Consider the following 72,089-nt stretch of genomic DNA (forward strand, 5'->3'; position numbering starts at 1 on the left):
CTGCTCCTGCTCCCAGCACCCTGCGATGAATTTGGACTTTCCCCAGCAGTGACAATGTTTTTGCAAAGGAGGAGCAGTGGGGTGCAGAGGGTGCTGGCTGCCCAGGAGCAGGCAGCTGCCTGGCAGAGGATCCTCAGGCAGCCGCGTGCATGGGACAGTGCCACCTCCTCCTTGGCCCTCCTGCAAGCACCCCCTGCACAGCTTTCCTCACAGGCTGCGTGGGACAGCGTGTCAGGGCTTGCAGGCAGACTCAGCCACAGCATAAATACAACTCTGGTTGTAAGGGCTGGCTCAGAGGCAGGGTGAGCAACAGAGGAGAAGACAGCTCGGTAATTATTTATGCTGCACAGAGAAAAGAATTATTAGGCAGCTGTTGGCAAGCAGGCAGAGGTACTGAGATAAGCCAGGCTTTATAGTTTAAGAGTTCTGGGGAACCAGTGACCAAGAGCAGCATTTCAGCTGCCTTGTGCCATACAGACCCATCTCTGCCAGTATGACAGAGGTTTACCTTCCTCTCTGATGTTCTCAAAGCACATTCTCAACTGCAACATCCTGCAGAGAAATGTAAGTAAAGAGAAAGCAAACTTTTCATCATTGTTGAACAATACCTATTTTGTTACCACTGACAAATGTTGAATTCCCAGAGACAATTGGGAAACTGGAATTGTGTTGAAATGGCTGCTACAGATTTGGACCCAGGCCAGTTGTTCCTTTAAGGGTGTACAACTGGGTACCATGTGCCAATGAAGCTCTTTCTTATTATCTTATTATCTTATTATCTAAACAATCACTGGAGCTTCTTCTGAGACCAACGGACTCATTTCTCAGAAATCATCTTATCAGAGGGTGCCTATATCTCCTCCCAATACCTGAGTAGCTAAAGCAAACTATGACAAATGCAACTGATTTTTTTTAAACATCTTTTTCATATCAAATATAAATTTAATGTGATTCCAAGCTTCCCATTTTGATCTCAGATTTCCTAAAAGGGCAAGTCCTTCAGAGAAGTCAGTGAAATTCTGTCAAGATTTCAGCACTGCCATAATTACACCTCTAGAGCTTTATTCTTTATTTTCCAGAATGCCTCATTCACTTAGCTGTTCTAAATTTTTGGAACAGTTTAATCACTGCTGTTAGCATGGCAAAGGTGGCTGCACCAGAAACATGTTCACCTGGGGCTGAGGAGATCTCCATGGGTGGTGCCTACCTGAGGAAAGCCAGGTCTGGTCTTCACTAAAGCTTCCACCAGCATGTTTTGAAGTCTCTTAGAGAGACTCCCTCAGATATGGGCACTATCTGATTACAAGGCCACGGAGAGGCAGGGAGAGGCCTTGGTGTCCCATATCCTCAAGACCTTTCATGGAGCTGCTGTGTTTGAGGTCACTGTTTCTTAAGACATTTCACCAATGTGTCGCTCCCACCAAAGGACCGAGGCTCTCCGTGTTCCCCTGGGTTAAATGTTAAGTGTTAAAGTGTGGCATGTCCTTCCCTCTGGGCCGCCTCAGATCAAATTGCCAAGGAGGCCAAGCTGCAAGTCAGAGGAAGGAGGGTGAGTTATGCAGCCCCCTCCACCATCCACTTTCCATCAACATGCCAGCAACAAACCCACCCTCTGCAGAACAGCCCTGCAGGGTGCTAGGAGACCAAAGAGGAGAAATCCTGATGTGTCTATCAGGGACCTCCTTGTGGGCAGCTGGGCTCTGGCACCTGCCATGGAGCCCTCTGTGTCCCATCACACCCACGAGCCACCCTGGGGGTGCACACATTTCCACTCCTGTGCACGCCTCCATGCACACTGAAGTACAGGCATTCATTTCTCCACCAGAATAGACCCAAGAGCTTTGAAATCATCCAATATGAAAAATTCAAACATTTCCTATGTCTTGAGCTGCAAGATGTAGAACTATGACCGCTTGTCAAGGGTGGGCAGTTACTGAACATCTCTGGCTGCTGAATAGACTAATTTTCCTCATTCCTAGCACTGCACTTGCACCCTGGGTAGGTTGTGTGCAAACCTGAAGTTGCTGACAAACTTAAGAGCAAGGTTTCTTGGAGGAGGGAGGCAAAGTATACAAAAACTGAGCTTTCCTCTTCAAAAAGCCAATGTGGGATATAAAGGGCTGGAGAAAAAGAGACAGTTTATAAAAGCTGAGGATTTTATGGGTTGAGAGTGGGCAGCAACTAATATAGTTCACTGCAGTTCTGAGCTATTTAGCCCACTGGCATTGTAGCATCTATAGCAACACTGCTAAATAGACCAGAAGTAGTAAATTTAAGATACAGCTTTCCAGTGTCATGTAGTCAACATCTGGGACCTGAAAACAGCTGTATCCTGGTATGCCTTTATGCACAGGAACAGGGCTGAGGTAACAGCCCTCACGAGTGGCCCTAAATCTGAGCTAACCCTGCTAGCTCCAGGGAATGCTGTGCTATCAGAAGTTAGGTACCTGCATAAGAATCACACTGAACAAGACCTGGCTTGCATTGCATCACAAACTTGGAATTCTATCTTATAAAAGCATTTTTCTTTTCCAATTGGTACATACAAACCTTGCCATCCTGACCTTTCCCAGGCTATATATGTCAGTGAGGTACTGGATTTTGCAGTAGTTCTGTGAGGTCTAGGCTAAAGAAAGGCCACACACACAGTATTGGGAGACCCATTAAGAGTATCACAGAAATACCCTGTGCTTTTAGACCATTCCTGCCTTTCAGCGCACCGTAACTCTTGCTTGCAGCAGAAGGGCAGCGGTGATGGCAGCAAAGGCAAACCAGCTTTCACCTTAATCAATCACACATGGAAAGCAATGTTAGCAGCTGAGAGGGGGAGCACCATCCCATCTCCTCAATGTCTGTGAATGATTTTCAGTGACTGCAGCAAAGGTGTGGTAATAAAAAAGACCTTCCTGAAGGACACTGGTGCAGCAGTGCTGCTGTAGGTCTTTGCCTTCCAAGTACCTCTGGGCCAGTTCGGTGCAGACTGTGACAGCTGAATTAAGAGCAAGCTCCAGCTATGCCGGAATTTCATTTTACAAGGGCAAGTCTAATGGAGGATGTCTGTGTACAGACTGAGCAGAGGACATAGCTGTGGCTGCTCCAGGGCTACCTACCTTTATGAGACACTACCCCCATCAGTAAGGTGCACAGAGTGGGTGGGAGAGCAGCTGCTGTCATCTCACTAAATGCTCATGCTCAACTCAGAGATGAGAATAAGAAAAAAGAAGGCTGAAGCATATCCAGAGCTCAGCAAAAGTAAGTTATTCCCCCAAATTCAGTTTGATGTGAAGTTTCAAATTTGAGTAAAAAAAATCCTTATGTGAATATTCTGAAAATTAACCATTAAATCCACTTAGGTTCAGTTAAATTAAAACATTAGGAAATCAAAAGCAGCAGAATGATCTTTGTAGCCATGGCAGATTTGCAAATACATATAATATTTACTTTTATGCAAACTTTGCATTGTGTTAGATCTCTGCCATTGCCCAGACAAAAATGAAATACTACATTAAGGTTACCTGCATAAGCATTCACCCTTTTGCACCCTTTTGTGTTTCAAAAGAGATTGCAGAGGATTTTCTACTGCCAGGAAAATTGACCAAGTTATTTAGAATTTCCTTTGAAAAGAGAATACTCTTTGGTAGTATACAGAATACTGTATGGCTGAAACCAGCAGAATTGGGGAAAAATCCTGCAAGTGAAGGATGGATGCTACAGTCCACCCCTGGGATGACTAGCACCTTGCCCACTGGGCTAGGGAGCTCTGTCTTCAAGGTATGTTTATCTTGCACCTTCAGCTCAGAGCACCAACTTCCCCCAGCCCAATTCAAGACACGCCTCTGGAGCTGCTTCTGAGCTTATTAGCAGCAGAACTGCAGGGTTGAAGGTGTTCTGCAGAGCCCTGGGAAGCTTTCAGACCTCATCCAGCTGCCCATTGCAGTGTTGGAGCTCACAGAACCCTGGTGAGGAATGGCAGCACTGGTGAAGCTGCCAGCAAGCCCGTGGCATGACACAGCCCGGGGGGGCTAACTAGTGCCTGCAATGTCATTTATGACAAAGCTTGTTTTGTGGGGCAGAAGCTTTGGACCGAGTGGCCCAGGAAGACTTCTCTGATCAGATGTACCTAGCAGAAGGACAGAGCTGAGTCCAGAGCCCATCCATCTGGCTGCCCCGAGCCACTCTGGGAGGCAGCTCCTGTCTGGGGAGCCCCTTCTCAGCATCTCTCCCAGATGACTAAAGGCTGATGGTCAGGGTGGCAGGCAGCTGATTGCCCCATGGCTGCAGTTTCACAACTCTAGCCATCTGTGGGCAGGACTGCAAGCTTCTTAAGCCCTCAGGAAAACAGGAACACTTTCCAAATTGCTTGGGAGTGACTGTAGCAGCTTCCCTGGGGCAGCAGAAGCTAAGTACTCCTTTGCAGCTGCTGCTCTCCAGTCTGGGCTAAATCTTCAGCACATGAACAGGCCCACCTGTCATCCTCTCCACTTAGGCAAGCTAGGCTTTTCTCTTAATGAGGAGGGGGGTGGAAGGGTGAATTACTAATTGTTCATAATTATCATTGTGTTATGGTGTCTTACTGCCATCTCAGCCATCAGATACCCCTCTCTCTTTGCACCCAACATTTCAGCTTGTGCCTGCAGAATCGTAGTGTTTGCTTCGGGTTCTGCAGATGCATAGGTCTGACTCTCCCTCTGACCAGAAAGAGGTCATCTGACCATCCCTCTCCATCTTCCTCAGTTCTGGAAGGACAGTCAGTTTATTTTAGAGGCCCAACCCCCACCCCCAAAAGAGCAGCCTTTTCCCAGACCAGCTGGGTGCCCTGGTGAGGAATGCTGACAATCTGCTGTCCTGGAGCAGAGCTGTCAGCATTACTTCCCTACTGCTGAGCCCTCAGTCAACACTCACATAAAGGATAAGTATGCAGCCCACTGCCTTGTGACAAGAGCTGTGACTTTGTTTAGGAGCCAAGCACTAGGAAAGAGTAGCAGGGAAACGTGGCTTAGTGGAACAGGAAATATTAACAATCTGTGATAAAAATTAAAAAAGCAGCCAGTACACATTTAACTCAGCTGGAGGCATAGCTCTATGACTGGCTGTGAGTAGCAGCAGCCTCTGAAAAAAAACAATAAAGAATAGCTTTTCCAGTTCAAGGCTGACTTTTAAAAGAACAGTAATTTTTCATGTGTTCATCTGCATACAAGGAAAGCCCCTAAGCAAAGCCATCTGCATATTGCAGTAGCTGCTGGCACAGGAAAGGACATGGAGTTTTCAGATCCACAGATGGTTGAAGGAGCTGTTGTGAAAGCCCAATCACACAGCCCCATCACGCTCCAGCAGCAAGTTAGGATAAGTGCATTGGCTACTACAGCTTTGTCCACCAGTTAGTTTTGGTTTTTCCTACTAGGAAAACAGGACTGGGATAAGTGTCTCTGACTAAAAGGATTTCTCAAAAAGCTCCTTCTTTCTGAGTGAAATGGTTAAATGACAGCAGAATAATAGAAACAGAATAATAGAGAGAAGAAAAAATCCCCCCTCCCCTTTATTTTCTTTTGTGTGTTTTAGTCAAAGCAGGTATTAGGCTGAAAAGTTGCGTTAACACTGGATTCATATCTACAGAGTCCTTTCAAGTTATTAAGGGGCTGATAACCTCTCTTTGTCCTTGTAATCCACAATAAATAGAGGAACTTAATTGCTCAGGAAATAGGGAGCAACTCTCAGATCCCTTAGTTCCTAGTACACTGTTTGCACAATACACAGTGATGGGAATAGCCAGAAGCTGATTTAATAATCTGAAGTCATCCAAGACTCTGCTAAATCCCAAGTGAAGCCCAAGTGTTTCTGCCTTGCCCTTGTCTCCAAGGAGCAAGTAACTGCAACACAATGAATCTTTAAGGCTGGAACTTAAATGGCAAGGCAGTCACCCATTTAGGTCTCCATCCAAGGAGCCGTGGCACTGGCAGGGGGATTGGACACTGTATGTGCAGGTGATTGTAAGGAAGGTCTCTACCAAGAACAGAAAATGAAGCAGGCTCTGCTGTGAGAGGCAGCACTTCTCACACAGGGGCAGGGACCCTGGCTATGGATGGCACGCTGCTCTCTGGCTCCCAAGGCATGACCTTGGGCAGGCAGCATGGGCTCTCCGGTCCCGAGTTTCCTCTTCTCCAAAACAGAGATATGATATAGAAGTGGGCTGAGAGGTGCTATCGCTGGTACAGAGAATTATCATCCCAGGCCCAGGTCCAAAGCACACAGCAACATGGAGAGCCATTTCCTCAAAGGACCCTGGCTCTGGCACCCAACCCAAGAACATGCCATATGTGTTCTCCGAGCTGCAGGTTCACTGCCATACTTTTACCTTGTAAATGATAGTAGATGCAGAAGTTCCTAAAGGCTGAAAATTACAAATAATTACCAATAACGAAATAATTTCCTCCTAGATGGTATACGACCCAGCTCTTGAGCCTCCTGTGAGTTACAATCAAAGCCATATGTACAGTCATGAATTTCAGAAATATTTACAAAACACAGACAAGATTTTAAAAACAAAAGCAGTGATTTCTTCATCTCACTGGAAGCCTTACAAAACATGGGGTAAATTGTCTCAACTGAAATACTCTGCTGACCACAGAGGGCTGTATGCTTCATTGTAATGGTTAGTCACTCTATATATGTTTTCTGGTTCACTTAATCTACTACGGCTGATCACAAACTATTGCAAGGCAAAGATTAGGAAGCAGAGTAATTAGAAATTTTGTTTATGCAAAATTCACTGTGGTCATAGCACAATACAACACAAAAGGTAAATGAAACCCCCATTTGAACAATCATTTCCCCTGCACTGGTGGCTGGCATAGCCAGAGACATCTAGAAGAAGACCAGGAAAGGCTGCAAAAGTGGCTAATTTAAATTTCCCGTGATGAGACTGTACTGGGATACATATCTCTGCTTTGATGTTTTTCTGAAAGCCTAAATAAAACCAAAAAACCCAAACACTTTAGCACAGAAACCTCACCCCTGGCTTTTTCTGCAAGTCTGCTAAGGAAAACTTGTAGGTACTGCAAATCCAACCAGGCTGTTGAGGCAGAGCATGAGCTTCATGCAGATGCCAGCTGGCACTACAGCCTCACTTCTCAGTGCTTCATACAGGAGCTGATGCCCCTTTCCTTGTAAATTTGGTGTGTACCACTAGGACAAGACTCCACAAGTAATCGAGCCCTATGCTGAGGTCCCAAACAGCTTCCAGGTCCTCTGGGTGCCAGGACACCCTGAGGATGTTCAGCTCTTAGCAGGCCCAAAAGGCACCTCTGCTCATCTTCAGCACAGAAGGCACAAAGCAACACTGTGAGAAGTGTGTACCAGGGTCCTTACCTTACACATCAAAAATCCCACACTGGAAAGACAGAAGAAAACATAACAAACACCCATGGTACTGTTCACAACTTTTTTTTTTAATGCTTATTTCAAATTTATAAAATTTGACAAGCTGGAAGTCTTTACGGTGGTTGATTTTATTTGAAAAAAATATGGATAGGTGTGAAAAGTAATTTGGCACTTTCTAAAAAGGACTGAGATGCTCCTGATAGAAACAAGCAGAGGAGTAAAGGTTTTCAGTGAATTCTGGTTTGGGTTCAATTACAAAGAAAATTGTTCAGTTTCAGCTGTGCTGTGAATTCAGTGAAATTGCATTCTAGTCTAGATTTCATCTGGAGGAAGGGGGACACACACACATTTAGATTGGTCTTCTCTTGTATTTTGTTTTGCTCAAAAAGCATAGACATTATTTCATCTTCCTCTTCCTCTCCTCGTCAGTTAATTGGGAAATATGAAAGGACAAAATGTCAGTGTTACCCTAATCACACCATCAATACTGACACAGATGATAGGCAAAGGTCTTCCTTCTGGGGTTTCATTCCTGTGTTTTCTAAATCAAAAGAGAAGCAGCTACCATTTGTGAGAAAGGGCAACATCTGTCCCAGTCTGGAAAAAATTTTAGTTGATTTCAAATCGTTGAAAAGTTCAAATAATTTAACTTTGAGTTAGATCCAGATTTTCTCTCTGTACCCCACATTGTACTTCAGATGAGAGAAAACTTAAGAGAAAACACTAGTAAGACAACATTCCCTGTTAGGAAAATAATGGCCTATTTCTAGGACCATTTCATATGGGCCATAAATACATAAGCAGTCTTATTTCACATCCAGTTAATGAAAAGTTAAAGCAGAGAAGCATGTATTGATGCACTTTTATAAAGATATCAACATTTATGATGGAGCAGAAACAACCACATATTATAAAACTCTTGTTCTACTATATTTATGTCCTTACAAAAACACCACTGTTACTAAAAGCTTATAAGGAATACCTCTAACAGCTGTAGGCAACAGTGGGTCCTTGAATAGACAATAAATTTAGAAATGTTTAACTGACTTTTCAAAGCTGCTGAGCACCAGCACTTGTGAGAGTTCACATCTTTAAGATAAATTGCATATCAATATTAAGTTCATATGCCTATATTTTGGGGTGTTTGCTATTGAAAAGAGAATTTGTACTTGTTACAATAAAAGACTTCTTTTGGAAGAGGTTACTGACATTTCCCCAGTGAATGCAAACAGCACCAAGCCTAGGTCAATGTACAGGGTCACTGAAAGTAATACACCTTCAGCAGATGCTTGAAAAAGAGGACCTGCTGCAGTACAAATACGTATCAGGGGAGTTCAAGACATCTGAGCAGCTGCAGCTCTATGGAGAGCCCAAAGTACCACATTTTTCTTGTTATACCTCATTTCTTTTCCCATGAAGGTAGAAAAGAACAGGTCGGAGTTTATGCCAGATGGTGGAAGTGTTTTTTTCTGGATTAATTTCAGGTTACTTGAAATTCAATCACAGTGTTTAAGGTCTATGAAAAAGAGAAATAAGGCACATTTAATGCTACGGTTTAGACTCCTAATGTCACACAGAGCAAGGCATTTACAGGTAACAGTGATGAGCCTGAATTCTGTGTCCCAAAGACCTGCTGTACATGGACTGTGACACTGAGTGTTACAGAAATCAGCTACTCTTGGTGTGGGTGCTCACACATCATACACTGCAAGAAACAAAACTGAGAACTCTGAGTCTCATAATTGTGCTATATATATAAAGATTAATTGGATCATCTGAGTGGGTCTTCAGAGAGTACCTACCCAGGTTCAAAGTGTTCCTTTTAGGCTCTTAGATTGAGCTTAAGACATTGGAAAAGCTTAGACCAGGCTTTAATCATCACAAATAGCCCACCAAACAACCATTCTTCCAACATACTGAGAGCTCTTTCAATAGATACCTCTTTATTTGAAATGGAATGTATCTTGAAAAATATGAAAAATAAATCACATCTCTCAGAAATCATTTATGAGTCATATTTACACACAATTTTTTTTTTGGACAACACTGGTATTTCTGCTCACAAGAGGATATGCTAGAAAACATTTCGTACATCACTGCAGCTGTAATTCAGAAGCTGGCATTTGAATATCATGAACCTTAAAAAAGAGGAATTACTTCAGGATGTCACAGAAACATCCATTTGATATTCCTTTTCGCCCCAGTTCCTAAATTGTCTTGGTCACCACAGCTTGGATTTTCTTGCTGAATCTGCCCCTTCATTACTTTTTTTTTTAATTACAACAAGTAATCTTGACCTCTTTATAAACATTGTCCCCACTTTAGCTATCTATACCAAGCATTTGCCTGTGTTTTACCAGCATTTTTGTTTATTCTGTAATGAATTTACTTCAACCATGTGCTGTCAGATTTCTTTTCAGTTTTTTTTTTTTTAGAAGAGGAAGGACAACTTAATTTATTTACCTGCAAAGCTCCAATAAGATGGAGCATGATGTGCTGAACCTATTTTTATAGCCATTGCTTACAAAGCAGTAACGGATAGTATTAAATCCAGATGTTCAAATGAAGACTATGCAGTAATAGAGGGGCAAGATTAAAAAAACCCCAGAAGTACATCTTATAACAAACAATTTCTTAGTCTACAATTACTATCAGTCAAGAAAAACAAAAAACAAATAAACAAACAAAAAGGAACAACAAGCAAAACAAAAAACCCCCAAAGCCCAAAAAACCTCACACGCCATGGAATTCAGAGCGTGAGAAAATTGTCAGACTGTCCCCATCAGACAATTTAGCCTTATTTATACTGACAAGGCATGAGCCACATGGTCCAACTGTCCCCAGGGGACCCCAGACAATTTGTTCCCATTCAGTTTCCAGGAGACAGTTCGGAGACACAAGGAAAAAGTTTGATCCGTACACCCATCCCACCCACTCAAGCTGGAGGTATATCAAGGTAGATTTTGTAATGTGACAACCTCTCACACTAGGAGGCTGGCTGACACCAGTTTTTGAACAGGTAACACAGCAGGCAATGACAAGCAACAAAAGTTTGTTGAACTACATCAGTCCAAAAGGTTTTCAGATCATCCTTCAGACTGACTTAAACAAGAAAGATACAAGTGGGGTATTGACCTTGAACCAGTGAAAAGGAATCGCAAATTCAAAATGAAAGTAGTTTCCTCATACCTTCATGTCAATTTTCTCACTAAAATTATCATCTTTAGCTTTCAAAGTACAAGTAATTCCAGAAGAACAGTAGAATTTAAGCTTTAGACTACATCCATAGACTTTTGTGGCATATAGAGGCTTGCATCCACTGAGGACAAGAATAACTGCCTCTCTCAGAGAAATACATGTGTCTCTGATCAAATAGGAATTAATTCTCATCAGTTACATTTATCCTTCAGTAGGCTAAAATGTATTTTAGTAGGTGAGATCAGCAATACATCTGTATACCTGAAAAGGTGGATTAGTTTCTCAGTAACCTGCAGTTAATCACTCTAAAGAGAGGAACCAAATTAGTCTATTTTGTGAGTCTGACTAGCTCATTAGAGAATCCCCTTGCAGCTCTAACATCCAAGCGTTAGCAGAATGATAATGGCAGATGTACAGAGATGTGGAAATTGAGAATTATGACTGCCAAGTCAGCGAACCTAATCCTAGAAGATGCGGGGAACCTTCGATTTCAATTAATTGCAAAATAACAACTTCGTTAGGACAGCTGTAATCTACCACCCCAAGTTCTTCATGCAGCCTTGTCGAGTGCCAGGTCAGAAAGAAGCGCTCAGGAATAACTCCAGAGGATCATTAGGGCTTTGATTCTGCACCATAACATGCTTTGCTTGTCTAGGTATGTGACCCTGAACCTGGGGGAAGGGACAAAAGACAAGGACTAGCACAGACTTACTCCTTACAGGACTGAGCTTGGAGTGCAAAGGAAGGGATCGACGTACATAGTAGTGAACTGTAAAATCTCCCTTTGACTATCACTTCAGTTTTTTGCTTTAAACGCTTACAGAAATAAGCTTGCACTGAAAATGTAAGGCTCTTGCTGTCAAGTTACACCTCATTTACACAAAAAGCCTTGGACACGTAGCTTTAAAATATTTTGTTTATATTAATATAAATTGTAAAGGGGCCAAAAGCCATTTTCCTCAGCACACTAGCTAAAATAAATATCTCTGTGGCTTTGACATTGTTCCTTGGACCAGAGATAATGGACTACATCGCTCCGTCCCACTTGCAGCCTCCCCCTTTAATTTAAGCCAGAGAACCTGGGTGGTAGCAGCACCCAATGTGAAGGCAGCCATGGTCAGAAGGGTGCTGTCCTAGAAAGCTCACTGCCCATGCCCACCTCCCTCCTCTGCACTGGGCAAGGAGCTCCGACCTGCTCCCACCAGCATCGGCAGCCCAACTCCACTGACTTTTAAGAGGCAGAGAAACTCACACCAGGTGTGCAATTAGCCCTTTGTTTTCCAATTTCATGGCTTCATCAATGTTTTTAGAGGCAAGATGGCACACATCTCTCAACATCTGACAGTGCTAAACACCAAAATTAATCTAGTTCATCTCAGCTAGAGAGCAACTTTCAGCTTATAAAAACTGTGACCAAAATAATCCATTTGCACACTAAAACATACATAAAATTTTAAACTATGGACTGCTTTAATGCAAGACATTAAAAAACCGCCATGAAAATGCAACACAGGTTGAGACCAGATCACTTGAAAACTAAGTGTGCAGAGGGAGCCCTGAACGTGGATGCTAAGAAACATTCATGAACACTTCCCAGCTCTGGCCCACCAGCCTAGGAGCAAGCACACCACACAGATAGCTGGATTCCAACTCAGATTCCTGTATCACAAAAGAAGTTGGTCAGATTCCTTCTGCTCCTACCCTGAACAGATTGGTTTTAATCTCAGAACGACAAGCAACATTGCTTTTTTGAATAGCCAAGCATGAATAAATTTTTATCATCTTCCACCACGTTTAATATTAAAAAAAAAATCAATTAAGCCCCAGACTATAACTGTTGTTCTCATTAGAGAAAATAGGTTTCATATGCAGTACAGGTTTCAAGCAAATTTTGAAACACACATCACATTTTCCATGCTGGTGGAATATCGTGTATTTTGGGTAAAAAATGAATAACTTTTTTGTCAAATTGCACACTGTCAGCATATCCAGAACTTTTCCAATCTTTCAGGGAGATAACATGCATATCATTTTTTCCTTTACTTTTTTGATACAGTCTACATTCAGAAATGTCTTGCAAATAAGCCTTAAAAAAATTAAAAGGAAAACAAACCAAAAAGAAACCAACCCTAATAAATAAAATAAAATACATTAAAATAAAGTTACAGTACATCATGTCTCCTAGAAGTCCCATCGCACCAAAGGATCCTTTCCAAGGTTCATAAATAATGAATTTGAAATGCTTCTCGGCACCGAGGGCGGCAAAGCAGCAGCAGCAGCAGCAGCTGGCTGAGGTTGAGGCCATTGAGCCGCTTCTCTCTGATCTACCTGCACCTCCGGCGTTTGCCCAGTTTCTGAGCCCCTGGAGCAGGTCCGCCAGGAACGCGCTCCGTGCTTCTTCTCGGAAGCGCTCCGCGAACGTGACCTGCAGCGAGACAGAGAGCACAGAGGGCAGCCCGTCAGGCGAAGAGGCGGCGGGGCCGGGCGCCCCGCGGGTGCCGGGCGGCGGGCGCGGTGCCGGGTCCGTACCTGCGCTAGGCGGAGTTGGAAGCGCCGCGGAGCCGCGACCCGTGGGGCGCCGCCAGGTGCTGCTGCTTCTGCCGGGTGGAGCGCACGGCCAGGATGGCCTGGCGGTTCTTGTACTGCACCATCTGCAGCGTGATCGCCGCGTTCCAGCCCTGCTCCTGTGCGCACCGAAAGTCGATCTCCTTCCCCTCGGCCATCACCACCGTGAAGTACACGTACTTGCCCTTCCGCTCCACGCAGTCCACCGTCTTCATGTTGGAGAAGTGAAGCTCCTTGATCTTGGCCGCCGGCTCGGCCGGCGGTGCCGGCTGCTGCTGCTGCGGCGGCGGGGGGTGCTTGGGGGGGATGAGGAGCAGCCCCTCCTCGGTCAGGATACAGCGCTTCTTCTTCCAGAGCTGCAGCAGCCCGTCGCTCCTCTTCTCCAGCATGCCCTCCTTCACCGCCTTACAGCCGCTCTCCAGCATCCTTCTGGAAGCGTTAGACGGCCTGCGCCCGCAGGGGCTGGGCTCGGGGTGCAGGCGGCACCAGCCGAGCACTCTCCGCCGGGCGCCGGCTTCGAGGCGGAGGGCCGGGAGCGCCCCGGCCCGCAGGAAGCGGAGCGGCTGCCGCCCGTGCCGCGGCGTGGCGAGCGGCGGGCGCTGCCGGTGCGGGCGGCCGGGGTTGTCGGCGGGCTTTTCCCTCCCCTCCCGCTTTTGAACGCGCCTCTCCCACCCCAGAGTGACACCCAGCGGAAGCAGCGGCTCCTCCCGCCCGCCGGCCGCGGGGAAGCCCAGCGCGGTCAGAGGAGCGGAGCCGGAGGCGCGGCGAGCCGCCCGCCGGGCGGGGCGGGGGCTGCGCTCCCCGCGGCAGCGAGCCCGGCCCGGCTCCCCGCCCCTCGCACAAGGCTACGGCAGCACGGCGGGGCTGCGGAGGGAAGGGGCTCACCGCCGTAGTTAACCAGCGCTAGACTAATAGAGATTACCAGGACACGGCAAATGCCCGAAAGCGCTTCTTTGCCTTACTCGGGGTGTTCTCGCACCATTTAGTTTAAATGCACTTCCTCAGCCTGCCTCCTTGGGCAAGAGCAGTAAAGTGCCCTCTTCTGCATGTTTTCATTTCAAACCCAGTAAAAGAGTGCCAGTTTCCAGTGGAACCCTAATATTTAAGAGAGCATTGCTCCAATTCACAAAAGAAAGCCTGAAAGAACTTGGTACAAGACCTTGATCCCTATGCTGGCCTGGGAAGAAGCAGTTTCAAGTGTATATATATATAAAATAAATCTTTGCCTTTTGCAGCAGTTTGAATAATGTCTAAAGAAAGACATCTGTACCACTTCCCTAAGGGAACAGTAGGACCTCAGTACATGGAAATTGCAAAAGCAGACTAGGAAAAAAAAAAAAAAAACCACAAAAAAAACCCACAAAACCAAAAACGAAAAAAAAAAAAAAATAACCAGCACCAAAACCAAACTAGTAAGCAGCTAGGAGCGTTTTTATCGCTCTGTTTTGCTGCCACACATTTGCTTATTGTTTGGATTATCCCCTGATTAGCTTTTGAATAAATTTCAGTAGAAAAATAAAGTAACCTAAGATTAATATGAAACTATTTAATTCTTAATCCTCTGATATATTAGATGTAAATCAAAATCCCACGTAGCTGAATTTGGCTGATAAAGCCAATGTAAACTGAAGGCTAGAAAGTTTCATACTATGAGAGCACTGTTTTTAAACATAAATTTAACATGGCCATAAAAAAATCCTCTTCACATCAATCTTGGCACCTAGGAAGCAGATCATGCTGCAGCATGTGCTGTGTTCTAACAGATTAGAGAAAAAAAAAAAAAACAAGACTAATGATAGCTTCAATAGAGTTTATCTCTGATAACATTTAAAAAAGGATTTCCTCTTAAAATCTTCTCCTCTTGAAGTTCAAAGCTGATTTTGATAAATTGGTGAGGGGTAAACAATTTAAGGCAGTAAAAGCAATTTTCAAAATGCTAATTTTCAAAATATATGGACACCATTCACCAACTGCCTCCACCAGCAGTTCACTGCTACTTGAACCTAAATTTTCTCACACAAATATCTGTATCTCCAGCTGACTGTGCAAATACAAGGTGTCTGAAAAACAGCCTGAGCAACCTAAGAGAATTCCTGCCTTTTCACCTGTGTTTTGCACCTATTTCTTTGCTCCTGATGAGGTCTCTGCTCATGTGACACACAATTTTGAAACTCTCCTACAAAAGCAAACTGGTTAAAATGCATTAACCTATAAAGAGCAGCTTAATAATATACTGAGTTTATGTAAGGCATAGGACACTAGGCTAAACCTACAGAAAACCAATTTCTAACAATTCACCTGTTCAGTTTTGGTTGTTGCTCCACTGCTGTAAGAGAACAGCCATTTGACTCCAGGTAAATGCACAAACCACTAGTGTGGAAACTACATTAGATTTGAGTTCTACATGTTACACTGTAACAGCACTCAAAAAACTCTCCCTCCACCCACCATTGTGCACCGTAACACATTAACATACAACCTGTATCTGTATAATTTAAGGTGAGCTTTTTCCCTTTTTCAGTACTGACAGTAAACTGCAATTAATCATATGAAAAAATGGAGCCTAGTGTGGAAAGCCAAATATTTTCATCAAACATACAGGAGGAGGAGACTAAATTAATTCTATTTTTGCCTTTCTATGACAAAGCATTGAATGTCAGATTTTGAATCCAACTCCAAGCACTGATGGACATACTCTAATATACAGCAGACTCACAGCACTCTTTATTCCTGGTGAAATTCACCTAAGCATGTGCTCAGAAGCAAATATTCAAAACATCCATTTAAATTTGTACTCTATAAGCCAACAAATATTAACAGCCATTTAAAACACACTATGTTTGCCCAAAAAATCCAGATCAGTCAAAAGCTACAAGACTAGTGCAAGATGAAATACTGACAGTTCCACAATAAAATAACAAAATATTGTGCAGAATTTGCCAGTAAAGGATAACACACTGTTTTCCTAGATGCAAGTCAAAACTGAACTGCAAATGTTTCTATTTTGAGAAACCACATTCAACAGTTAGGCACACCACAGTATCACAAGATTTTACTTCACTTTTCTTGAAATATATATTTAAACCACTGCATTTATATTAAATGCTTCACATCTGCTACCATTACTGAAGTTCCAGTAAACACCTAGGCAGGTTCTGCAGCCATTCCAGAAATAGCTGATGTGAAGATGCCTCCTACTGTCAAACCTGAAATACTACAGTCTGAAGATGTGACCTTGGGTGCAGACTTTTCCCGTCAGCAACTCCATCTCACAGATACCTGTATATACTCCTCAGTAAATGAAGTATAAATCAAACATTTAACATAACTAACAATCACACTGCCCCAGGCCTTAGCATTCCCTAAAACCCAGACTTAAAACCCTGGTAGTACCAAATAAATAAACTGTGGTCAATTCACCGGCTGTTGGCATAACAGATTCTCCAGCCTAGCTTTTTCAAAATCCCTTAACACTTCCAAGGCAGTGATGTTCCAAAAGTATTCCAACTTAAGCTCACACCGTTGTAAAGAAAAACTAGGTTGAAAAGGAGCTTTTAAGCTTCTCAGATTTCACTACTGCAGCAAAACATTTGTTCAGAACAGTTTCTCCACTAGAGGGCAAACGTAAATCTGAGCAATTACTTGACAACACTTGAGCACAGAGGCAAAGCTCCTAACAGCAAGTTCAGGACTCAAGCCCCTCCTGATGTGTTGTCAAGTCACAGGCTTTAGTCAGATACCTGAGAACACAAGAGCCCTTCTGCCATAGTCTCTTAAACCTTGTGTGCCTATCCCTGATATATACAGGCACAGAAAAATATGGAATAAATATCTTATCTGTGCTTGGTGTACCCTGTCTTGTTTGCTTTACTCACTCTGATATTCCTACAAAAGAGATGCAGGCCACTTGTGGAAGACTACCAGGCCTGAGCAAAGGTCTGACAAGATGATTTTAAGAGCAGTGAGACAAATGCTGTGTAGAAAAACTTCTGTCTCCTATTGTTAGTGTATAGAAGTAAGACTTTATTATCTTTAGTAGATAATTTATGTTCAATTTAGGCAAGCATTAGCAATTAGAAGTCAATTATTTCATAATCCTCTTGAAATCTTGTGGGGAACCTCAAACAGGTTACTGAGCAGCTATTAAGAAATGAAAATGGATGTGGATTGCAACAACTTCTCTGACCTGTAAAAATCTTGGATTAGAGAGGATCACATCTGTACAGAAAAAAAAGGAGAAAGTGCTGTAGAGCTGTCTACCTACTCCAACATCCATGTAGCTCTAGACCCAACCTAGCAGATCATCAAGACTGTTCATGCTTCCATTATCAGGCTGTCCCTTTTGTACTGAGGGGTGTAGCATTTTGCTTTCTTAAGCTGCTGAGTGTCACAGCACAACAGAAGGCATTTGATAAACAGCTACTGCATACACCTTTGGAAATAGGAAACTTTTAACAGAAAGGTTAATTGCTCATCTGCACATAAGTTTTCTACCAATTTCCAAATCAGGTTGACAACAATGGGCCTTGAAACACAGGGAAACTTTTGAGTACCAGCTTGAAGATGAACACATGAATTTTCTGCATTTTTCTATATTCTGTTGGCTTTTTCTACTTAAAAAGCAAAACATGTTAGAATTACAGTATCAGCTCTTAGTTTCAGAAACATCAATTTCAATAACCCAGAAGAGAATCTAGGCCTATGAAGCTAGGAGATATTGGCAAGCAGTGTTGCTATGCCCAGTATTCAAATAATCAAAGATAACACTTTTAACTGCACCTGACATCACTCTTCTCAAAAAGTAAAACTTTGGAATGCTAAGCTTAAATCTGAGCTCCTTTATTTCAGGACGCTGTAATTTTAATTTTTTTTAACATGAACAAAGTTATATCAGACAGGCAAACTCTTAAATTCTAATCTAATCTAGATTGCTAAAAACAACTATGAAAGAATTGCAAAGAAGCCTCCCTCTCCAACAAGCATAAACCCCAAAAACCCTTCCCTGTCATCCAAAGTCTCACTTAATTCTCCTCTTTCCTCCCACTTTTCCCCCCAAAATAATTCTCCTTTCAATACAGCAAACAAAATTGGAGAGAAGATACTATTTACACAGGTGTTAAATTATGGTGCATTTCTGCAACTGCTGCCAAAGACAGCAGTTTCTATTTCAGTAACACATTTTCCCAGCCAGAACCTGTTAAAAAGGTAGCTTACCCTCCTCAAATACTAAACGAGGAGATTCTCTACACCTGGTATAAATTAAAGGTGAAAAAAAACGAGTCACAACACTCCAATCAATGTTGAAAGTTTAATGTTCCTGCTACATACTGCCTTTCAGAACTGCTAAACAAGTGTGTCATTGATAACAAAACTACAGTAAGCACCAGAACAGTTTTAATTTAACCAATGCCATAAGAACTGGCACCTCATTGATATTCTTCTTTATGCTGCAGTCTGGAGAGCACAAGAACTGCTGATCTAGAACTAGCACATCAATCTGGAGAGAAGCTCACCAAAATCTGTCAATAGGATATACTCATGACCATGGATCTTGCAGGCTGCAGGTGTGCTTTGACATCTAACAACTCCCCTTTTCAAACATTGTATCCCATTTTGTGTGTTATGAAGGTCTTAAATGAAAACGTAATCAAAGAAAAAGCCAAATCTGTTAAGTAGTGAATTTTGAAATTTACAACTTTTAACAAGTAATTTTATTTTTAAAATACAATTACCAGATGCTGTTAGCAAAAATGGGCTAGATCTAATTAAGGACTTAGAGACTTCCCATATCCAGAGGTATGAACCCTAAAGCCCCATCTTAATAGCTTCTCAAGCTCAGAACATACTACCACAGTTTGGTCTCTACACATCCACAAGTTTACACTTAATCCTGGGAGATGTTTAGAAAAGGGATCATGTGAAACCCAAACACCTGGCAGGGTCAGGAATAAAGGATAAGCATAAGCATATTCTGATACCACAAAAAAACACAATCGTATCTACTTTAACACATAGCTACTGAGAGTGTTTGTTAGCCTTTTGTAACTGCTTTTTCTATGCTATGATCTGTGTTACCTAAAAAATATCCAAGATCACAGCTTCAGTGGTCCTGCTTAACATATAGCTATAGATAACGATCTCCTTCTCCCAAACCCACAGATACCTGGAGCAGAGACAGATGACACCTGACAGGGATTCTGAAATGAAGCAGTGTGGTATCTAGGCCTTCAAGGAATTAAAAAGAAAAGTCAATAACAAAACTAAAACAGTTTAGTCAGAGGACTAGACCCATATCTTCTTGAGGGGAGCTGAGGATTTAGAAGGGCACTTGGGATAAGCTTCATTCTGTATTACTCACCCTCCAGGCAAGAGATGCTACAGAAACTCTTCCAGCAGCCCTATCCTGACGCGGTCATTACCTCCTCCTTGCCCTGCTCTTTTCAAACCTTTATGGCTAAGCATGTAAGTGGCACAAAAAACCAGTAGCTTCTGCAGAAATAGATCTATGGCTAGCTGGACATTTCTTTCCAACACTACAAAGACTCTTCCATCCCTGAAAAAGCTATCTACTTGCTTAGAAGATCAGAATGTATATATATATATAGTTGTGTGAAGGATAAGACAGCATGGTGTATGGTAGCATGCTACTGACTGGAAAAACTCAGAATGCATTAGTTCATAGCCTCTTTCAGCTCAGTATGTTTAAATTTACATCTCACCAAGTACCTCCACTGCTAGACTAAAGGCAAGGTAAGAACAAGATGAGAAATATCTTCTAGCCCATGTGTTTCAACTGACAAAAATATCCAATATGGACAAAGTATGAACCAGAATGTGCAAACACAAGCACAGTGAACAGAACATTAGGTGCAGAAAGAATTTCTTTGGGCTTGTTACCTCATAGATGCTTGATACAGTGAGGACAAACTAGAACACAGCCATGTGTTTCCAGCACTCCCTTCAGCTGCAGGGCATGTTTTGTTCAGGACTACCTAGCTCTGTCTGCGCAGACTTAAAATCCAAGGCACTTCGCACCAGATTTCATACTAACAGCCAATGCCTTAGAGTCAGGCACAGCAATGCTGAAGTCCTTTATCAGATCTAGCCCCACTTTTAAGAACTTGTCTTCTCTAAAATGGCAGTGTGGACCAATCACTGAAACATCAAGCTCAGATTCACAAGTATCACACTGCAAGTGCAAAGTAAAGATCAAACTTTCCAAACTATTGTGTTTGTTTTTTCAAATGCTATATAATTTACTTTTCAGTAATTTTCAGCTTTTGTTTCTAGAAAACATGAACTGCAGCATGTAAGATATGCGTTACCACTTTACACATGCAGATACACAAGTAATAAAACAAGACTAGCTTCTGAAAATACTAGGTTTTATTCACACCCCTGTGGTAAACAATAACCTTAATATGATGACTAGGTTTCTTTTGTAGATCACTATGTCACATAAAATACAAAACCCATAGCATAAACAAGCTGACAGTTATGAATGTTTAATGTGGTCTCATTGGAAAATTAAACAAGTTATACTACTAGTCTTCTCAAGTAGTCAAATTCAAAATGCATCATCATCTCCTAGTTAGTACAAGTCACTGCCATTTCTATAACAAAGTAATGAAGGCACAGCTAGTGCAAGCAGACTTAAACCCGTTCAGACTACTGGGCTGAAAAAATACTTTGGTTGGTTCTTCAGGAGAGCATTTTCTCTAAACAAATATTGGTCTCAGTTAACAGTTCTGATCATCTTCACATCTGCAGTCTAATAGCTACATGACAAAGACTTCACAAGAACCAAACTATGTAGCAATGAATTAACATTCATGCTTTAGGGCATTTACTGCATTCTACATATTGGCAGAAAATTATACTGTTAAAATGCTAGGTAAATTGAACCTACATTTTAAACTGGTTCTTAAGTGTTTGATTTCTTTTTTTTAACAAATTGGTTACTTAATTCTACCAAGATACAAAACATAAGGCTGTAAGTAACTAATAGTTGTGTTTAGGCTATTACAGTGCAGGTAATCCTCAAGGCCACAGACACACTGCTTCACTGCTGCTTGCATTCTGCTGGGTTTTGATCCTTCTGTTGAGAGACAAGGAAAAGCCAGTTTACATAAACAATATTTAAGAAGAACTACTAATATTGTTAAGCATGCTTTCTCAAGCTGCAAGTCTTCCAAAGTTCTTCTATTTTTTTTTCCTTGCATTAAGTGTCTAGCATTAGCAACACTATCGTTTTTGGATGCACCAATGCATTTATTTTGGCTTTGTTGGCATATCAGGATACAATCCAGAATAAAAACCTGTTTAGAACTGTGTGGTGAAGTACTCTAAAAGACACCATAACTGGAAAAAGGAGAAGTGAGATGCAGTAACAAACAACCCAGCTCAGAAGAAGCATGCAGACCCTCTTCACAGTTTGAGACAAAGGAAACTTCCTATGGGCAATAACAAGAGCATGGCCTTATGCCAGAAGACATTATAGAGCAACGCAACAAAATGCCAAATCACAGTCCCTAATGCTCTTTTGCAATAAATTCCAGTTGTTAAAAAATTCTACCATGGAAAATTTCTTCTGTTCTCGAAACAGCCAGCCAGCAATGTCACAGTAATATGGGAATTCAAGAAAGTTTTTGTGGGGGCAGAGTTCAGTTGCAGGTTTCGCTCCACCACCTTCCTTGGTCTGAACAGCTATTCTAGGACCACAGCACTTCAATAAATTCAGCTGGCTTACACTGAGATCACCTTGCACCACTATAGTACCACTACTATCTCTAGACCTTGAGCAGCTCTCTGAAACCAAGTATAGTCTAGCCCTTTTTCAGTTCTGTTTCACTGAGAAAAACAATCTGAAATGGTGGAAATAAGTCCAACTTGCAGCTGTTTCATTTGGATTTCAAAACTTTCTTGACTAGGAACCAATTTGAACACACTGTAGCAGATCAAACATCACCAAGATGGCTGTACATTTTGATCTCAAGTTTGTACCCTGCCTTTCTATGTACAATGCTAAGATTATGTAATTTTCTCAACAGTTCTTTGACAGTAGCTCAAACCATTCAAACTGAAAAACACTCATTTGAAATGACAAGCCCTTTTAACAGCAGGCGTTTTGGAACGTTTCACAGACTTGACTGCAATTTCACCTACCACATCAGATGCTTTCAAGGTGGCCAGATGCACCTTTCCCTCAGCTATTGAAAAGCTATGAACTGAGTGGCTCACAATTGTTTTTCCAGCCTGATTAGTGATTTCTCCCTTCCCAAGGAGTAAGAAAGCTCCCAGCTGCTCCTGGCTGTTCACATTTTAGGACTTGGCTGTAGACACATTGCTGAACCTGGACTTCTCCTCCCTCAAACAATGAAAGATTTGCCATTTACCTAACATGAAAGAGCATACTTTGTATTCTGCTGGGAAAACCTGTGCCAGAGACAGCTTGTAGCAAGTTCCTCATAGCTGAAGCTGGATAACACAGTTCTCTCCATGTCCTTACAAGCATTTTGCAATTTTAATCATTAGGCAGCAAATTGGTGCAAGACAAGTTTATAGAAAACCAAGCCTGACTAACCTCAGTGCTCAAAGCCAAAAGTTACTCTTACAAAATGACTCCTGGAGAACTTTTACAAAGCTCCTCTACCAATTCTACTCTGTCATAATCAGGCCTGAAACAGCCTCAAAACAAAATATGCTCACCCATAGGAACTACTGGTTTAATACTTAAACTAAAATCAAGATTCAATATACATAAAATTTTAAATGTCTGTATGCATACACAAACTTTAAACATTCATTTAATTCCTTACTTTTGGTTCATAATCAGGATCATTTTCTTCATCTGCTTCTTCTTCTCCCTCCTGAAAGAAAACACTTAGTATTTCTCTAGCTTATCCACATTCAGCTTCTGGAGCCATTTTCATGAAAATTAAGATTAAACTGTACTCAGAAATACATTCATTACCACTTTATGTTATACATATTGCATTAATTAATCCTCCATAATGCATATCTTTTTACATCAGTGGCAGCTTAATTTTTAAGATACCTTAAAGGTTGTCTTAGCTTGGTTTGGGTTTTTTTTGTTGTTGTTGTCTTGCTGGTTGATTGTTTTGTTTTTTTGAGTTTTTAAATTATTCATCTGAAATCCACCAAACAATATGTTCTATCTTATTTCAGAAGTAATTCTTAGTGTCCAGAGCACTCAAAAACTAAAGGAACTCTTATTCTAGGTAACAAACTACAACAGCTAAACTATTTGAATCAAGGGCATCTGTTGTCTTACCTCATCATCTGCCTCTTCACCTTCTTCATCATACTAGAAAAGAAAATAAATAGTTTTGATAGCATCATAAATGCAGTCATCTATAGCTCAAGTATATGTCAGAGACCACTCCATATTGTGATCTTAAGATAATCATACAATGGTTTGGGTTGTACGGGGCCTTGAGGGTCATCTAGCTCTAACAACTCTGCCATGGGCAGGGAAACCTTCCACTAGACCAGGTTGCTCAGAGTCTCATCCAACCTGGCCTTGAATATCTGCAGGGATGAGACATCCACAGTTTTTCTGGGCAACCTATTCCAGTGTCTCACAACCCTCACAGTAAATAATTTCTTCCTAATATCTAATCTAAACCTAGTCTCTTTTAATTTGAACCAAGAAGCTCCTGTGTCTGTCAGATTTAAAAATACCTTTTGCAACAGCACAAGCAATGTTCAATTTCCCTTGGTGAGCTCTGGCAGAGCAGACTGTCCCCATTCCATGTAGCCCGGGAGAAGCTGATTACACTGTGGTACCACTTGGGGACGGCAGGGGACAGTGTAAACCCGTCCTGTCCGTACCTCCCTCATCAACAGCCCTAACCAAGCCTTTGCAACAAGCGTCAACAGTTTAAATTCTAAAAATTTATTTTTAAGACAAGATGTATCTAAGCCATCTTAACAGTCAAACTGTCTTTTTTTAGCAGAGGCAGTGACAGAAAAAAATGTTTTATACCTGTATAAAGTTCTGAGGCTTCGTGCTTTTGGAATTTCAAGCTTAGCTTTTTTAAAACACTTAAGTTTTTGCAGAACTTGTTTTGATTATTTTGGCATGCTTTGAATGTGCTTATCTACCTTTTTTTTTTTTTTTTTTTAGTAAGAGAGTACTTTTTGAAAGGATGAGGCTTGAATGTCATAGAACTTCACAGCCAATATCAGTGTAAGCACAAAGAACAGGCTCAGCAGCTGTTCAGATAGTCTCATTTGTTCTCTGGCAACTCATTACAGTTCCACAAAGTATTGGACACACTTCCCCAAAAATGCCTTGTATACAAAATGCAACTATGACATCCTCTAGATGATCAATGTCTACCACTGCTTTGCCACAAAACTCTGAAGTTGCTACTTCAAAGAAGAATTCTTATGCTGCCTTTCCTTAATGATCTAGGAAGCTCTGCTGCAACTAACATCCCATTCTAAAGATACCAATGCAAGAAATTACCCAAGGTCCAAAAACAGCATTATTTCAAGGTTTTTAGTGTTCTGAATGAACATTATACTTACGTCATCATCATCATCTTCGATGGCTTCTCCAGTGAAGTACAGTACTGACCGGGGGACTATACGTTCACGCAAGAAATGACCTATTTCAAAGTCTGCAGCAAGGATTGCCTCGGAATCATCATCCTGTATAAAACAATATTATTTTCTGAACTATAAGAGGCTAACTACTTTTGACACACACACACGTTACATGGATTTTGATGTGGTCAGTCTTACACAAATCCCATTACTGTTTTTTTTTGTTCCAGGAGCTGCTTTACAGAACTGAAACTGAGGGGCCAAGTTTGACACTTTGAACAGCCCACCTACATACATATACAGTGAGGAGATTCTGCTTCAGTAAGCCTAATTAAATACAATCCTGGAGTTTCTTTTGTTCCAAGTATAAAGACTATTTAATATCTCCCATAGACTTTCAGTTCATATGCACAATACTCTTAAATAAGTTAACAATAGGCCGGTGAGCCTATCACAATGAAGACTTTACAACCTACTTCTGATTCCTACATTGCACCTCCTTCTTCATTCCCATTAGACAAAGCCACTACTGAAGCACCCAAACACCTAAAATTGCTCTCTGATCCAATCCTAAACTTTCACTCCTCATGTTTTCATATCAAGTGTTCTACTGTCTCCCATCTGAGCAATTACTTTCTTTTTGGGTTTTGTTTATCTAAATGTTATGACCATATACAGCTTTTAGTGTCCATGCCAACTAGAGCTCTAACAGCATGCTTCTAGAAGATTTAATTTCATATTTCTCACTCAAACTGCATAATATATTCCCTACTCTTAAGTATTTTTGGTAGTTTTTTCCTTACAAAAACATGGGTTATTGCCATAGTGAGCACACAGGAAAGCAGGCTCTTGGCGTTTTCTCTTCTTGTTTTATTACTTTCAAGAGTTAACAGCTTGAGAGATTTTTAACAGAATAAAACACAAACTGGATGCATTCAGCCATTAGATAAAATTATCCAAAGAACACCTGAAGGGAGAGACTTGTCCCACCCATTAGATCAAAGACTATTAATGAAGATCACTACATTTCTACAACTGTTAACAATCCACAAGGTATCTTTCAAGAACCATGAATTACTACAATTGACTAAACTAAACTCTACCATCCAACTCAAACACTCCTCCTGAAAGAAAACTCAAATAACTACTAGTCTAAGTATTCTCATTAATGACAGAAGCAGTTAAAGCTGAAGCTGTTTAACAAATTCTAAAATTCCATAAACATTCCATCATAATTTTTAAATAAGCCAACTTACCAGGTCTCCACTTTCAGGAACTGTAAAAAAAGAACAGAAGAAACAAGTAAATAAGATACATTCTACATCTAAAATTCATACACGTAAACTAGTGGTCAGCTTACCTTCAGGAGGACTGAAGAAGTTGAAGAAAGAGTCATTGGAAACAGTTTTTGTCACTGTCCTGACTGTTCCACGGCCTTTATGTTTTTGCTTCTTCTTAATGGTTTTCAAAGTAACATTCTTTCCTTTTTTCCAGTCTATTTGGCAACTAAAGAGTAAATAAAAAACAAATGACAGGGAAAAAAACCACAACTACCTGCAGCTTAACACCATTCCCCTTGTTACAAGGATCTACTAAGACTACCACAACTGCAAGAGACACAGGGAAGAAAAAATATTAAGCTAGTGTTTGTTCTTTTAAAAGCCTTCTTTGAAAAGTCTATATTTTCATTAGTTTATAGGTTGAGAACAAGAGTAACAGGTTCATTTTAGGATTATTTCCATCCAGAAGTTTTTCCTTTTCCACTCAATCTCTGAAATGCTAATTTTCATTAGCTACCAAGTACTGCCTAGTTTTCTATCAACAACTAGTATTGCACCACTTTTAGAGCCACTTATCCATTATAAAGCAATGTCATATTTGGGCATATTACTAATATGCCAAAGTTCACCACACCTGTCACTATAATCAGTAAGTCCTTAAAGCAATGCATCAAGCAGGCACATAGTTTTTGGCTGCTTTTGAGTTGTTTGCGAGGGTTTTGTCTTCTTGTCTTATATTTATTTGTCTGGGTTTTGTTGTTTTGGGGTTTTTTATTTCTATCCTGCTTACAGAGCAAAATCATGCCTACAGGCTTCCCTAACAGTCAAAGCATTCTGGCAACAAGTAAATGAAAAAGTCACATCAGTGAAACTAACTGCATTTGCAGAAGTTTCTGATTAGATTCTTTTACAGACTCAAAGAAATTGAGTGAGTTACTTTGGAATAATAAGAGGCTGTCCTAGCTACAAGAGTAAACAAGGACTAGGAGTTAATAATTTTTACGGAAGCAGTGGCATCTCACACCAAAATCTGACAAGATTCATGACTCTACAATCAGTCCAAACTGGGGAAAACTAAACAGTCTAACCAAAGCTACCCAAGCACTTAAAACTAAATCTTACAGGACTTTGCAAAATATGTTAAGGGACTGAGAAATAAAGAGGTAAATAAGTCAGTATGAGCAACTAGAGATTAATTTAAGAGTAAAACCAACGCTGACTATGTAGTGATAGGCTGTAACTTCATTGTTCTCGCGCAGAAGAGCAGTCAGAACACTGGAGACTTGAACAGAAAAACTACTGAAAAGGCCCAAGTGTACTCATAATAATTATGTACAACATAGTTTTCTCTCATCCCCCTGCTCACAATGAATGCAAATGTAGAGAAAAAATTACTTAGCTAATTTAAAACAAAATATTTCACTAAGAAAGGAATGTGACAGCTATTTAAAAAGAGTAACCTGGAATTGTGATGACTGTTCTCCATTTCTCAAATAGACACGACATTCAAAGGCAAATATTCAATGCTTATCAAAACAAAATGGACAACTACAATATAAAAAGTAAATCTGGAATAAACTCCTCAAAATGCTGTGTGTCAGAAACACAGAAAGATTAAAAGAAGCAATCAAATTCTAGCAAAAGCTATCCAGGCCTACTAAAAGATAGCACCATCCACCTTTCAATTCACCTTTAGTGATTGCAGAACAGTATTTCTAAACAAATACTGACTACATTTTTAATTTATATGCCTATATAATATATATACTTATAAATTATGCTATACAAATAATTTTTTTCTATTTTGTATTAAAGTTATTGGTAACAACTAAAAAACTCATGTCAAACCTAGTTGTTCCCAAGTTACTAGGGGAAGTATCTTTTCCAGCACCGCCACAAGATGCTGTAAAACTCTACAGCAGGATAATGCTAAGGAAAAACCTGTTATATTGCCTTAAAGCTATCAATTAGCACTTACCCTGTACAACCCATGATTTCTGGTCCATCAAAGGAAAAAGGATCGGAATCATCTGGCTCTGACCTCATTCTATACGTCTTTGTCAACACTTCATTTGTGAAGTAGTCGTTTGGTTCAAAATGAAATTCTAACGTGAAACTCTTAAAAAGAATTGCAGAACAGTAACTTTAGTTATTTACAAACACCTTTAACTTTTTAACACTTAAATCCAAACGATACACATGCAACAGAATATACCTTTTTCCTATACATCCATAACTTATTCTAGAATTTGCTATCCAAGTTGTACAATAAATCTTCAAATATTTTCATTTACTTGATCTTGCACTTTCTAGTTATTATACTGCTTGCAGTAATGACAGGTCTCCCAGCACACAGATTTCCTGCTACTAATGTATCAGGAAAATGCTAAAATAAATTTAAATTTATAAATCTAAATTTAAAAATATTACAACTTAGAAGACTGTCTGATTTCTGCCAGGGAAATACATGTAATTACAGCAGTTACACAAAAAGTACCCAAAGGTATCAAAATGCAATGGTGAAACCCAAGTTATCAGCTATTATTAAGGCAAATCTCACCAGAAGTTGAAGGTTAAATTTAATATATATTCATTCACAGGGTGATGCAAGACTAGCACTAGACCTTGTACTGCTTAGTCAGAAACAGCAGCTGTGTATTTTCTCATGATTTCCACAAGACAATTGGCTATCACAGACCATGTTGCTAAAATACAGCTAATTCTTAAGATAACAAAAAAGTAATCTTGTTTAACAAGTCAAACTAACCATAGGCTGTCCAACTTCTGAAAATTTCACTTTTATATCTTTTAAGTATTTCAGGATAGGTTCATCATGTTCCTGTAGAGAAAACAGTGTATTTAATTTTAAAAGAAAAAAAACCTTGTTACAACACTGAAATACTTCCATGAACATGACCAGCAGATGGCAACAATGGCTGTTACAGAGTCCCCAATACAGTATACAACCAAAACACATGCAAACACCACGTACAATTTTTACTAATGTCTAATACACTTTTCAAACGCACTTCTGTAGGTACCTAGAATTTATTAGTATTGTAGAATAGGTTCAAGAAATAAAACAGCAGGTAGGTTATTTTGGTGCTCTGTACTCTCACTTAAAAAGTTTTCAGAGATGACATCCATGTAACAGTTCTATTATTGCTCTCCAACAGACATATCAAGTATCATAATGTTTCCACTGCTTTCTTAAAGACACTTGGATTAATTACCAATGCAACTTTAAAAAAAGCCAGACCACTGCCTACCTGAACCATATCACTGAGCAAGTCCACATTCTTGAATACTGTCAGCCAAAACTCAGGGATTCCTTTAGGGTCTTCTTTTTCTTCATCTTTTTTTTCTTCTTCAAGCTTAGCTTTCTCTTTCATTTCATCCTTGAGAAAATAATATTTGGTTTCCTTAAGAGTGCCCATAAGGTTCATCGGTACTTTGTTGATACCAGTGTCATGTGGATGTTTAAGTAACCATTAAGAATTAGCATCATTATTAATAGCAAGTAATCATTACAAACTTGTTTTTTTAAAAAAAAATTCAGCTTAATGATTCTTGTTTTATGCTAAAGCTTGAGATACTGATGAGAACTGATTAAGATACTCACTGAAATTTCTTCGTCAGCATCTGCTTTCCATTCACATTCTTCTTCTGTGGGCTCATAAATGGCATTGATGATTTCACTTCGCTGGAAGATTAAGCCAAGAATATTTTCTAATTTCCTAGTCATTGCAATCAGCAATGCCCTAACCAATAAATTTCTAATCCCAAATTACACTACATTAACTATCTACCTTTTCTTCTAGCTCTAGAAGATTGATTCAGCAGTTAGGAGGTTTTCAACACACTAAAATAAACACCAAAGTACCAGAAAAGTTACAGTACCATCTGACATTTGCTCAATTAAAATGAGGTTTGACATACTGAAGTAATTTTGGTAACTATGGAACAGACTTAACTTTTTACTCTCTTAATCTTAGTTGATATTAACTTGGATGGCAAAATTGTATCAATTGAATTGAAGGAGCATATATGAGACCAAAGTAATTTGGAATATGAGTAAGTTTTCTGGTTTTTACATTCCCTTGTTGTATTTTAGATGAAGCTTTAAAGTACATAGAATAGCACTAAAATACCTTGTCAAATAAGGGCTGATAGAGAGCAGCATACTTTCTTTCCAGCTCATGAACTTCCTCATAGAACTTTGCTTCTATCTGTGCACACTGAACTTGAAGGTTCTTGAGAGCATTCACACGTCTTTTAACAACTTTAGGCAAGCTGAAAAATTCAGTGACAGAACTGTTACTAACACTGCATTTTAAGCACATATTAATCTCTCTTTAACCAGATCCCTTGCAAGTTAACCAACTTGTACCACAACACATTTTACACTCTCTTTTAAGCTTTAGAAATTTAAATCAAAGTTGCAACCAATTTCACCAGCAAGACTGAAATCCTTAGCAGAAGCTCTTAAACTGAGGCTCAACCACAGTTAGAACCAGAGTATTCCAAATACCTGGGTAAATCATGAGAGAAATTTGTGCAGTAATTTTTTCTTCTAAAAGTAAGTTCTACATTATTAATGAGTAACAAAGTAAAATCATAGTATTGAGTACAACTAAGAAAGGTCTCACCATTCATTTGCTTGGTTTTATGAAAAAGTTCAAGATATTTGAGTTATTATTTGTTTAGAAATTTAATCTCCAAAATTTGCTGCTTTGTTTCACTGAGCACAGCAACTGATAGCACTGTCTTTAAACACACTGTCTGACCCAAAGTGAGCCAGAACTGGTGTGCTAAATGAGCCACTGTATCAGAAATGTGTAAAAGGAAAGCAATTACTGCATGCCTCATAAATGCTGATCAACTATGGAAAATTCTGGCAAGAATTCACAGCAAGTTTTGATACATCAGAAAACCACATGAAGTACTGCTAATAACATTCCTGTATCAGCTAATGCTTACAGTCTAAGCATAAAATTACTATATTAGAGACACCAGGCCTCCAAGAATCTGTTTATAGTTTAAGTAACTGATGTTTCATGACTAAGGCAAAGCTACAAGGGATTCTAAGGAGCAGGAATGTATCCTAAGAAGTGTGCCATACTGTGAATGCAGAGGAAAAATTCAGCCACTGTAAATATTACCATTCTTTTCTTCATAAAACCTCAAATAAAAACTCTTCAATTCTGAGATGCACTACAGACAGACTATATAAGTTTTTCTGCTATCTGAGCAGCACTGTGGTTTATGACCACTAATGCTATAGACAACACTGTTCAGAAAACAAAATAACCATTTTAACACTCTACTCATGCTAAACAAATGCTGTACCTTTCTACATATCCTGCAGATGTTCCTACCAAACCATCAAGTCTTTCCTGAAGGGCTGCAAGAATCTGAGGATTTTGCATCATCTGCACAGTCAACTGCCGAGCTACATTAAAAAAGAAGATTATGTAAACACAAAGTGCATCCTTTGGACCACTCTTGAAAGAAAAAATTGTGCATAAAAATAAAGAAAATTAGACAAGCAAGAATTCCAGATGCAGAAGAACTGTTTAGTCTCCCTACTACTAAAACATGCTTCTGATTTATAAAATCAGATTTCCCTCCAGGATTCCTAGAGTATAATTTCCCCTCTGATTCTCACCTAAAATAGCTGGGAAATCACTGAAAATACTCATTATTCATCTCTAGGTTCCTGTGGGACACCTGAATACTTACCATTTAATTACTATATACCATTTAATTACTTCTGCTAATGAACGTGTTCCCCAAAATTTTGCAATCCAGTTTTGAAAACACTTCTTTCAATAGATTAGCAAAGCATGACATCTTGAGCAAAATGTTCTATTTTAATGTAATTATTCTGTTCAAGCAAACATGTAACATGGCACTATTAGCAGTCCAACTAATTCTATAGTAGAGATTATTAGTTATTTCTGTTTTGGCTAATTGCTCTTTAGATTCCATCTGTGCTCCCATGCTTTAAATACAAAGCATGAGCAAGACTGTTCAGCACTGACAAAACAAGTATTTTGATATGTGCTTATTTTTTTTGTTGAGTGGGGAATAAAAAAGGATTTATTAATTTCAAGAGTAGTAACAGTAAGCATGATTTGTTCTGTTCACTGTCAACTCAGCAGCAAATTATTAGCAACTAATCAAAAGAAAGATACACACACACATATGTGTCACCCTGATTCTTAAGACTTCCTAAAGCCTTCTGAGTTTACATTCCTTTAGAGAACTTTCCCACACAATTTCTGTAAACAACGTATTGTTTACATTCTTTTATAGAAGTAGAGAACACTTAATATACTGGTGATTTGTCCAATGTCTTTGGAGAGGTGGCCCATTCACTCTCCAATCCAATGTCACCCTTAGGAAGGTATAAAAGACAAAGTCAGATAATAAACGTCCCTTTTTTACCTTGCAAACAGCAGGTAGTCTGCGTTGTGCTTTCACGTGTCCCACAGCGACACATATGCACATTAATTTTTTATACGCAAAGCTTCACATGTGTGAAGCTTTTAACTGTTTTCAGTTTTGAAACAATCCTGTTAGATATCAACAATAATCCTGTCTTTTCCAACTATACAGGTGGCCAGCACTGCCTGAACCTTAATCATGACTGTAACAAGTAACTGCAAACAGCTAATAAAATCACAGAATTAAAAAAAAAAAAAGTCCTTGCTTCAGAACTTAAACTGCACGTCTGAAATTGTTCTACCACTTCCTAGTTTTTTTGCAGTAAAAGCTTTTTAACACAATAACTAGAAAGTACATATGCTTAGAGGTTTAGAAACTCTTGGTCTCAACATTACCTTTGCTGTTGGCATCTTCACCAGTTTCTTCTTCTTCTACTTCTTCAACATCTTCCATGTCCTGCTGATCAAGTTCAGACTGTTCTTTGCTATTAGAAATATTCAATAACAGCATCAAGAAGTTAATTTTATACTATAAGGAGCTTAAAGAGCTCAAACTAGATATTATGTGGGTAGAAACAAACTGTTGCATCCTTTGACAAACAAGTCTTAATAGCCAAACAAAACCAAATTTGTCTTCACAGAATTTCATGTTTGACAATCCCAGAACAGTTTAAAGAATTAGCAACTTTCCAGAATTATAAAGTCTCCTTTTATAAAAAACTCCTTTACCTCCTGCTCTTATCAACCAGTCAAAGCCTCTTTCTGCTCCACATATCCTCCTTAAGGTGTGCAGACCTTGAGAACTGTACATAGGATCACCTACACTACACTTCAAATACCACAGAATAAGAGCACTCAAAATATAGAAAAAAACCCTTCACAGAGTGAAACAATAGGAATGGGCAATATTAGCTTTTCCCCTCCTGAATTCCAACTAATATAGGAAGCTGACTCATGCCTTCTTCCACTTTTTTATTTACTTACAATTAAGATCACAAACCCGTTTATCATGAGCAACATAAGCTTTTCTCCCACATGTTGTAAACCTCAGGTCTTTCCACAGTGCTCAGGGTCAGTATTCAGACCCTGCCTATCCAGTATCTGGAGAGCCCAGCCATGTCAAGTACAGCACAGAACGCACTCAGAGCCTCAGTAACCTATAAATTTTACTTACTTGTCTATGTCTGCCATTCTGCTAGATTTCAAACACTAGGAAAAAAAAAAAAGAAAAAACACATAAGAACAGCAGCACTAGATTTCAGTTGTAACTCTATGGTCACATGCCATAATTCTAAAAGAAACACAAACCCTGTCAGTTTTATGAAACATGATAAATACATATTACAGTCTGAAGCGTGGCACATCTCCCTAGGATATTTTGAGCTCTCAGTCTAAAACATACAGAAATTTTGAGAAACTTTGTTCTGGCTTAGAACCTATAGATCTACTCCCATAAACTGAAGTACCAAGTACCAGCAAAATACCATGTTGAGTTTTGGCTCTTAGAACTGTACTAATATCACTGACTGAAAATTAGTTCTAAGTATAAAAGTGGAATATAACCTGAAAAAAACTGAAGCAAAAAGGGTGCTGGTAACTGTTTACTCATTTCCAGCATGTAATTGCAGATAGAACATACTTACAGCTAAAACAATTTAAGAATGAAGATGACTTTTTGTGGCTTTACTTTTAATCCTAACTTTACAAAACCAATCCAAGTCGTTCCTCAGAACAGCCACAATACTGCAACATTTTACCAAAAAAAATGATGCCAGGTGCCAGGCTATTTAACGTGACTTATTCCCATGTTCAGAATGACCACAATTTTCTTAAATATCTCCGTAAAATCATAAGCATATTCCATACACAGTAACTAGAAACATTTAATATTGCAACTATTGCAAATCTTGCATACCATGAAGAGCCTATGTTCTCAAATATATTATAAAATAAGTAACATTTTCTACCAGCAAAATGATACTTGGGAGTCTATTCTCCAAAAAGATGTTTTAGTTAACTTGAAGTCTAACACAATACTATGCATAAGAAAACACTGTCCCGTTATTACCATCTGCCAGTAATTCAGGAGGCTTCAACTACCAATAATAATTTGCTGGTGTAAAAAGCAATGCTGTAGACTCTCCATTTACCAGCTCTCCTGTAAGCTAAACAAATTCAAGTTTCCTTCAGGAATTTCACCTCCTTACAATGCATTCAAATGGGAATTTTAGCAAAGTGTTGTTGTTCCAGAAAAGGAGAAAACTGTGTCTGATCTGTCCAAAGTGTAAGACAAAAACACAATCCCAGTAAGATCCGGATATTAACAGTCAATATGAAGAAACATCTTAGATCTAAACTTCAGAAATAAACACCCACATTTTATGTAAATATAATCTAATTATATTTTTTCTGGTTTCATAAGTACTTCCCAATAATTACAAGGAAAGAAGGTATCTGACGTTCTCATTTAGGACCACAATTTCATAGTGCCAAATAAAGATCAAGAATGCAATCAAAAAGATTCAAATCCCTATATGCAGAAAAACTAGAGAACCAAGTCCATTTATTTCAGAAATATAATACAGTATTTTCTAATAAATAGGATGGCAGCACTGCTATAAACCAAAAAACATCTAACAATTCAGTAAGAAAAATTACAGAAATATTCTTGACTCATTTTATTTGGATCACATTTGCTTTTCTTGTGATGTCAGTTCTACCCATGTAACAATTTCCTGCAACAATTCAAAAGACTCTACTTTGAATACCATTCTCAAAGATAGCATGCCCTGAAGACCTACAGAAACAGAAAGCATAATACAATTACAACTCTCACATACAGGTTCCCATTTTACTTGAGCAATGTAGCAATTAGCATTATTTTTGATATACACAACATTCTATCCATGAAAAATATACTACTTTTTCTTTACACACTTCCTTCTAACCTGTTTTTAATGCAGGACCATTTCAAGGAGACTCACAGTACTGCTGTGCAAAAGAGCTCAAGATGCATAGCTCACCTGCCTTTCATACATTTTTCTGCAAATGCAACACAGTGAAGCTCCTTGCAGAGATCAGCATTTCCCTTCTCTGTTCTCCCTATCAAAAAAAGCTTTAATTTCCATAAAACAGAAGGTAGTCCTTTCAGGAAACATGTGACCAGTGGCAGCACAAACCCTGTGGTCTCTCCAAGTCAGTGGGCTAGATGAAACAGTAGCTTAAACACCTTAGAGGTTTTCTGAAAGAGACTAACTTCCACAGTTCATTTAAACATTTTTCCCAAATGAAAATAAGATTGGCTATGACCAAATGATGCCTAAAAACTTTAAGAAGCATCCATCCCACCTCCAACAAGGGCCATTAGCCAATACCTTGGAAAAAAGCAATGACATGGTAAGAATTCTCCCAGATATCACTGACGGTATCATTCAAGTTCCTCAGTTGCAATATTCAGCTCAGAGATCAGTATAAAGATTTTTCTATACCATGCAACTCTGTAGCAGAGAAAATTTCACCAGCAGTATCCTGTTCCTGAATTCCTCACTGGGCCCTTGTTTTCACCTCTGAACAACTACTTGTCATCACAAACTTTCATCCATCCTTTTACTGTTCATCCTCTTTCCAAGATAATTTCTGATCATGCTAAAGGAATTCATCTCACTACAGCACCCTGTGGGACTCCAGCACCCGCCTCTCTCTCCTCATTGCAATGGGCAGTTATCACTCTCTGCTTCCTGGCTCTTCAACAATCCCTGCAAGTACTGCATGGTTTCAAATTATGGCCCAGTTTACTCAAATACTTTGAATAACATTCTTCAAAGATTTTTTTGAAATTAAAATAGACTGTATCAAGCAGCTGTCAGCTTCAGAGCCTTCCTCTAGTGTGTTTCTCTCTCTCATCCAATTTTTCCTATTCTTGCAGCAGTCTTTTTCATGTCCCGTCCTTTAATCTTCTCTCCATTTTTATACAACTCAGTATCAGAATGTACACAGTTGGAAGAGTTCTTCTGCAAACTGAGGAGATACTAGTGTCTGTCATGAAAATTATCTGCCAGCTCTAGACAACTGTCCTTGAGTAAGAAGACTACAAGGCACTGCCAAGAAAATTATGCTGGCAGACATTTAGGCTAATCTGTGCAACCCACTAGCATAGAAGAGATGTAGTTGCATCACATTTTGTTTACTGTCATTTACTTAAACAACCATAAGTTTTTCTGCAAAGACAGCCCTACTGGCTAAAAAAAAAACCCAAACAGAAACAAAAATACTGCAGAAAAGCACTGAGAAAATGCATTCCTTAAGAGCAATCAACCTCCACTATCTCTGAGCAATCTCAGTTCAAGGTGCTGGTCTAGTCTTTAGGGTTTCAAATACACTACATACCATAATCAATAATATTAGATCATAATATTTATTTTGCAGTATCTCCTGAGCACTAAATATTTAAATATAGAACTCATTTCATTCCACTCTCCATAAGACACAAGTGTCCTTCCCAGTTCATTATTAGGTTCATTTAGGTTCATGAACAGCAGCTACACCATGGCATGTGAGCAACATAACCACTAGCATCACTCCCTGAAGTAGTGCCAGGGAGAGATCAGTTCACCAGTTGTCAATGCAGGATTATAACAAACCTGGATACACCTGGTCTATTACTTCAAGCCTCAGTGTCTAGGTGGCAGTTTTGGACTAAGATACTGCATGAAGAGGCTTATGAGCACAAATAAAGGGTAGTCTACATCCCTGTATAAAGCCAGCATGCAAAAACCTTACTAGTAAAATATTTTATTTCCCTGTTACTCGAACAGCTACAGCCACTGTTTGAATGCAGTAGACTGCATTATGGTCAAATACAGAGATGCCTACAGGCTTTACTTACAATGTTTTGCTGCTTGTAAAAATATGCAGAAGAAAAGCAACAGTTATCTTTTCAGGGCTTGAAAGAGAATGTGTAGGAGTTCATGCTACAAAAGAATGCAAAAGTACAGAAAAGCGAGCTACACTGCAAGTTTCCTGTAAGTTTAAATTTAAAACCTCTTTCATACAGGTACCTTAAGTCTGCCTGCCATCACAAGAAAGCACATTCTTTATCAAAATGGAAAAGGTTGGAAGACTTAATCCAGCACTAATTTACCCGTTATTTTGAGTACATCCTGCAGAATTATTAAAAATTAGCAAAACCCCCCTAAAAACTATAACTTATCAAAACTGTGTGACAGTTTATTATTTTCATTAGGCTTAAAGGACACTTGATCTTGTTAAACTGTCATGTTTTTCAAGAAACGGAGTTTGATACAAGCAGAATGTTCATGTGTTTATCCTCAAGTAAGTCATTAGTGAGCTTTCAGTTTTCAAGGGTTATCATTTCTTCACTAAGTGATTTTGCTAAGTGAAGACAAAAATACAAACTCCAAGTGTTCAGTGCCTCCTAATCTTTCCTTTATCCACACAGAAACTAACCTGTACTTGCACAGAGGCACCAGCTGTATTACAGCTAGGACACAGGCTTTGGTGAGAAGCCTTTTCTTTCTCAGATCAGCTTTAGGCGTCCCAAGTAAGCACACCACTATTAGATTACCCGGACATCCGCTCGCCCTCAGGAAGACAGGTCACAGCGAGGTGAATTACAAGTCAGCTGAGACAGCAAGACATTCCCGAGACACAGTTCCTCCAGCAAAACAACAGCTTTTCTGCACAAGCCCCAAGGCTGGCAGGCTGACAACACATCTCAGCTGTTCAGCATCTCCGAGCATACCACAAACAGTGCCATACCCTCCCTTTCAGGAAACACCTCTTTCCCCTTCTCTAGACAAACTGCTCACACAGGAGGACAGCTAGTTGTATTAAAAAAATCATCAGGATTAAGTCTGGTAAATTATTTGCAGTATGTGCAGAAATCAAAGGTGCCAGACAAATGACACCAAGTTCAAGTCTCACTAAAGACTGGGAAACTCGAGAGCAATACATTCAGTAGAAGTTACTTCTAGCTGATGTTCTTGCCTAGAATTCCAAGGCAACTTTTAAGATTTCTCCTTACATAATCATCATTAAATATGAAAACACAAATTAAAATAGTGTAGACATCCATTAGCAAACACTCTTTGCAGATGTTCAAAGTAATTTTCTGAGGTAGTTTGCTCAAAACCTCTAACAGAGTTTTGTAACTTTAAAGAGCTCAGATGCTCTGCATAGTGATCTTAAAGGTCTTTTCCAACCTAAACAATTCTGTGAGAACTGAGTGAACTGTTTGAAAAGTGCACAGTACATGAGTTTCACACTTGAAATGTCTTGGTACAACAAGCCCAAAAATGCATCACTCATTCCAAAACTGTTAGTAGAAACTATGGTAGCAATCACTGGACAGGGAAATTGATATGAGAGAGAAGATCATACAGTAGTAACTATGAGAAAAATTAGCTCTTTTTCAAAAAGAAGCAATTGAATAATGCATCAGGTTAAAATATCATTTTAAAAGGGAATAAATAAAGCATAAGACCGAGTGTTTCCTTTATATCTATGAGATCAAATTCATGCATCCATTACCACTAGCATGAAAACCAGCTATAAAACAAGAAGATTGTATGTATTATTATCCTGAGGGGAGACCTCATCACTCCCTGCTACAACCCAAAAAGAGGCTGGTTGCTGGGTGGGGAGTGGTCTCTTCTCCCAGCTAAACAAGCAACAGGATGAGAGGAAATGGCCTCAAGCTACACCAGGGCATGTTTAGATGGGATATTATGAAAACTTTCTTCACTGAAAAGGTTGTCAGCCATTGAAGCAAGTAGCCTAGGGACGTGCTGCAATCACCATCCCTGGAAGTGCTCAAAAGATGTGTTGATGTGGCACTTGGGGACACAGTTCAGCAGTGAACACAGCAGCACTGAGTTAACAGCTGGACTCAATCTTAGAGGAGAGGCCTTTTTCAACCTAAACAATTCCATGTTTCTATGATTAACACAGCAGATAAACATGTTAAACAGATTATATCATTCATCTTGGGGAAAAAAGATGCCTTCTTAGGAAAGCTGAAGGTCCGAAAAAGAAAATCAATCTCAATCAAATGAGCAGATAGGTGCAGTGCTGGAACATAAAGATACCTCATCTGTGTGATGAAAGACTTTATCAGCCACTTAACTCTCCAGAGACAATAACTTTATTAGTGTCTCAAAGTTATTCTGTTAACAAAAGATTTTTAACTGTTAATGCAGGAACAAAAACTGACAAAATTTATTTAAATCTGCACATCTAGAACAGATCATTTAAACTGTCTACCCAAATACAAACACAGAATACAGAAGTAAGATATAATAAAAAATACAATACTAATATAAAAGCTATTAAATTCTGCATAAAGAGACTAAGGAGCTAATGGTCAGTGGAAGCAAGGAATCCAGGTGCCTCAATACAGTCACAAGAAGGTGACACTGGACTCTTGCAGTATTGACACAACTTACTGTGCTAGCACAAACTCATCCAATATGTGCAAAAGACACACACAGTTAACAGCAGAAATGCTAACTGGCATGGCAATATATAGGAATTTTTAGCAGAAGCTGAAGTAAGGTGTCCTGACAAAACAGAAAAGGGTAAGAAATTTGAAAAAGAAGCAGCATTTCACGAAATACACTCAGAACAACTTCTAGCTAAGCACATAAGCTTAAATATCTGAGATGGGAAGCACTCATATCACGTGAGAGATACATTCCTTTCATAAAGGGAACAACCAGTTTCTCTTCTGAATGATCTTCAAGTCAGAGAATGTAAACCCTGCTGGAAAAGCTTATTGTAGTTCCTCCTTAGCTATGCATAACCCTATAGCCCCTTCTTTTCATCAGTGTTTGAATGATAGTAAAGTTAAAAAATGTTCAAAGCATTTATTTGTACACTGTTAGACCTTCAGTTATACAAGTCACAGCAGGGTCAAGAGACAGAAGCTGTCACAGGCAAGTACCTTTTTTAACACCTCATCAAAAGGGTTAGGCAAGTTTGAAGTTACTGTGAAACTGTACTGCTACATCTCATTTATGGTAATACAAAATTCAGAATCTGGCTGTAGAGAACAAATAAACATGATAAAAGCATTAGCATGCTGAACCAAGTAACACAACACAATTGAAACTGTTCTTTCCCCTTCAAGTGATATTATTTTACACCCCCTAGCAACTCCTGAGGTAAAAGCATCAACTTCAGCCACTTGCCAATGCAACTATTTCACTAGTGTTTGCAGGCCTCTGCACAATACATTTATACACGTTACAGCATGAAAACACATTTTCCACCCTTTCAACTTAGAAGTGCTCTACACTTCTATGAGAATGTCAGTTGACAGGAAAAAGTCAAATTCTTCAACACAAAACAGAGGGATAATAAGTATTATTACTCTGCTATTACTAACTGCAGGATTGGTTTCCATTCATGTGGAAACCCATTGTAAGCATTCCCTTGAACTAATTTTTTAATCAGGAAATGAGGATTCAATCAACAAAAACTGAATTCCTCTTTGTAGTATTTTTACTACATATTAGATAGTGTCTGCATACTCTTTCAGCAGAAAAGAGCCTCCATAGCGAGGAGATGAACTACAAAATTACAAATTAAAATCAGGACTATTATCAAACAATATCTACGTGCTTGTCTATGCTACTGACCTGAGCTCCATCATCATGTTCTAAAAATAGGGCAATTAGCACACAATGTTGCCTTTGTTCTGAATACCAAGATTCTGTAGCAGAAAACCTAACAACTTCTATTTAGAACAATCTATCATTATTAGAGAAGTAACAAGTTTAAATCCAAACCTAGAAAAATTAACAAGGATCTTTTTTGGGGTTTTTTTATACTCACTGTAGCTTTTTATGGTTTTACTTTCCATCATGGATAATGGGAAGAACAGCAGAGGGCTAGAGGGCTGAAATCAAAGTCTTCATGTATAAGGAAATACTTGAAATTTCCTAAGACAGTGTTTCTCAATACAGTTCATTTTGGTACAGGCATTCAGTTTGCTAAAAAATTGCAAAGTAATAAAAAAGTAATTGTGTTTTAACAAAATTCTTCAGGTAGCAGGGTGCACTGTAACACCTTAAAAAAATCAAATTTGTGCATACCACAACATCAAACACTGGGAAAGAGAGCATTAATTGGCTGCCTAGATCACCACATAATCAAACATGACCATATTGGCAGTTACACTGCTATCTGCAAAACTCACACACTGCAGCATTTAAGTTTTTATCCAATTTTACTTCAAAAACACCTAAGCATCCTTATATGAAAAGGTTGTAAAATACTGAAAAATAGGTACAGGTTTCAGAAGTGTGCTCCTTGCTAGAACATATGATGAATGAAATTTTAAATTCATTCACTAACCAAGAAGCCACTGAAATTCCAAAAATGTACTTAGCAACTTCTTTGTTAGCTTCTATTCAGTATTTTTTCCATGGAAGCCCGGCCGCTACTAGACTACCAATTTTAAAACACAGTTTTTAACTAACAAGTTAGTGTGCACAAAAAAAAAAGAACACAACCACAACTTTAACACATTTTGGAGGCTATTAGGATGAGAAGTTACAACTGGCAGTAAAGACCCAACAGAAGAATACCTATGGTTATGGTTTGAGCCAGTCACTTTCAAATGAATACAGGTGCAGTTTAAAAAGTAATTGTAAACATGTATCAGGGCTACAGAGAACTTGATCCATGGAACTTGAGCACTGTTTACAAAGTTATCTTCAGAAATACTCTCTTGTGAATTTCACTCAATCTTGCCTTTGGCACCAACAGAGAAGTTTGTGATACCTCCAAAACACTGAAGATGGTGGTAAAATAATCAAAAGGCTGTGTCATGAGGATCTCACCAGTTCAAACACAGCAAGCATGTTTCTGATAAAGCCACCTTGCACACACAAGAAACAGCATAAAGCACTCTACCAGGTCACACTTAAACATTCAAAGATTAGTTATTTCCAAAACTGCAGTATCACAATTTAACAACTGCTTAAAAGGGTGACTCAAGTGAGACAAAATAAATAATATTGAAATCTGAAGTAACAAATAAAACGATGCAATTCCAACTACTTTAGAATTCAAAAGGTCAAAAACCTTCTATGTAAAGACATATATAATGGCATGGAGACCACTGAAGACTTCAACATGCAGAAGTGGCAAGATCTGAAGTGAATGCATGGTGACTAAAACATACAATTACAAAATATGATCATCCTGTACTTCAGTAATGTATCCTTAATGAAAATATTGCATCCACTGCTCAACACTGAAGAGAGGACCTAGCTCAGTTAAGGGCCTACCAACATGAAAACCTGATCAACAGAAGCAGTTCACATTTTATATTAATAGTATTTGAGAGGAGAGTAACAAGAAATGACACAAAAATACATACATAAACAAAAAGTTCAAAAATAACTGATTCAAACTTGGTTTCAATATGAACAATTTTTTTCATGTACCCTGTGTTCCTCAGCTCTTCAGTGTCTGTCACATTTTTAACTAAGGCCTGAACTAAACCAAAACTTTCCCTCACAGGCAAGTCATTCCACAAGAAATCTGAAAGAACTCCTTCTCCTTCCTTTGAAACACTGCATATTAAACAATACCTAAATAAAGTAGTAGATTGAAGCAATCATAGTGCAGATGGTCAGAAAAGATAACAAGCATGCATGTTTCTATCCTGGGTCTTAGAAGTCATAGTTTGTCCATTCCAGATTTCAGGCATCCATTTCGTCAAATCTAGTAACAAGAATCTCCAACACTTGGCTAATTCTAGTATCGCTCATGTTTTGGGTGAAGTTTGCTTTGTTCATTTGTTATTTGGTAGTGGTAGTGATAGTCTTTTTAGAGAATAGATGTAAAATCATCAATTGAATGCTTCAAAGCATACAAAAAACCCAGTTTTGTATCTAAAATTTGCTTTCATCTTTTGAACATAAAAACCTACTAAGGAGCAACTGGTAGTACTTTGTTCTATAGTCTTCAATGACCAATTGAAACAGCTGAAGTGCAAACTGTCTATTCATTATGGCAAGTTAAGATTTAAACTGAGACATCACCATTTCACGCCATGTCTGTGCAGACATACATTTAAGCACACAGCCCCCAAATGCATCTGTATTTTCCAGTACTAAAATCTAAACAGTTTTCCATCTAGGAAAGACGTGCACTTTTACCTTTGACAAGTATTTAGGATGCAGATAATGTCTTCATTTAAACAGATGATACAAATTCATTTAAAAGATTAATCTTTCAAGAAAATACAATTTACTTAATATCTTAAATAATTTGTATTTTTAAGTAATTCTAGACTATCAAAGGTAAATCAGCGAACTTTTTTCATTGAATGCAACTAAAGCTTTGATCTGTAATATGTGAAGTAGACCTGAAAAATTAAGGTCAAAAGTTATGATTAAATATACAAGGCCACATCAGTAATTAGGATCTTTACTTCTGCATTAACTTTGCTGATTCAGAAAATAATATAATCATTCAGTGTAGGAAGCCCTCAAAGCCCTCACACGTTGCTTCTAAATAGCTTAATTTTTCAGAAGGTCATCAAATGAATCTCCAGGCAACTTCTGTGATGCCTTCCAGGCATGTCTGGTTTTCTAGACAAATACATTATGACACCAGACCTACTCTCCAGATTAACAATGTTGGGTGATGAGGAAATGCACTAACCTCTGAGCTGAGTGAGAACCAGCTAGATTGAATTAGCTTTAATTATAATCACTTTTGAACACTAAATAATTCACAAATGAAAACTTGACCTATAAGCCTTAAACCCATCATCACAACCCTTCCTTGGATTAAACACATACTATGAAGTTCCACTCTATTATTTACTAGCCACCTCCCCAAGGAGAAGCTTGAAGGAATGCAGTTGCCCAGACCAGTTGAGAAGACTTCTCAGCTGTACTGAAATAAAACCAGCACTAAAAAGTCTCATTTCACTCTGCAAAGTTCTGTCTTCTGTGTAAATGTCCATTAGTACCTCACAAATACCAAAGCACTCCCAGCTCATGGAAAATGACAGAGCTTAAGCTGCACTGAATGTATATAAAGATGCAGAAAAACCAACAGGCATTGAAAGAGCACCTGCATCTCCATTTTCTGTAACCTGTCCAATTCCTGCAGTTTCCTTTAAAATCAGGTCCTTAGTTAGAGATATGCCATGTTTGCAGCTGTTTCACAAGAATCTGAATATGAACTGCATTACAACTACCTTAGCAAAAAGGTAGATATCAGAGAGTAAAAGTAAGATATCAGAGACATGTTCACCATACCTGTTGTTCTACTGGAATAAACTGGCTTTCACCAAAATAGAAGTTGTCTTACTCCCTTCCTAAGATTTTTCACTATTGAAATTAATAACCTCAAGCTATTTTACTCCCTGAAAGAATACAATTTCTGCCATGATTGAGTCGAGCTCTTCGTGTTATCATTGCTTTATCTTTTAGGAGCCTAGTGAATAAACAGATTTTTATCAAATGGACATGGTAAGCCAAAGTTTCCTCATAGATGTGGAGTTCTGTATTAGAGGACATGGCCTCAGCCTAGAAGATCCAAGTCTTGCTCAGGGTTATGAAAACTCTGATAACAAAGTATCATAACATCATGCCCACAGCGCTTCGGTTTCAGTTTCGCTTGTGCACACATGCCCAAAGCCAAGAAAAAAAACAAACCACCCCTTTCCAGGGTGTTCAGCAAGCAGTCACCATAACAAATCCCCCACCTGCTCCTAGGAATAATTTCTGAGTGACGCAGGGGGTAAATGATGCACAAGGATGGTGGGAGCATTACTGTGTATATGTAAACAGCGCCGCAGCAGATCTGGCACTTCTTGCAACAATGGGCTGGCAGCACAGATGCTGCACCGTACTTCTGTGTGCTCCCAACAGTCTCTTCCTAGCTTTGTCAAAGTCCGAGAAAGACCAGGAGCTCTGAAAAACACCAACCTATCACCTGTGCACAGGACCAACATTCTACAATACTCAGTCCTCAGAAACCAAGAGTAAATTATCGCCATGACTTGTCACAAAGCACAGAAAAAGTGAAGGGCAGTAAGACTGCTAACATGTGTCACTCACAGGACTAAGTGCGACACACACACACAAGCTCAGGTGTCAGAGGCCTATTCTAAGCACTTCTATCAATGCTTCAGATACCCAAAGCCTGAGCAGCCTCAACTTCTGTCTCATATACAAGCATCCAAGTCACTTAAATTTCCATGTACGTATATTTTAAATGCTATCTTCCCCTAAGGATTAATATAATTTCTGGATTTACAAGAGACTGGAAACCACTCAGCTTGCTTCAATCAAAGTACAGTGCTTCTCCCATGCTTTGAAGTGTACCATTGTAATATGGGCTCAGCAGGAAGGCTGCTAAAAAGCTACTAACATTTTTGTCAAGAACCACCTTCAGCAGCTCACAGCCTTAGGCCTTAACTCTTACCTCAAGTTTAATTTCATGACTGTAATTAAAATTATCAGGCACTATCTCCTGCCTAATTAATGTAGCATCTACCAGCAGATGTTAAAATCCCAAGAGGCCCTGAGCCGAATATTTGTCATACCTTGCAGACACCATGCCCATTTCTCTTACCCTCCACAAATGAGATAGAACATGAGATGTTAAGTGTATCTCAACAGGATTTGAAACGTACACCTAACTGCAGAAAGCTTGGAGATAAAGTGTGGAAGGTGCTGCTGTATTATTATTACACCAGTTGTTTGAAAAAAGGTTTGCGTTTTCTTTTGGCAAGCAAATGAGGTAGGCTTTTTAATTCAATATTGAAAATCTCACAAGTATTGGCAGTGTAAGGACGCTAAACAGTCAATATGGAACAGACAAGTGTATGTTTTATACATATGGAACATACGGAGTATGCTTTATAGCTCTAGATAAATGCTGAAGACAAGTTAGTATTTCCACTTGTAGTTACTAAATCCTCCAGGTGGTTTCTCAGCCTTCCTCGGGGACACTGCTTAGGGTGATACCAGCTAACAGGCATCCGGAGAAGCGACATGTTGAACTCCCGGACACCACTCTACCGTGAAGCAGGACGCGGGAGCTGCCCGCCTGCTGGCTGAATCGCTGGGTCCCCCTGCCAGCAGCACGGCACAGCACAGCCGCGCCGCGGCTCCGCACGGGAGCGGGAACGAGGCGCGGGAGGCGGCACAAGGCCACGGCGCGCTGCCATCCGCCGCTGCCCGCCGCGCCATGTGCGCACACACCGCGCGGGGCCCCGCGCCGGACCGGCCCCGAGCCCCTCCCGCGCCCTCCCCGCGGCCGGCCGGACGCGCACCCGCTCCTCCCCGCGCCGCTTTCCGGCCCCGCCAGCCTCCCGCTCCCCGGCCGCGCCGGGCGCGGCCCCGCTCGGGCGCCCACGTGTTGCGGGGCCGACCCGCCTCCCCCCGGCGCCGGCCGCGCCACGGGCCCGGCCTAGCGCGGCCCGGGCGCTCCGCGGGGCGCGGCGGACGGACGCGCGGGAGGCGGCGAGCCGCGCTGCTCGCTGCGGGCCCGGGGGGCGAGCAGCGCGGCGCGGCCGCCCCGCGGGCGGCGCGGGGGGTACCCGGTGTGGCACGGGCACCGCCGGCCCCCCGCGTCCCGCCAGCACAGCGGCCCCGCTAGGCCGGGCCGGCATCCACGGCCTTCCCGCGAGGGAGCGGGGGCCCAGCGCCCCCCGCCCGCCCCCCGTGCCCCCCGTGCCCCCAGCCCGGAGCGGCGGCGGCGGGGCCGCGCTCCGGCGGTACCTGCGCGGCCGGCGGGCGGCGGTGACTCAGGAGCAGCGAGGCGGAGGCGCCGCGCGGCCGGCGGTGAAAGGACCCGCGCTCCCGCCGCTCGCGCTCATATAGAATTAACGTCACCACGTAACCCCCCTCCCCCGCCGCCCGCGTCTCATGGCAACGCGTGCGCGCGCCCTCGCGCCGCCCGCCCGCCCCGGCCGCGAGCGCGCGCCGGCCGTTGGCCGAGGCGGTTGGGCCCGAGCGGCGCGCGGAGCCGGGAGTGCGGCCCGGGCCGCGGGGCTGCCCGCCCGCCGAGCGCAGGGGCTGCCCCGCAGCGCCGGGCAGGGCGCACCGGCCGCCGGGCAGGGCGCCGCGCTCCCCGGCCGCCGGGCAGGGCGCACCGGCCGCCGGGCAGGTAGCCGTGCTCCCCGGCCGCTTCGGTGCTGCCCCGAGCCCGAACTCGAGAGTGTCTGAAGACACCTGAGCATAAATAGAAGTTACTCGGACAGGTAAACTCTATTCACACAGGCCGCAGGTACCATAAAACCACAGTCAGTACAAGCTTATCTTGAAAAACCAAGCTGAGCACCTGCTGGTTCATCAGAGTTTCGGCCATTTCTGCCTTGGCTGGGGTGAGCGGCCAAAGGCAGCAACAGCTCCAACCTTCCCATTTTGACTTGCCGTACTTGCCTGCCGGACTTGGTTTCCTGCAAATGCCTGTTTCCGAGCTCCAAGTAAAGCCGTTCCTAAAACGTATTCCTTCCTAGCATTTGTCTCCATGCTCATAGTCTTGAGTAATAGCACGTAGCACACTTGGAGAGGACATCTGTGATCTACACTAAACTTACAGAAATGTAAATGTCTTTGAGACTTCTAACCTCTTGGTTGGAAGGAGCCAATGATTCCAAATACACTTAGGTGAGATGGCCAGACACGCGGTGTGATGGCATAAGAGCTGTTTGCTGAGGATATATTGCCAAATACTTAATGTGTATTCTTTGGAATTTACCAAATTCTTCCATCTATTTGTCTAAGCAATCTGCACCCTGAATGCATCTATTTAAATAATGAAAATGACAACAGAAAGCAAAAGAAGAAAAAGTGGTGATTCTGCCAAGTATCTGCAGTACATTCTATATTAAGAACAAGGAAACTATAAAAGATTCTATTCCATATGGTGCCACACCAGCTTTGTTCCAGTGTTTGGCAGTAAAATCTCAGGCCCCAAAACCAGATGTCTTTGTGGGAAATAAATCCCATCTGCAAGACAGAAGTTCATGGAGAGAACTTAAGGATGTCCTCCTATTCCCCCAGCACACTAAATTTTTAAAGGTGGGCTTCTTTCTATCATTCAGTTTTAAATAGTTTGAGACCACAAAGCTGTAAGTAGGAAAGAGAAGGATTCAGGACAAGGATTGCACAGCATAGTCCAAGTGATAGGAATTAGGGAGAAACAGAGATGGAGATGCCACATGATTTTAAAATTAAAATACCTGTACCCCCACTTGCAACCCTTTTAAAATTGTACTGGATATTAATGTCTAATTTATCCGAGGTGTTTGGTGCTTGGGAATATAAAGAGGGCAGAGATGTACAGAAGGCATTTGGTAAAAATGAGCAATCGATTGCTATTATTGCAACAACAATTACCTGCCATTTGCAGGCGTTCCCTTTATTCAATCAGCTAAAGTGGCAATCAACTGTAAACAAGTGAGTCACAAGGCAATGGCTCACCTTGCCTGTCTTTCTGACATCTGCCACCTTGTGACATGCAGAACCCTGAGGTGACACCCAGTGACCCCTGTGAAGGGCTGCAGAAGAAATGAGACATGCAGAAGCCAGCAGAGTGGAGTATAGAGTGTAAGGTAGTCAACAGCCACAGTTAAAGATTGGGTACAAGTCTCAGCATGTCTAAACCGGAAACCTACCTCTAGGTTGGAAGGAAATGCCTTTTCAACCAGAATTCAGAAATGTCTTTTGGAGGTTTAAATTAGTCAAGTAAGTCAGTCCCTTCTCATAAGACAAAATAAAACCAAAGTCCTTAACCAAGGGTTTTTCAGGAGTTTTTGAAGATAAGAAGCAGTTTCTGTGAACAGCTAGAAAGGGACAAGTGACAGGATGTAAGGACACCACTCCGCTTCCACATGGCACCTGCCATCACAGATGTATGGAAAGAGGATAAGACAAACTTACTTCTTACCTGAATTGTACGCACATGCAAACTTTATAGTTTGACTTGTTTTGCTGTCAAATGGTTCAACTTAACCCTGACATTTGTACAGTCATGAAAATTACATAAAGAAACTTTTGTCAAACTTGAGTTTTAATGGTTGATATATTTTGCTTTGCTTTTTGTGTGTTTCCCATGAGCATGCTCTGTAACTTGTAGTTTCGGTCTGTCTGGATAGTTGAAGTACTGCCTTGGAATTGCACAGAGCATCAAACTAATGCCATTTTTTGAATAATGGGAATAAAATCACCAGAGAATACCTTAGATATTAACATAGATATATTTTCTTGTAAATGTGTTTTGTTTTGTTGTTTTTTTTTTAATATTACATCTTGATGCTTTTTTAAAAGACTCAGAACTTGTGAGTAAGAAACATTCAGGTGTGGTCGCTGAGTGCACAGAGACACACATTTTCTCCTAGCTGGGACAAAGAGCCTTGATAAGAGACACTAGGAGAACTGCCCTATGGTATAGAAGCTGGGGATGTGTCTTCTGGGGACAGTGACTTGAGGTCAAATTGCTGCTCCAAATCAGCAGCAGAAGAGTTAGAATCAGGTCCCTCACGTACTAGTTGAGTGTCTTACACATGGAGCTATACAATAGCAGGGAATCTGACCTTTCCCTCAGTGCCTAGCACTATCAGGAATGCTCCCTTCTGCATCCTGCCCCCCAGGGCGTGCAGCACTGACTCAGTCGTTGCCTGTGGAGGAGGACTCAAGCTGTGTCCAGAAGCCTGGAGGGCACTCAGGGACAGAGCACAGCTCTGGGTTTGTACATGGAGGGCCCTGAAGAAGGTCAAGCACTGATTCTGTTGCAGGAGGCTAAACCAGTATTTCTATAACATGCTGTTGCAACAGATGAGTTTGGCACTGAGATTCAGGCTCAGTCTTGCTAAGCACAGCATTCAGTGTGCTTGTGCTGCATTCAAGCTACAGCCAAGCTAAAGCAGCACTGCCTTAGCTTAGAAAAATGTGTTGGTCATGAAGCTTAGTATGCTTACTAAGGATCAAGAACTCCACTGTGACTTTTGATTAGTTGAACATTAAAGCTGCTTTCATTCTCTTTTGTTCTACTAGAAAAATGCAGAAGGTCCTTAGTATGAACATGGATGTTTTACCTGAACACCTAGACACCCCTTCAGACTAGTAGGCACAGGTTTGGCAGCTAAAAAAGGCTCAGTTTTACAGGTTTTGTGTCTGGCTCAGCGCTGCAAATCTGCAATGTGTGAAAAGCTACAACTACACATCCTCTTCTGATCATGTCAGGTTTCAGAACAGCTTGCCCTGAGTGTTTTCCAAAGGATCAATTGCCCAAGGTTACCCTCTCCTGAAATCTGTTGGCAGATGTGAGCACTGAGTTACAGCAATGGATGATATGAGCACTCCTTGTGTACTTGTGTCTCTGGTAGCTGGCTGAACTACAATCACCATGGAAGTTATCATCAATCACTGGAAATGAGAATGCTCACTGAACTATTTACAGAGCAAAAGCTCCAATTGTCACAAAGAAATGCCTTTTCCTCGGTACAATTTCAAACAGCACTGAAACCCTGTGTGGAACAACTAGGTTTATCAGTACACCCTGAAAACAGAGAATAACTTAAAAAATATGAGATTGCTTTCTTGTGGCTAAAAGCAATTCTTTCAACTCTTACTGGATTAGTCCAAATTAAATGGCTAGACAATGAATGACACAGAACAGAGCTGGTTAGTTTTTCCACGTATTGTTTGATTTTTGAGGAGCTACTTGTTTTATAAAGGAAAACATCACCCCAGAAAGCAAGTCATAGTTTAGAAACAGGCAGCATAGAAAGTTCTGCTGAACTAACACATGGCAAATAATGCAAATCCCCCCGTAGAGCTGAGTGAACAGCTCTCATAGGTTTCTGGTTTGCACTTCTGCTTTGGTGAGATGAGTGCAAATTTTCCCTCAGGGAACACAGGGGTAGCAGTGAACTAAAGAAATACAGTGTGTGTAACCTTTGACATACTGTAATAAAAGACAAAAAATTTACATGGTTTGAAAAAAAAGTGAAATGCTAAAATAAGACTTTACACGTTTTGATGCAATAAACCTTTAACATCTTTCATTTTTTAATATTTTTTACTGTCCAAGGACTAAACTATGACTTCTCCTTACATTAGAGGGATTGCTCATAGATACAGAAGGTATAAATGAAAACTAACAGGAAAAAAAAACAAAAACAACCCGGATCTAGAGGAGAGATAGAGAAAATAGGGATAGGGTTTGTAGGGAAAAACTGGAGCAAAGAAAAGTAAATTATTCAGGTGTATTGAAAAAAATGAAGACATGTATATACAATTACTTTAGAGGCAGTACAGAAGTTAAAATCTCAAGTACAGCACACTTGATGTCTTTAGGGTAATTTCTAGGGGCTAGCACTTACTGCAAGTTTGGGGTTTTTTAAGTATTTTACTTACTGTGAAATAATTTTATTGGGAAAAATCAACAGTGCTAACTGAAATGTCACTGTAGAATAGACTTTTAAAATAGCTGTATGTGAAAACTGATGAATTATTAAATCATTAAATTAGAAAAAATATTTTTATAATATATGTAAATTAGTTAAGTAATAAGAGGAAAAGAAGCTGTATCTCTTGTAGTGCCTGCGATTGGTGCTAATGTATCTAAGACAGTATCTAACACTAATGTATCATTAGCAGTAAAACTATGTCCAGAGGGGTTCTTGTTTCTAGTATTATTGGTCACTTCACTTGATAAAATAAATGCCATGAAAATGGATAGTTATAGTCAAGGGGTTTGCTTTGGTCTCATAAGGATGTAAGTAATATATTGCTTAAAGGGTGTCCAATATCTTATACATAAGAAAAGAAAACTCATTCCCTTAAACTACTCTGGTTCTTTGACCTTCTCAGGTTCAATGGTTTGGAGTTGGGTTTGATTTGGTTTGGTTTTTACACAGTAAGAGAGTATACTAGCCATGCCAGAACTCTCTGTTGTTATTAAAGTGCCCATAGTAGCACCCCTGGATAATATATTCAGCCTCACAGTGAGGGAGGAAATGGTTTGGAACCATATGAAAAAAATAACATCCCAAATAAGGGGGAAAAAACAATAACCCATTCTTATGGGCAGAATTCCCTTCCTGCTTTGTCCCCCTCTAGAAACAATCACAGATAGAGCAATTACAAACATTCCATTCAGATAATGTTCAATTGTTTAGCGTTATTCTTAGTATTTCACTATCTCTTTATTAGTGTTAATTTCAATGTTTGGAATTAAAAATTGTATTAAAGGCAAATACTACATTTTATAATTAAAAATATAAAAATAAAACTTTGACAATTTTAGCACATTTTGGTCCTCAGGTTGAAACATTTGCTTAGACAATTTGCTTGTCCTTTTGAAAAAGCAATTTATTTTCAATGAATTGACAATTAATCTATGACCTTGAACTTTAAAATAAAAGTTCTCAGCAGCTCCAGTCAGAGCATGACCTGGCACAGGAGAGCTACTTCCTTCCCCTCCTATAGCCTGATTTCTCAGAAGATGAACCTTCAATGAGCACAGATACAGGAACTACTTGCTTTGCTCAATGCATTTTTCTAAATCTCTGTTTTCTTCAGCAACATGAGCAAAACTTTTTTTTTCCCCTGAAGGCAGGTGTCTTGGCACCACATAGCAGTAGAGAATACATGTGGAAAGAATTGTACCTACTCCACTCAGCAAAACAATTAAGGGTGCCTCAAAATTACAGTTCAAAACACAGCACTTCAAGTAAATGACATTCAAAATCTGCTCAGCTGCATGGCAAAAGCCACCTGAGGCATGTCATCTTAGGGATATGAACAAGATTTATTAGGTAAATTTGTAAGAAATTATGCATATTTAAAACTTTTGTATAAGGCTCATTTTCTGTCTTTGCTCCTGTACTGCTTCTTCTGTAGTTTTGGCTTGGGGCTAGAGCTGAGAGGAGTTAAAAAGAAATGTAAAGATATTCCACTGAAGACCTTTGAGTTTGGGTCAATGGCTGCATTTTCTTGCATTCAGATTCTTAGGACAGTCTCTCAGGGGCTGACACCAGTTCTGTCCCAGAGGTGTCTGGAAGAGTTTGTACCAATGGGGTTCTCAGATGCTTAAATCCTAATTACTGCAATAGCCAAAGCACACTTTTGACTGAAACAGGCAGTGCAGGACTGAAGGGGACCTTGAGCATATACACCCAAAGAAGAAAGTGCTAAGATAACATTATGAGGGAAACTCTCACACTTTTTGTGGTAAAAGGCCTGCTCAGGGACCTACTTAGATGAATGCCATAGAAGGTGGGCCTGCAGAGAAGAGAGGTCCAGGTGAGTTTACTGATTTTCCAAGTACTACCTCCTTGAAGCTTAAGAGGAGTCCATCCTGATTTGCAGAAAGCCAAACAAAGGTGGCAGAAGGTGGCTCATTGCTCATGGGCAATGAGCTCCTCAAAAAACACTGTCATATAAAGGAAGCATCACAAGATGCAGGAGTAGGGATGGGTAACCTGTGAAGAATATATAGATGCTGTCTGATCATGCAAGAATAGCATTAGAAAAGGCAAAGCCTACCAGGACTTGAATCTATTAAGGGACATGAAAGGTCACCAGAAGGGCTTCTACATGTGCCTCAGCAGGAAGGGCCCTGTATTGAATAGGACAAGCAAATGACATAAAAATGGCCAAGATGCACAATGCTGCCTTTGCCTCAATCTGCAAAGATAAGATTTGCCTTCAGGAGCTCTAGGTCCCTGAAAAGAGGGTGAAATTTTGGACCAAACAGCCTCTTGGGCTTCATCAGGTCTAGGGAGGTGTTCCTTCCCCTCTGGTCTGCCCTGGTGAGATGCATCAGTGGTGCTGAGTCCTGTCCTGGGCTCTTCAGTAAGAGAGGATACATACCAGCTCCAGAGAAGAGTGCTCTGATTAGGAGACTGGGGCATCTGTCTTATGAGAAACAGCTGAGAGAGCTGAGGCTGTTTCGTCTTGAGAAGGGAAGGCTAATAGCAATTTTATCAATATTTATGCACACTTGCCTGGGGGTAATAAAGAAGACAGAGCCAGACTTTTCTCAGTGGCGCCCAGTGAAAAGACAACAGGCAAGAGACACAAATTGAAATATGGTAAATCTCATTTGAACATATAAGAAAACTTATTTCTCTAAAAGTGAATGGCACAGGACACCAGTTTGAATCCTTGAAGATACTCAAACCCCAATTGAGTACAGACCTCAGCAACTTGCTCTAGCTGTTCCTGCTTTGAGCAGGAGTTTAGACTAGATGACTATTCTGTGATTCTATGATATTTACATAAAAGCCTTGTTGACATTTGATGTTCAAGGATGTTAGATGGAAAAGCTGGAAAAAAACACTCAGCTAAATTTTTCATTATGAAAAATGCAGTGTAATATCTTTAGTTTAAAACCACCAGAACAGTGGCACAGAATGCTTAACATACACAGTGCTCAGATATCATCTGATTAATTCCAAAATGTCCATGAAGAAGGCAAATCAAAATTATTCACTGTGGTTTGCATGACAAATTTGCCTAGGGAAAGAAAGCATTCATATTTGGGAAAGTGGAAGTTGGCTATATTCTGTTATTTATTAGGTCACTTTCTAGAAAGCCACCCTGAGTCCCAGTTATAAATAAAACATTTTCGTGTTCTGCAGGAGAGCGGACTGCTTCTGCATCATTTGGCCTTATAATCTCTATACATTTCAAAGCATATCTGTAGCCTAATTTAGGCTGTTTTCTCATAAAATGTACTAGTTTTTAAAAGCTGACGGTACTGCTAAAACTGCTTTGACTTTTTTGCTTGTCATTCTGTTTTGTTGCTTTATTTTGATGCTTTTGCTTTTCATCTTTCTCTATCTCCCACTGCAATAAGCAGACTTGGGATTCTTAAGAACTCTGTGGTATTGCAACATCAGCTGAAAAAGGATGCAGGGCAGAAACTAGGCAGAAAAATAAAGGGAAGTTGCAAAGTATGAGAGAAGAGCAAAGGAGAGGAAGTTTGGTGAGTGAAGTAACCAAGTCTTTAAAAATAAGGTGGAATTCATTCTACCTGACTTCAGGTGTCCTCAACTTGACTATCTCCACTTTCCTGTGTTGCATTAATAATGGAGAAACATAAGACTTCATACAGTATAATTCACCTGGGCTGTTTAATTGTTGGAAGGTGGGAGGACTTATGCTCTAGAAATGCCTCTTTCTGTCTGTTGACAATATGAGGTGTAAAGGATGATCTCAAACATAAGTGTGTGCATTTAATGAATCCACGTCTCTAGCACTATTTTCAACACCTAAAGTGAAGAACAGAAAGCTGAACATTAGAAACAGTCTGGGCAGCTTTCACTGCCAAAGTGAGTGCCCTAGAACAGCTGGAACACAAATTACCCAGGTTATTTATTTTGCAAGATTAGTATTATTTTTTCCTTTCTGTTTTGCATAGTGGTGTCTGGGTCTGAGATGCAGAGAGTATACATACAGTCAGTGGGTTGTTTGGCTTGTGTTTGGATCTGTAAGCATAACAACTCTGCCCAATTTCACCTGGCTCCCTAGGTCCCTTTTCCTCAGGTGCTCCAGAATTATTCTACTTTATGATGATTGTGAAATTCCAGGTGTGGGCACATGTGCAAATATTATATAATGTGTTTCTCTCTTCCCTTAGCACAGCTTTGTTGTTTTGGGGCAGATGTGGTGTTTGTCCTCAAGACACCTTTTCTATCTGCTGCTCCAGGAAGCAACATACCTTAGTATTATTGCTGATGCCAGAAGGACACTAAAGATGGTCAAGACTCCTGGAAGGTCTAGATGATAGCCTAGAACTACTATGTGTATTTGTCCCTTGGGTGAACAAATCTGCATTGAGGTAGAAATACCTGTTTATGAAGCAGCATTTAAGCCTGGGGAATTCATCCAAACAAGACGCCATACAGGTAAAGAGGCAATCTGATGAAACAGTGAAGCCATGCAGAGAGAAAAGACAGAAAGTAGACTTGTTAATCCAAAAGTGCATCTGTTATGTAAACAACTTCTTGAAAAAACATCAATGTGGAATAGCTTTTTTTTTTTTTTTTCAGCTCAAAAGGAATAATAAATGATAGATAAAATAACAAGGAAGACATGGTGAAAAGAGCCTTTCTGCAAAATCCCTTAAGGGATTCCGAAAAAAAATTTCCCCACATGTCAAAGGCCAGATTTCTTCTATTTCTTCTTAATAGCTGATCATCCAGTCATTAATTCACTGCAAATACACAATGAAAAATGATATGATTACAACATAAATAATTTATAAGCATTAGCCATCACTGAAAATACAGACATAGTTAAAGATTCCCACCTTTTACTTAGGAATGGACAAGCATAATTACATTTGTTCTGTAAAAATCAGGTGTCCTATGTAAATTCAACAGTATACAATTACATTTTATTACAAGTCTTAAGTAAATTCCAGAATTCAGAAATTTCTAAGGAAGATTTGTCTGTTCACCTTGGAGCTCTTGTGATTTCTCTGCCAAACCAGTTTTACATTTAGGGTAACATATTTGTTTTAAATTAACCATAGCTACCCAAGTAGTGGCATTTCACATATCATATATTATGTACCCTAAAATACCAATATAAATATTTACTACTATAAGCTAGTACATTTTATTTATTATTTAGTCCATCAGTAAATATTTTTTTTAATATTGTTTTCTATTAGATATTAATACATTAATCTATTCATTAAAGTGCCATGGTATTTAAAATACCTTACATGTTAAGTGGCATTTTATAACATTAAAGTGGAATTACTTGTATTAGAGGAATAGGAATACAATCATTTAGTAATTTGTAAATGGGATATAAATTCATAGTCAAGCAGTGCTCCAAATATTTATGAATGTCTAGCATGCTCAAAGCTCTAGTTTTTTTTAAACGGTAAAATATGAGTTGATGAAATACTGCTTTGCAAATATATGCTCTTGACAGTCAATGAACTGGAGGAATCCTGCTTCATTAAATTGATTGCTTACTCCAAAAATATCTCCATCTACAGCTCTTCCTCCCAAATCCCATGAGGCAGACGGCAGCAGCCAGCCACCCGAATGCTTTTCAGTCTCGCAGGATCTCATTAGATGCTGAGTATTCCAGCCATTCTTCTGTTCCTGCTGCCCTCATTCCTGCTGCCAAACAATCAGTCTAATCCCAGTCCTACTGACTCCTTGTCCTGTGCCAAAATGGGCAGTATTGTTGTGCTGCCCTCTGAACTCAGGCTCTTGCATTACTCTTCGTTCTGGTGTGTGTGGCCTGCAGGCAGCTCAAGCCTCCCTCCTGTGTGGTTCCCTTGGTGCTGTACTGCAGCTCAGTGGGGTTTCTACCCCTGGCTCCTGGCTCCAGCTTTAGCCTTTGGTTCCTGTAATCAGTAACTGTGACTAATAATTGTTCTCTAAGATCTCACGAGCATTACCCCTATTTGTTTCTGTACTCCCACCAAGGAACTGAAAACATCTCCCAGGTAGTGGCTGGGAAAGCAGGTACAGCTAAGTGCAACTGCATGGACTTGAGGATCCTGTACGGAAAGATATACAAGTTTTTCAAACCATTAAAACATTAACTATTTTCTGTTTGAACTTTGGCACCTTAATAAAAGGCACTTTTGACATAGCTAAAATGAAAGAACATCTTCAAAGGAAATAAGAATGTGTGACCTCCTGATTTTTAATTCATTTGCTTCAGCTAATTAACTACTTGCACTGTCTGTGTATAAATATGCTCTTTACTCTCACTAGTTTACTTACCACTGTGGATTTTGGGGGTTTTGTTTGTTGCTTTTTGTGGGTTTTGTTTGTTTGTTTGTTTGTTTGTTTTGCTGCCAGAGTGTTCTAGGAAAAAAATTGAAGCAGATGCACTTATAGGTGATTGCAGGCCTTCATGTGTTACTCAACAACAAAAATAATGAAGTTGGTTTATAGTCTGTGAAATGCTCACTTGTTGCTTTGGACTTAGATATTGTCAAGACTGGTTGAAGTGTTTGAATAAGAGTCTGTACACTGCCAGAAATCTGTGGAAAAAAAGCAAGTATTGAAAGTCCTGCATAGCCATTGGAAAAGGATTAAAAATCCCCCAGGATTAAGCAGCAGCAGGAGAGAGCTATACATCTTTGCAGTGGTCCTTGGAAGTACTCCTGTATAGATCCCAACCTGAACAGTTTGGCATCTTTCAGCCATTCCTACAATTGCTTCTTGCTTTGGTTTTTCATCCTGTTGGTGTTCAACTTTTGTTTAATGGGATTATTGCACTAGAACAGTATAATTGAAGTTATTTTCTTCCTTGGTATGAGCATGTGCATTCCATCTGCCTCATCTGCATTAGTCATGTTTGCTGGGAATATGCAGCCATTAAGTGGGTCACTTGGAGCTGGATGGCATGCCATCAACCACACACAGTCCTTCCCAGTTCCCTCCCACATGCTGCTCTGATGCGTTTGCCCTCATGGGTAGGACAGAGCACTTACTACTCTGTTCCAGTGCTCCTGAGAACAGAGAGACATTATTCTGTACTATTTCTTATCTTGACAAATTAGTTTCTTCCTCCTGGAAACAGACATTTCTGCTTGCAGCCCCACAAACTGCAGCTTGATGCTCCTTCTCCTTCTGTTCCCTAATCCTTTCCACAGGAGCCCAGAGCACTTCAGAAGTCCCTCTGGTAGGCACATGGCTACTAATGGCCACTGTGTAATTTTAGGGGGAAATCTTAGATTTGCAGGCTGTGTATCCCTTTCTTAACTTCATGGTTTTGGCATACATTTAGAACACTTTTCGGGGCTCTAGAAGTTACATTTGATCTGTGTGTTGCATTCAGAATAATCCCTGTCAAGCACAGGTGGCATTTTACAGGTGCCATAAATGAAATGTAAAGTTGCAAAAAAAAACCCAACAAAAACAAAAACAAAAGCAAAAACAAAAACAAACAAACAAACAAACAAACAAACCCCCCAAAAACCCAAAAAAAGCAAATTCTAATTTAAAGTAACTCTTATAAAGCCACAAAGACATTTTATGAAGGAAGAATGTAATTTTGAAATTATTTTGCAAAGGGAAGAGATGAGGCAGCTGGGAAAATGAGGCTACTTACTTGTTCTTGCTTCTCCTTTACCCTATCATTCCTTATCCTACAGTTAACAAACAAGAGGTGACCCCTAGGGCAGGTCTTTTCCATTCCCCACAGAGACAATCTGAGAGGCAGGAGCTCCCCTATGCAGCACAGTCATTTCATCAAGATCCCATTCACCCAGAGTCTTCAGCAGAGCAAAACCATTAAGAGCATCAGCCTGAGCATCTAGCAAGGATTTCCTGGATTACAGCTCAAACTGGTTTTACATAAAAGATGGCAGATGAACCTAGAGATTAAGATTTTCCTCTGTTTCTGTTTCTGTTTTACTGGAGGCCATGCAAGCACTTTAAAGGGCCTAGGATTGCTCATTCTAAAGGGTGAAGACAGACATGTACAGGGAATGTGTAGTCACCACCCCTTTTTGATGGCTTGCATATTTGACAGATAAAGTAATACACAGAACAAAGATAATCTCAAATCGCTAAATTACCAGACTACATGGAACTTGAAAAGACTGCAGGATTTTAATGGCCAGGAATCTACTTTCAGTCATAGTATCATCAAAGACAACTCCATTTATAAAGGATGGTCAGGCCTTATAAGGCCTTATAAAGTAACTCCATTCTTTGCTCAGCACAAAAGGATCAAAAATAGGCAAAAATACTATGAGTAAGAAATGAGTAAGAAATTTCTGACTCTGCTGATGTCATCAATGCGCTCATTAGCACCTTTTCAATTATTAATTGCTCAGGCTGCTGCTGTTATTACTGATCCATATTAATCCTCCAAGGAAGATGAGATGACAATACCGAGTCATGATGACCTTGTCTTTCCACATGCTACTGCTGGTTAGGAATTTTCCAGTGAAACAGCTGTTCACTGGAAAGTGTGACTTTTCAAAAAAATATTTGGTTTTGTTGGAAATGAACACATTTCATTTGTTTCTGTTGGGAAAGTGGTTTTTGAGCTGACATGGCCTTTCTACAGCTGATATTTATGAAGAGGGTTTTTCCTGAGGACATTCGATAAGTAGGCTCTCTTTCTTCCTGGCGATTCATCAAGTGAATGAGAGGAGACTGAAGAACACCAAACACAGACTGCGTTCTAGACTGACCCACCTTCAAGACCAATTTTGCTTACACAGGCTTCTCACAATATAGCAGATTAAAAAAATCCCAAACCTTAAGAAAACAATAGGGAAGTTATATCAACCTTTGTTATTTTTCTCATGAATGCTTCAGACATTTTGTAAGAGTCACAGCTATGTGAGAAGGAAACATCAGAGATTAACTTCCAGACACCATCAGTTCAACCAAATATTGAATTAAATCCGTTGTATTCTGAAAGAAATAGATTCTTCTTTTTAAATGTACTTTAAAATTATTCAAATTATTTTAATATATTTTAAAATGCAGCTAGCTATGTCATTTGGTTTAACATCTTCTTCCTGAAGTCCAACCAAGCTTCAGTAAACCTAGGAACAATACATAGTTCTGTGTGCATTTAAATGCTTTATAGTATTTTAGTATAATTATAGGATTTTTGCCTTTCCTTTTCTTTTTTTCATACTCCATGGTTCAGAGCTCTTTCTGTGTATTTAGCTGGATAGTGGTTCTGAGCAACAAAGAATTATAAGTATGTGATTAATGGTTATATTGAAATGAACATATTTATCCAGTTGAGAAAGTCTGCTGGAAGCCAACAGATCCAAGAAGATATTAATTCAGGCTTTGTTATCATCAAAGTTTTATTCATCTTTGCATGTGAGATGAGTAGTGGTCTTTAGAAGGTTCCAGAGAAACCAAAGTGTTGTTCTTTTTAGTGTGAGAAACAAAGATCAAGAACAGCAAGTAAATGGTCAGTGTCGAAGTTACAAGAGTAGAGTGAGGCAAAAAATTGCTAGAAAGGGAAATGAATGGGATAGTAGATTAATGAAAGAGGAAGAAGATAGAAGGAAAACCAGAATAGAAAATGAATGAAAATAAAAAGAGAAGTCTGAAATCTGGTTTTATAGATTGAAAGATGTAAGACATCATAATTTTTATTAATTATTATTACTTTTTTTTATTATTACAATTACTATAATTGCTAATGTTTCCTTTTCTTTAGCAATAATAGTACTAGCAGAAATGTGAGGAGTTAGGACAAAAATCCCATAAAAATTCCAAAATGCTCTTAAAGAGAGACAGAAATCTGTATAAGTGTTAATCAGTTTGGTTGTTGGGTAAATTTTCTCCCACTTTCTATTCAAAAATTAGTGAAAAGTCAATATTTGTGCAGTGACCTGGAGATAGGTGTTGTCTTGAGTGAAATGGAACTAGGGCTGATCAAATGAAAATGAGAATTCTTCAAAAAAGAGTTACCTACTCAGAGAAGGAAGCTACTCAAGGTGCTAATTTTTCTGGATGCCAGAAACATTTAATTTCCATTACCAAGTCAGTGGCAGAGTAGCATGGTTCTTAGGGAAAAGGTGCTCATGGCCTGAAAAATCTCCCAGCACAAAGCCACAGAGATGTTTGCAGGCAGGTCTGGAGTGGATTGCCTCCCAGGCACATCAAGAGACAGTGAAAGGACTGAGCTCAAGGCAGAAACTTGCATTTGGTATTTTTTGGAGGAGGAGAAGATGTGTTGTCCTCATTTTGAATTTAGATATTTTTTAGAATGTCATTTTAATTTAATTTAAGCAGTTCCTAAATCCCTTAAATAAATCAAATTTGAATTAAATAGACAATGACAAGAACAAGGGTGGTAGGAAGGAACATGCTACCTACTTCTTTTCAGAGGAACATCTTTTTTCATTGGAAGGGAAAAGGAATCAGAATCCCTCTAAGAATGCTATTGAGCTCATAGCAGCTTTGAAGATCTAAAAAAAAATTTGCAGTAGAACTGTGTAAGAAAAAATGGAGCAGCTAAATAAAATGGGTAGGTATTTAGTCTTTAAAATCAGAATATTGTCAGACTGAGACTCCATTTCAACTCTCACAGGACACTGCTTTTGCTATTCACTCACGTTTTTTCAAGTTTCTTTTATTTCCCATCAAGGCAATTTAATAAAGCTTCATTGCCTGATAGGCCACAACTATGTTTCCTGAACATAAAGTACAAGGAAATTCCCTGGACTTTCAGGTATTGTTTGCGTTCCTTTTTCTACAGCTTTATATCCACATGGGTAAGCACTTCAGTGATGGAATTCACATTGCAAGTGTCCTGCACAAATGATCCCTCCTTATAAGAGAAAATTTAGCAAAGTGAGTCCATTCAGTAAAAATTTTGCTTCTCTGGAGAAGCACCAAATAATCCTAAGCAATAAAGAATTTTGCCTTTAGCTCTTTTCATCCTCATGGATTCTTATGGGAAGAAGGAAGGAAGGAAAATGTGGTTTTCCGTTATTCATGTGAGTTTCAGTTCATGCTAAATGAGCAGAGATGAAGTGCAGGTAGAGTGGATTTTTAGCAGTCAAGCAATTTGTCTGGGTAAGGTTTTCCCTCCTGAGTGCCATTTGGCACCATTATTTGTGGATGAGACATGTTAAAGAGAGAAGAAATGGGCTGTCTGAAAATATGCAATGCCAATGGCCTAGATGCCATTTCCATGTGAATTATTTTACATCTTCACTTGCAGGATGTCAAGCATTAGGGAACACATGCAGACAATCCTAGTTTCTTCTCTGAAGGAGATTGTAAGTACGAGCTCACACTTTTTGGAAGGTCAGATGATGCATTAAAATCCCATAATTCCAACTTTGAGTAGGCAGTCCTTGCAGCAGCTGTACAGATCATTCTGTGCTTGTTCCCTTTTAGGTTGTTGTTTCTATATCCACTCTTGGAAAGGAAAAAGATGTTCACAATACCTTGATCTGTTTATTTATAAATTGCCAGATCTTTGGTTGGAAGCAACCCAAGCACAAAGGAAAAAAAAAATAGAACAAACTTAATATTGAATGTTATAGTTTAATTAAATGGATTTATGTTATCCTAGCATTTCTTTGATAGTTTATTTTCTTTTCTGATTAAAAAAAATATTCCATTACCAGCAATGTACTTGCCTCTCACAGTTGAAATCAATCTCCAAAAGAATGGAAGTTCTTACTAAAAATTGTTTAATTTTATAAAATTGTTGCAAAAAATGGCACCACTTTAGCATTTAGCTCTCATCCTCACAATCTCCATTTACATTTTCAAGAGAATTTGGAGCTCAGACTAACAGCCCTGGAAGCCAAGGTCATTTCTTTCCTGCTTTCATGCTGCCATGCTGTGAGGAGACTGAGGATGAGTGGGAGGCTGGGAGGAGACACAGCCAGGACAGGTGACCCCAGCCATCCAAAGGGGTATTCCAGACCACCTGGCATCATGCTCAGTCACATAAAATGGAAGGAAGAAGGAGGAAGGGAGGGACATTTGGAGTTGTGGCTTTTGTCTTCCCAAGTCATTGTTATGCCTGATGGGACTGTCCTGGAGATGGCTGAACACCTGCCTGCCCATGGGAAGCAGTGAATTAATTCCTTGTTGTGCTTTGCTTCTGTGTGTGGTTTTTGCTTCCTCTAGTAAACTTTCTTCATCTCAACCCACAAGTTCTCCAGTTTTTATCCTTCTGATTCTCTCCCCAGTCCCGCTGGTGGGGGAGCAAATGAGCGGCTGTGTGGGGCTTGGCTGCTGGCTGGGTTTAAACCACAGCAGCTGACAACAACAGCAAGTTACTGGGATTGAAACTATTCCTGCAGGTGTGAGGAAGAGGACTGTTTTCCACCAGGGAGTTGCTATGTAATCTGACATTTCTGTAGTGTATCTCAAATTAAAGGTCCTCTTGCAAAATCTCTGACTGGCAGTCCCAAAGGGGCATACTGAGGAGGAGGGAAAGAAACTAATATCCTGAAACTCCACCCTGAGACTGAATGAGGCTACCTGAGTTGTGACAAGGGGCTTCCAAAGTCAGAGGGCATTCAGAGCCATTCATTTTTGCCATGTCTTGGCATATGTACAAGAATTGAGTCTGGGGCATTGGTAGGTGAGAATCAAAAAAATTAAAGGCTCAGTCTGCAGTTTGAGGAGAGAAGCACGCTGAGGGACACAGGGACCATCAGCATGTGCATGTCTTGCTGGATTATTTGGCACTGTTTGTATTGGTTTCACATGGCAGGCTCTTGATGTGAACTGAACAAAGCCCCCATTCCCCATCTCCCTGCACTGCTGGAGTGGAGAAGGAATCAGGAGTGAAGTTAAGCCTGGAAAGAAGGAGGGAAAAGTGATTTATGATTTGGTTTTATTTCTCATTATTCTACTCTGATCTGATTGGCAATAAATTCAATCAATTTCCCCAAACCAAGTCTGTTTTGCCTGTGACAGTAACAGGTGAGTGGTCTCTCCCTGTTCTTATCTTAGCCAGGAGTCTTTAATTGTATCCCATCCATCTGGGGAGAGGAGGAGAAGAGCAGCTTTGGAGGGCACATGGCAGCCAGGCAAGGTCAATCTACCACACTGTTACAACATTTCTACAAAGAAAAAGCCACTTCATTTCTTAGAAAGAGTCAAATTTTTATTGTTTCTTTTAAAGGTGGTGTACTATATATGGAATCTGTATTGTAATCTCTTCCTTACCACAACCCTCAACTTGGTACCAGGGGAAGTTACTGAGCCCAGGCACACCAGTGAATCTGCAAATAACTCCAGTGTTACCAACATAATTACCTTTTATTTCCCCCAGGAAAAAAAAAAAAAAAAAAAAAAAAAAAAAAAAAGAAAAAGAAGATAATTTGTCCTGAATAAATAGGTGGTTTGTTTTGACTCAGCCAGATGTCACAGCACTCTTTCAGGTCTCTTGTCTCTTTTTTCCCAAGAGCTGGACTTCACCTGTAAAACTGGGATTCGAATCCATATGTCCTCACTTGTTTTTTACCCTCCAGACCACCAGCATCGTGCATCTTTGTCTACACACCCTTTTTTTCCTAGGCTATATTGAAGTACCCAGTTCTAACGCAGTGTCATCCTACAAAGCACCCCAAGTTGATTATTTATTTATTTGTATCAAGATAATGTTAAAGTACAGACCTTCAACAGCAGACAAACTAAGTTTTTGTCCTTTCTTCACAGAATTTTCTTCCCTCTCTATTTCTGTTCTCAGCAGAGTACAAAAACATGAGACACATTTGCTTGAATACATCTCAGAGCGCACTGCAGCAACTCGGGTGGTAAACACAGCCCCTGTCTTCATATTGACAAAATAAAATAGGCCAACACTCTCTCAGAAGCTGCATAATCTGCAAAAGCTGCTGACTGTGGGTAGCAGATGCTTGTGATTATCCTGGATACAAAGGGAATAGGACCAAGGAGGTCAAGCCAGAAGTAAATAGGGGTCATAGGATCCAGGTATGCAAATGTAACATTAAAGATGACAAAATTGTGCTGATGCAGATGCATGACTGACCAGTGGAAGGATCCGGTCAGGAAATTTGTAACACCAGCTTCATTTTTACCAACAGGAAAAACCTCAGAAAGCTACAGTGACATGCTTAGAGCAACCCAGTAAGGTATTGTACAGTACGAGAGAAAGCACTTGGTCTCTGTATTCCTTTCTTTTGTTCTCTCTGGGTTCTTTTGTAGCACTTTATTGGTCAGAGCCACAGTGTCCTAGCAGAATGGACTGCAGGACAAGGAGCTGTGCTTTTTCCAGGGTCTGTGAGCTCTGCTGAGGACAGGATAAGAGATTCTCCAGGCTGTATATTATGCCTTGTTTTCACAAATGCATCCTGAAAAAAACAGAGTGCTTTGACTACTAAAGTGCTTTTCCTTTGAACCTGACCCAGATCTTTCTAAACCGTCTCAGCTACAGGGCTAAATGGAATGTGGCAAAATCCCACTGCTTGCCCTGGCACACAGCTCACCTCCTGCTGCGTGGCTGGAGTGAGTGCTCAGGGCAGCGGTGGGCTCTGTGCTGCACACAGACTGCCAGGCACGGTGGGCATCTCCCTTGTCCCACTGCTGCCAGTGTGTTCCTGTGTTTTTACAGTGGCAGGCTGTGACAGACATCTTCAAAGAAATGTTGCATTTGTTAATATTTAAGCTGCATTACTCTGAGGTGGGATTCTGTATATGACATCCTCATGAAAATCCAGTGATACACTTTGGCTCAAGGTTTCACTGTGGTGTACTGGTTGAAGACCAAAGGTTATCTTTGTACTCCAGTGCATTGTCATAACAGGATTTCAGAAACACAAGAAACAATAAAATGGGTGGGTTGGAAGCTGCCAGTGACCTTTCCCAAGGACTGACCTCCCTGGAAGTGTGTGGCAAGGATCCAGTACTGAAAGATGTGTTTCAAAGAGACAGCCAGCTGAAATCCTAGCCTGGTATAAGTACATGGCAATTCTGATCAGCAGATTTCCACCTGGTTTGTGTAATAGGAAGGCTGAAGTGGAGCTAACATTTCAGTTTTAAACATTGGGTTTCAAACATGGTCGCCAAACAGTGAGCAAAGTCTAATAATAAAAGCAGGACCTTGAGGACAGCAGAGTCAAGGTCTCTGTCTGCTCTTACTCGAGGCTGGTTGGACAAGCTTGGCATCAAGACATTCCAAGGCTGCACCACAGAAAAGTAAATGGAAAGATGGAGCTTGCAGGAGACAGCTGTTCAAGGATGGAGTCAGGGCCATGGCATTATTGTGAGACTGGTAACCACAAGAGACCAGGCAACAGGTGGGGGAGAGATGTCTTTTGGGGGAAGAGAATCAAACACACTACTGTTTGAAGCACTTAACTAGAAAATGACAGGTATTGACAGGTGGGAGGAGAGGAAGCATAATTCTCTCCACAAGTATAGCAAAATCAGTGTTCATTAATGGTTGCAAAACACTGCCGAATATGCAGAGCCCCACCCAGGCTGCTAACAAAAATGTGAGCACATGGATAGCATTATCCTATTATTATTTTGCAATATTCCCAGGAGTAAGATCAAAGGAAGAATCCTTGCTCCACTGTAGATAAAAGATAATTTTCTTTCTTAAATAAGAAGAGTGACTTTTATCTTTTTTGCTCAAAGAACTGTTCAGTAGAAATAATTCCCATATAAGTGTCTAGAGGGCAAGGCTGGAAGTGCTCAAGTGAAATCCTAAGTTTTCAGCAAAATCATATTCTTCATCTGGTCACAAGAGGGTGAAAGGAAAGGAATAACACAGGTCTGTCCTAACCAAGCACCAGATAATTAAGAGATGCTTGTTGAAAGAGTTTTTCCTAGTGATTATTATGCTCTCAGAATGGGGTGGGGGGTGGAAAGCCACAGAAAAAATGCTAGAAGAGGCTGAATAAAAATGCAGCTATTTCCATTTCCCGAACCGTTATGAATTTTGAAAAGATGTTTCATCTTTTGAGCTAGACTCAATTACAGACAGGATGACAGATGGAGTTTGGGCTGAGTACAAGGCTCTGCTGACATCAGACTGCAGGGACACTATCAGTTTAGGGATTTAGAAATGCTACCATTCAAACACCATTTATTGATTAGTTTGCATAAAATCATGCTTTTGCCCCTCTTATATGAACTATGTGTGATTTCCTGATCAATGCTGAGAAGTGTTTAAGCAAGTGAAATTAACCAAACCTTGCTACAGTGATGCAGCTGCTCTGCTTCTTTTTCTGTGGTCACCCCAGATTATTGCCTAATTTATCGCCTAGCTCCAGCCCAATCTCCTGGTTCCCTGCCATGCCAGTGTCCTCTTTTCCACCAGGAAAGTATCCCTGTCCTGGGCCATGCAGTGAACATGTGGGTTTATCTTACACATCAGACCCAATGTGTAGCACATTCAGCTCATGAGAGGCCATGGCACAGGGAAGAAGCCCTTTTGCTGAGTGGCATTGAGGAGCTCGGCCATCTGCAGTTCCCAGAGACTGCATGGGCAGGCAGACTGGCCCATGAGGCTGTGGGCTGGCAGGTGAAACTCAAAGGACAGCACATTCTTCTGCTTGCAAGGGACTGAGAGCCAAGAAACAGCTGTGGGCGGCCAAGACTGGAGAGCTTGGTCTTCTCCACCCCAGCCTTAGTCTTAGTTTTGGAAAGGTGATGTGCTAACGAGGTCATGGTGTCCTGCTGTCCTATTGCTCCTAGCAGCAGCAGCATGCCCCTGCCCCTTTTCCTGATAGCTTTTGCTTTCTCATTACAAGGCCTGGAAATTACCTTGTCTTGCAATTCATTCTAATGCTCCCACTGCTGTAATACCTGGTTTTCACAATGACCTGTGAAGGTATTCATCCTGGGGGGTCAGAAGCATCACATTGCCAGTGAAGCAAGGCAGGAAAAGAGGCATATCTGCAACATGGAGCAGAGTGTGGCCCAGCAGGTGCTGATCTCCTGTTGACCCTGTTCCAGAACTGGGACCTTCTCAGCTGCGCCTGGCACAGTGCTGAGCGGGCTGCAGGCAGCTGCTGGTACAGCCACATCCCTGGGAGGCTCCCAGGCATGAGACTGCGTATGGTGACAAGGTGCCACATCTGCGCCTTGCTCCACTGCTTAGATGTGTCCAGTAATGTCCCAAAGCTCTATTTTATGATATCAATTCATCACCATTTTCAGGGTTACAGATACTCCAAATAGAAAAGACCTGTTAGCTCTTTTGACCATCCTTCTTGCCTAAAAAGGATTATGGGAGCCACTGATACCTGAATTTGCATCAGTCTTTCTAGGTGTTTTGTTTGCAGAAGTGTAAGCACATTGACTGCAGATTTTACCTTACTTGCAGCTTCTGAATCAGACACACCACTAGTAGCAGTGCTTAGGGGGAAGCAGGGAGCATCTGGGTGTGGGACAGGGCAAATCTGTGGGCAGTAGTAGTCATTCTTCCTAATTTGCCCCATAGTATTCATAGAAGAGAATAAGAAAAGAAAATGGCCTAATGTGTGACAATGTCATGCTTCTCCTTCATGCTGTCACCCTCCTGGTGCCTGATCAGATTTCCCAATGTTGGGACCGGATATGTTAGGCTTAGTTCCTGATTTTGGCAGTCAAGGCAAATATACGGAACTATTAATTCCATCTCTGGAATGTGATGAGGAAGCAGCTATCTTGCCTTTACATGCTACAATATCATTGCCTCCTGGGGATTGGCAGAGCCTGTTTGATGGCTCTTAAACTGGGTTCTTAATTGCTTGTTGGAAGTACACAGGTACTGCTCACATTGCTGAACCAAGCACTTGCTTTGTTATGCAAAGACTCAGATTAGAGGAGAGAGAAACAAGGACCTACTTGAGAGCTCCTTTATACCACTTTGCATCTGGAGTATCTCATCTGAGCCTGCAAGGGTTAACCTGGCACAGCGTTGCTGGGAAGAAGAGAAACAGGCCCCAGTACCATTTTTTTTTTTTCTTGCTACCAACTAATTACTCTATTGGATACTTTTGTTTCCCTGCTGCAAGAAGTTCCAGGCTCCTGGCAGAAGTCACAGGAATACTCATTAAAAGTACAGCCTCCTGTCACCTGCATAAAGGAACCAAAACTCACATAATGCTGGTGGGCCGGGAAGGTTTATAAAATATCTTAAAGTGATTCTGCTGTTTGTTAAACACTGAGGGCAGAATACATAATCTAGGAAACAGAGAGCCTGGCGCTCCTTGCTGGACCTATAGGATGATGGATGAGTGTTTGTTCTCAGTGCACTCAGCACTTCCCACCTCCCATGCTAATTCAGCATTTCTGTGGGGCTGCCTTTGCTCTGTGAGCAGCTGACGGTGAGCACTGGCAGTGCCTGGCTCTGCAGGGTGGGTGTGGCATTGCGGGGGACACTCCAGACAGAAATCTGACAGTACCACACTGATCCTGACAACTAATATGCTGGACCAAATCAGCAATTGCAGCAAAACCAGAGAAATCAATGCTGTTATCCTGCTCAGCAGGAGCTCTAAATGGACTAGGAGACTACCAGAAGCTGACCAGAACCTCGAATTTTTTCAAATAATAAAATCCTTTTTCTTTAATGTAATATTCCTTTAAATTGGTGTTTGATTTTTTTTTCAGTAAACTGAACAAACACAATAGCAGATGGAGTCCCTGTTTCTTTTTCTGGCATGTTCGCAGCTGGAATGTGCAAAGCTTTAATCTCCATTTATAAGAATATTAGGAAATATATTTACATTCAGTGTTGCTATGGAGGCTGAATGGTAAATAATTATGATCTCAATATACTGAGATGGTTGGCAAGATGTTAGTAATCAGTACTACAATACTTTTGTGTCATACTGCAATACTGAAATATTTCTATAGGAAAATACTTGTTTGATGCATTAATACATACAACAAATACAGAATTTTACTGGTATAATCCTACACAACACTGAAGTCATTTATATGGAATTTGTTTTTTAAAAGAACAATTCATAAAATTATTCTTTTAATATGACAAGGCATAATTTGCCAGGGACTGTCTAAGAGCTAGAATACCTTTAAGCTACAGTTTGGGAAAAAGATTCCAACAGCTTCTTTAAAACGTGTTCTGGGTCAGCCCTTCAGTTATCACCTCAGTATGTGAAGGTGCCAATTAAATTTGGCGTGACACAAACTTATGGGGTTGTGTTGGTTCAGGGACAGATGGTGGGGTGATAATCAGATGACCCAGAGGGCTGAAGTAGAAGGAATCAAATTGTATCTAGCAGAGCAAGGTGGAGGACCAGGTATCAGGGGACTAATAAAGTGGTAAACTCAGAGCACATCAGCTGGAAACTGCAGAGGAGGAGAAACACTTGGGTACAGCAGCCAAGCACAGGGAGACTACGTGCTGACCTCAAATGGTCCCTAGGGATGTATTTCCAGAGGCAGGGAAATATGAGACAGTGGCTAACTTAAGGCTCTATAATAGCTTGATACTATGAATTATTAATATAATAAATGTTAGAGATTATCAATACATGGAGACCAAACATAAAATAGCAGCACAGCAAACTCTCCCCTGCCTTTGGTTTGGAGTTTGTCCTGTTTCTGGCACAGCCACATGCCACTGCAGTGGATTGGATAAGAAGAGCCATCTTATTCCTGGCTGGAATCTGCCCCACCTGCCTTTAAGGACAACCCCTACATCATCCAGACTCCTTTGTCAGAGGCTGCCACTCAGGCTTGCTCCAAAGTTGAAAAGGAGCAGGTATTTTCGGAGCTGCAATATGTCTGATCTATTTTAGACAGCTGCTCTGGGATAAGGCATATCATGTCCTGGAAGTGCCTATTTCACTCTGTTGGTAGACATCTGCATCTGCTCCGAGGGCTCCCACCCTGCCTGCCACCAGCAGGCTCAGCCCAGCCCAGGCAGCCCAGCTGACTGTGGGAAAGTTCTGCTAAACAGACTGATTCCTCTCTGTATATTACTATTTTATTTACTTTTCAGGAGGGTGTTATTTACTTGGTTTTATTTTAGTTCAGAATCTCTAAATAGTTCAAGGGGTGAACTCTGTGAAGTTTGAGTTTTGAACTTCAAGTATGAATTAAAATACTGACTTGCTTAAGAATAAGTATTTTTGCTGGAAGCTCCTTTCAAAGAGTTCTTTGAAAAAAGAAATTAATTACTGTGGAGTTTGTGCACTTTCTTTTAGAAAACTGGAG

General features: G+C 40.3%; 2 protein-coding genes across 2 annotated transcripts; both read right to left on the minus strand.

Annotated features, from left to right (window-relative positions):
- Positions 1 to 12,775: 12,775 nt before the first annotated feature.
- Positions 12,776 to 13,722, minus strand: PHLDA1 (pleckstrin homology like domain family A member 1). The gene is made up of 2 exons (XM_021528148.2): positions 13,105 to 13,722; positions 12,776 to 13,000 (listed from the first exon to the last, which is right to left on the minus strand). Exon 1 carries the CDS (start codon positions 13,563 to 13,565, stop codon positions 13,110 to 13,112), a length of 456 nt encoding a protein of 151 aa, XP_021383823.1. The 5' UTR covers positions 13,566 to 13,722; the 3' UTR covers positions 12,776 to 13,000; positions 13,105 to 13,109.
- A 4,712-nt stretch (positions 13,723 to 18,434) lies between these two features.
- Positions 18,435 to 47,348, minus strand: NAP1L1 (nucleosome assembly protein 1 like 1). Its single transcript, XM_021528147.3, has 15 exons — positions 47,218 to 47,348; positions 33,618 to 33,652; positions 32,840 to 32,928; positions 31,344 to 31,446; positions 30,146 to 30,287; positions 29,617 to 29,697; positions 29,264 to 29,392; positions 28,762 to 28,833; positions 27,973 to 28,112; positions 26,075 to 26,220; positions 25,971 to 25,990; positions 24,697 to 24,819; positions 23,435 to 23,467; positions 22,959 to 23,009; positions 18,435 to 21,238 (listed from the first exon to the last, which is right to left on the minus strand). Exons 2-15 carry the CDS (start codon positions 33,632 to 33,634, stop codon positions 21,203 to 21,205), a joined length of 1,182 nt encoding a protein of 393 aa, XP_021383822.1. The 5' UTR covers positions 33,635 to 33,652; positions 47,218 to 47,348; the 3' UTR covers positions 18,435 to 21,202.
- Between the last annotated feature and the right edge of the window lie 24,741 nt (positions 47,349 to 72,089).

Source organism: Lonchura striata, chromosome 5 (assembly GCF_046129695.1).
Source record: "Lonchura striata isolate bLonStr1 chromosome 5, bLonStr1.mat, whole genome shotgun sequence".
Classification (NCBI taxonomy): domain Eukaryota; kingdom Metazoa; phylum Chordata; class Aves; order Passeriformes; family Estrildidae; genus Lonchura; species Lonchura striata.

Coding starts and splice junctions, on each gene's coding strand:
- PHLDA1 (XM_021528148.2), bottom strand. CDS start 13,565: ATGCTGGAGAGCGGCTGTAAGGCGGTGAAGGAGGGCATGCTGGAGAAG.
- NAP1L1 (XM_021528147.3), bottom strand. Junction 30,288..31,343: donor TCTGCAGGATATGTAGAAAG/GTACAGCATTTG, acceptor TGAATTTTTCAG/CTTGCCTAAAGTTGTTAAAA. Junction 28,113..28,761: donor CAGAAGTTGGACAGCCTATG/GTTAGTTTGACT, acceptor ATTCTTTTTAAG/AGTTTCACGTTAGAATTTCA.